Genomic DNA, 72,089 nt, shown 5'->3' with positions numbered 1-72,089 from the left:
CTGTTAAATTTGCATACGTCCATTCTGTTTTTGTATTCTCTGAAATTACTTCCTCAATTTGTTGGGTTGCTATTTCAAGCTGCTTTTCCGAGTAAAATATCCCACCTGGTTGTTCATCTTGCCTCCTACCTACTTTCATTTCCCTTCTAAAACTCACCTTAATACGTTTGTGATCACTACCTAGACTTCTGGAGCCATATTCATCTATGCTCATTACATTTAGCCTATCGTGCATCCTATGTGACATTAGTGCATAACCTATCGTCGACTGCAGGCTCCCTACCTCCCATGTTATGTGCCCTTCACACTTCTCAGTACTGTTGCATGCAACTAAGTCATGCATTTCACACATATCCAGCATCATGTTGCCTGTTGAGTCTGTGTACCCGTCCATGTCTTCTATGTGTGCGTTCATATCTCCTAGTATAATAATCTCGCACCCTTCTCCTAGCTCATTAATGTCACTTGATATGCATTCCAGCTTTTTTTTGTTTTCCTCTTTGGCATTTGCTCCTGTCCACAGGTATACAAAGCCAAGGAGTGTTTGCTCTCCTGCAACTTTCCCTTTTAGCCATAAATTCTCCTTGCATTCCTGTTTGACCCTTTGCCAGTTCATACTTTTATGGATGAATGCACCAATTCCACCCCCTTTTCTGCTGCCCTCTGTTCTATTGCAATATTCCCATGCATAGTCAGGATTACAGGGAGGTTGCTCCATGTCCCTAAGATGTGTCTCCACAAACCCGTATACCATCAGCTTTTCTTGCCTTAGTTGCTGGTCTATCTGCTCCCACTTCAGCCTATTCCTGCCACCTTGCATGTTAATGTACCCTATGTCAGAATGACCTTGCCCCTGGTGCTTACGTCTATTTCTTCTACCGATTCTACGTTTCTTGAATCTTGGAGCCTCTCTGGGTCCATCTTCGTCTACACTGGTCGTCTTAGGGCTCTGGGTCCCCCCAAAAAAGCCGTAGCTTGGCGCCCGATCCTACTACCTATGCTCCCGCCCGTGGCACCACTGTAGTGAATGCCATCCTGTGCAAAAGGGTGGGAGCCAAACTCGTACACTTCCTGGTTTACCTCCATTATGCCGTACCCAAGTGGTCTGCTCAGACCCCTAAGGACCCGGTTAGCCTCAAGCACCCTCCATTCCAACCCGCTAGCCTGGCCCCGGACATGTGGGATTGTGCATATAGTCACATGCACATTCGCAGAGGTTTCTCTGAGTTTACGCAACCCAACCTCTAACTGTCCGTTTAGGTTCTGGCTCCCTCCCTTCAGCACATCGTTGAGACCAGCATGGATAACGACCAGATGTTCATGCTCGAGGTTGTCCGATACCACCTTCTGAGCATTTGCCATTGCGTCAACCATGCACTTCCCTGACTGGGCCTCCACCTTCACCCGCCCGTCTGCCTTCACTGTTGTAAGGACGCCCTCCTTAACCCTAGCTACGTTGGAGTCCCCCACCACTAGGACCCTTCGCTCAACACGTTTGCCTCCCACCTGCGATTGTCGTCCTCCAGTTCGCGGTAGCTGGTTCTCCACCCGCCGTGCGCCACTGACACGTGACGATGTGCTCCCTGCCGTTCGTCCCTTCCCACCCGAAGCCTGCCGCACTACCTCGCTGTAGAGTTGTGGGACCGCCGTGTTGCCACCGGCTCTCGCCTGCTGTTCAACGGCCCCTAGGCGTCCCTCCCTGCTCTCATGGCATGCCTCTGCCTGAGTCTCCGCGCTGTCCCCGCCGCCCGCCTGAGCTGATCCGGGATTACGCGCCGCCTGTACCATTAGCGCCTCCACCCGCTCTTCCAGCACGGCCCGCTTTTCCCGTTCTTATTGTAGCTCGCCAGCTATTCGCGCTTTACCAGGACGGCCTCGGCCCCCTCCCTGTGAAGCAACTCGCCAATCCGAGTTTCGAGCTCAATTCGCCGCTCTCGCTCCACCTTCAGCTTCCCTTTGAGCTCTTCCGCACTGGCTGCCCATTCCCCTTCCATCCGCCGCACAGCTCCCTTAAATCCTTCACACGACCTGCACGCGAAGCTAGCCTCCTCAGCGTCGGCTAAACTGGCGAAGTGCGTCTCGTCCAAATAACACCAACGTTTGCACTCCTCGCACTGCACTCCCCTGTCCTTCCTAGCCTGCCGCGCCATTGTCCACCCGTCCACCTAACGAGAAAGCCCACCAAAATACCTGAACAAAGCCCCACGGTAAGCCGTACGGCAAACTCGCTATCCGGCTACCTCCGCTAGCTTCCCTAACGCGGTTTAAAACTGCCGCTTTACACTGCTTTCACCATGCAACACGTGCGCCACAACCCGCTTCCAAAAAAATTAAAAAATTTAACTATTCGCTACCTACTAACGTCCTACCAAACTAACCGACAAACTAAAAAAGCATGAAAAACAATATATATAGATAGCTCGGGTACCGTAATACTTCTATCAACCAAATAACAATAAACAGAAATTGAACTTATTCACTGCTCCTGCTGCGCTGAGCTCCACTCGGCCACGACCGTCCTGTTCGGCTTCACTTTTTGTGTTCTTCACTTCAAGTGAAGAACACAAAAACTCACTGCGCCGAACAGCACAACGCGACAAATGTCAACTTACGGCTCAGTGACAAATATATAAGCAATTTGAAAAGTATTTAAGGGAAAAAAGAACGTAATGAAGGCCTTCTTACCAAGCAGCAGCCAAGCAGACAGGCGTTCTGGCAGAAGAACAAAGCAAAGACCACGCAGACGTTATCGCACATCTTTTGTAGCGTCACCTTGCCTGATCACGCCATGGCCAATTTCTTGTAGCAATGCGTTATGCTTTCCGCTCACGGCCGGTTGATCCCGTTGATAACGTCTACGCCTACAGCCACATAGACAAGTAGACGTATAGTGCACTAGAAAAGTTACTACAGTAGATAACTAGTACGCGCGTTCCCTTGGAGACAGGGAGTGTTGTATTGCCCTCTAGTGGGCGGCATGAAGCTGCGTAGCTCGGCCGCTTTTAGGCTGGAGTGGCCACTCTTGTAATTCGTATGTTACTCTATCGTGGCGGTACTTTCCAGGTTCCGGTGATTTTAGTAGCAGCAATGGCGGCGCGGCATCTATCCTCGTCAATTTGAACTCTCAACAACTGCGCCAGGCAAGTCAACGCTTGTTGCAGTGATGTGTGGTGTCTGCCTGCACCTTTGCGTGTGTGCATTCGTCTCTTTGTGGCATCACACGGCAACTACGCAGAACGGTAAGTTTTAGCAAAGATGTTTTCCGTCTGTTGCCCATGACTAGATGAGCGCGTTTCGTAGCGCCAACCGTAATGTAGGCGACTCGGGCATAGTGCCGATTTGTCGTTTACATGCTTTGAAAACGCGCTCGGGTTCTCGATTATACTATATGGAATGTTTAACGGCAAGCGATCGCTAACGCTTGTTCATTTTACCGTCATAGTTGATGTCCGTAAAAAAGAAAATACACCATGTTTTACCTCGATACTGAGCAGCCACTAAGCGCAGATTAGGTATGTTAAGCCGCGTACTTTGGGTAGGTCTCGTTTCGTGGCGCTGGATCAGCGGCCATAAACGCTGCGCAGGCTATGTAGTGAAATTCTGGTGGCGCGATTTACTATAAAGCTCGAAATTGTGCTAGCGTTACGAAGTTTCTAAAAGAGATGTACAGTTGAATAAAGGCGAGGGTACTCGGATGAAAGGCCGTGTTTGCGGGGCATGCATCATCAGTGTGTGCTGCCGTTTTCGTGAGGCAAAAGTAGGAGTATTTATGGGGCTCCTGGCAATCAATCTAAACTTATGGAACCGCAAAAGCTTACAGAGTACGATACTCGCGATAAGCTCAGTCGCTCGCTGCTTCGCAACTTAACTGAAAGAAATAGAGAACAATAAATTAGTCGCTCGGGGAAGCATCCTCTACACGTTTCAAACTGTAGCCATTGGGTGCGATGATAGTTTGAAGATTTTTTTCGGGTCTCTTTTATGAACAGTGTACAGCTGGAGTTATTTTGCGGGCTATTTGAAAAGCGTAAAGCGCCTTTCTATGCTTCGGCGATATGCAGTTTGAATGCTTTTATTCACTGTTTATCAGCTGGTTCTATAGGCAGCTGCTGGCGCAGATTCGCATTTTGACAATAGCGCATGTTATGAAGTCCTTGTCGTGGGTAATAAGTGTTCTGTTTTTCATTACTGGTTACCTTAGGGCCGTCGTCTCCGACAGACTGTATACTACGTGCGCTGTAGAAAAAAAAGAGGAGGCCAGATTATCCGTTTTTGGCATTTTCTGAATGGATAGCCCACAGATAATCCAAAAATTTTGTGGACATCGAACTTGTTCTAACCTTATCAACACACCTAAGAGATCGTAACGTGTTTTAGCTGATACGTAACCTTATCACCACACCCCATTCATGTGCATTCTACTGAAAATGTGGCAAATAATGTATTCATCTCAGAGTATAAGAAAGTCATTGCAGACTGTTCTAAGAGGAAATAAATTACAATTCTTAACGTGATAGTTGAAAACTACAGTCACTATTCTGAGCATGTTCGTTCTGCACGGGCATGTTGCATTAACAGCCGCAAGATTTACACATAGGCCAGCCGGGCATCTTTGTTTCAGCAATTATTATAGAAATCATTTGGCATTCTCGCATTTGTTTCTTATTTTGATAAGTAGACTATGTGTCATATGAATCTGTCACGAAACGAAACGTACCGTTGCTGGTACCAGCGGCCATTACAGTTGTCTAACTGCTCATCATACTGTCACATGACGAAACATTAAAATGGTACTGATGGGTATTGGCATGTAGTCTTTAGTCAGAGGTAAACCAAATTATCGTAACCAGAGGCATAAGTGATGAGTTCAAATTACATACAAAGCTACTAATGAGACGTAAAAAGAATAGTCATTGAATAGTTTTGCCTCACATTGTTGCATCGGCTTTAGGAGTGTTCCTTTTTGTGTCCTTGTCTTCCATGCTGTGCTGGTGTTGCCATGAATTACGAACTTGCCCAAACCATTGTCAGCTTCATTAAACAAGTGATTCAATTCACTTCAATCTAATAGTGCATTTGAAATGACTGACGTGTTATTCGTTTAAATTAAAAATTATGGACTGGCAGTAACTTCGCAAGCAATAAACCACAATATCTTTTATTACACCTAAATTGTGGGTGTCATAGACTGCCAGGGAATTTTCATGAACACAGCCGGGGAAAGCTTGGAAAAAGAGCAGTAAATTGAAAATGTCAACATAGGTACACTGTCTTGTTATTTGCCATACAGGGTGTCCTGAGAATCGCGGTATTAAACATATTTTTAAAGCATTTCACCTCACAAAAAAACTGAGACAAATTGGTACCATTTCCTGACAAAAAAGAAAGTGACGCAAACTGACATGGCATTTCCCACTCTATTTTTGCGTTAAATAAACGCCCTGAACATCGAAACCTTAGAAACAAATTCTCATGTTTGAAAGCACCTTAAATAATTTACTGTGATAGCATTCATTCGAACTATAGTTTCAGTTTCGTTTTCCAGGAGGTGCATATGTGTCGTGGAATGACACAGAAAGTGCTCACGTGGTAATCCTGGTGCTCATATGTAATACCTAGCTTATTACCATGTCAGTATGCCCAGGAGATCTCATTATCTAAAAGAAACTTAGAAGCGACTATATCAGTACAATCAATCCATCTGCCTTCTATTGAAGTTATGCTCAATGATGTATTCATTTCAGAGTATGAGAAACACATTTATATGTGTATTAGGAAAAATAAATTACAATCTTTGGCATCATACTGCCAATACTCCAGTCACGCTTCTGAGCATACCATTCTGGACGGGCGTATTTGATTACCAGCCAAAAGATGTACAGGCAGTCCAACTGGGTAACCTTGTTTCAGCAAATAATGTCGTGATCATTTTGGATAAGTAAATTAATGTGTCATACATGATGCATTATATATGAAAACCTTTCATAAAATAGAACATATTGTTCCTGGCACCACCAGCAATTGTGACGTTAAATTGTTCATCATACCATAAAATGAAACATTGTGTAATGGCACTGATTTGTATTGACAAGCAACTATTAGTCATAGTTAAACCGCATTAAGTATTGACTTAAGTGGCTTGAGAAATATATTGAGTTCCCTAATGAACTTACACATAATAAATAATTTTTATTTTTGCCTCACATCTTTGCATTTACTTATTTTCAGCATACACCTGCAGGACATTTGGAACAAATGACACGAAGGTCAATGCGAGCCTGGCGACCATGCTTGCCAAGGGGAAGTAGTCTGTAAATATGTAAATAGTCTCTTTCGATCATGGCATAAGACAAGCATTTTAATAAATTAGTATATAATATCCTACAATAAAAACAGTTATTTAAATATCGGCGCACTTTCTTTTTCGCACTGCATGATTCAGCACTAGTAGAATTGCTTCATTTTTTTGTTTATGCAACATATGAGACTGTAGCTGGTTCAGGAGCATTATTAATCTATTAACATTAATGCATAGGTGCAAATGAGAAGCAACAGGTGCGCATGTATAATATACATCCACTTCTTTGCCGCCATGTGTAAACAAAAATTAAACTAACTCTTTATTTATTTATTTATTTATTTATTGAAAATACTTTCAGGGCCCGAAGGCACTACAGAAAGGAGTGGGGAGAAAATGACAAGACGTGCAACTAACAAAAATAATACAAGGCATTTTGTAAAGCGATCTTGAACTCGTGGTCATCAGTTATGCTTGCGATTGTGGAGGGAAGGTGGTTCCATGCGACGCTTGTCCTAGGAACAAAAGAGTCATTACACAATTTTGTGCGACAAGACGGTAGACCAACCTTGAAGCGATGATCGGTCCTTGAAGAAATATAATGAGGTGGATGAAACAGGATGCCCTTTAAATCGTTGTTATAATAATAGATTTTGTGAAAAAGATTAAGGCGAGATGACTTTCGACGCAACGAAAGGTCAGGCAAGTTTAGGGTTTTCCTCATAGACGTGACACTGGAATGACGTGAATAATTCGATAAGATGAAACGTGCTGCGCGATTCTGAATAGCTTCAAGACTTTGAATGAGGGTGGTCTAAGTAGGATCCCATATGGCGCATGCGTACTCTAACTTAGAACGTACCAGGGTTTTGTAAACTGTTAACTTCAGGGACGATGGGGCATCAAAAAAATTTCGACGCAGATAGCCAAGCATGCGATTCGCGTTGTTAGCTACATATTCGACATGCGTATTCCACGAAATGTTAGAAGAAATGTGAACACCAACGTATTTATACCTGTCAACAGATGGAAATGGAATATTATTGAGGGAGTAAGTAAGAGAATGAGTAGTAGCGTGGCGAGAAACTCGCATGCTTTTACATTTAGTTGGGTTAAGTGTCATGAGCCATTGATTGCACCATTCAAACACCCTATCTAGATCGTGTTGCAGATTGATATAATGAGCATGGTTAGTAATTTTCTGGTAAATTACACAGTCATCTGCAAACAGTCGGGCAGTTGAGAAAGAAGGGCAAGTAGGAAGATCATTAATATAAATCAAGAAAAGTAGAGGGCCCAAAACGGACCCTTGCGGAACACCGGATGTTACGGGGGAATTAGGAGAACAAAGTCATTAGCTGTCACATACTGGCTACGGTTAGAGAGAAAATCCTTAATCCATGCAAGTACACTGGGGTCTATGTTAAGTTGATTAAGCTTGAATATAAGTAGGTCGTGTGAGACGGAGTCAAATGCTTTGGCAAAATCTAAATATATGCAATCAGTATCAACGTCATGATCCGCGTTAATAAAGAAGTCGTTGGTAAAACATAGCAATTGCGTTTCGCACGAAACTGCTTTACAGAATTCATGCTGATAAATACTGAAGAAGGAATTGGACTCAAGGAATTCGATGAGGTGCGAGTATATTATATGCTCCAAGATTTTTACTGGGATGGATGTTAATGATATGGGACGGTAATTATTGGGGGAATGTACATCACCGGATTTATGCACAGGGACCACCTTCCCTATCTTCCAGTCAAAGGACAGTGTAGACACCTGTAATGCCTGTTCAAAAAGCATTGACAATATCAATGAAGAATAAACTTGTGTAGACTTCATCATTTTTGATGAGATGCAATCTGCGCCGGCCGATGAAGACACTTTTAAATTGACAATAAGCCATTTGACACCAACTGCATTAATAGCGATGGGATCCATTGGTAAAAAGTTGGTTTTTGGTATTTGTGGAAACACTGTGGGAATGCTCTTATTAAAATGAGTAACAAACACATTGTTCAGAACATTGCAGCACTCGCTTTGAACTACTGGAACATTAGATTTGAATAATTGAATGTGTGTCCCTTTAGAACCGTTAATAATGCTCCAAAATTTGCGGGGGTTAGAAAGCAGTAGCAAAGGAAGAGTTTTATGATAGAATTCCTTCTTTGCTTTTGAAAGCGCAGTACAGAATTCTCGGTTAAATTTTTGATAGTAAGACCAGTGGTCTGTTCTGGCTGTTAGCTTTGCCCGTCGAAATATCCGCTTCTTTTTGTTGCGCATGCGCTTTAAGGTGTTATGAAACCACGGAGAGCGAGGACTCGATGAAACTTTTCTTTTAGGTACAAAGCGATCAATTAGGGACAAGAGTTTGTTTTTACAAAGCAACCAATTGTCCTCAACCGACCGCTGCTCAAAACCAGCAAAAAAAAAAAACTATCAACAAAGGCCTGTAGTTCCCCATTCATTCCAGTAATATCTGCTTTGCTGTAGTCTTGGATGACCCTGGTTTTTTTCTTGTTGGAAACCCGTGCTCGTGGGGTGAATTGAATTATAGAGTGGTCGCTAATTCCCGGTGAATGAGTTAAGCAGGAAGCTAGATCTGGTGTAGTTGTAAGCACTAAGTCTAGAATGTTAGCGGCAGTGGGAGTTGTACGAGTGGGAAAGTGAACGAGCTGAGGTAAGTTGAAGTCGTGACAAAAAGTTCAAAATTCCTCGCTTTCAGCTGAGTTGTGTTTTAAGGAAACCGGGGCTCTTTCCCACCTAATGTCTGGAAAATTGAAGTCGCCAAGTATGAAGAGGGGCGATTTTGGGTATCTGACGAACAGCTGATTGACAGCATCGTGCAGGTCATTACAAAAGGACAGTGATGCAGTTGGTGGCCGATAGCAAACACAAAAAATTATTTCGCGAGAATCAATGAGCAGGCGTACACACACAAGCTCAAGTGAAGATACAATTGGAATAACATGAGAAGCAAGCGTGTCGGCAACCGCCAACAGAACACCACCACCAGACCGGTAATCACGATCACATCGGTAAATTTGTAGCACTTTTCACAGTCCAAAATTTCTTCATTTTTAACTTTTGCAGACAGCCAGGTCTCCGTCAGACCAATAATATCAGCAGAGCATGAATCAATAGCGGAAGACAATTCAACGCGCTTATTCAGGATACTCCGGACATTGGAAAGGAAAATAGAGGCGTTCCGTGCGCGGGATCTAAGCAGACATAGCTATGATGCACTAGAAATGCCGGCACGTGCAGGTACAGTGGCCGCGCTATCTTTCGTATCTGCCGAACGTGGAAAATCAGTTTCGCGTACGTTGTCAGTTATTGCGCAGTAAACGTACCTTTTTTTATTCATGATCAGTTAATTCATGCGAAGCGAGTACGGCTGCCCTGCTACCTTTGCAAATTCTGTTAGTTTCCTCCTTGAGGTTCGCGTAGCTCTGCAAAAATCTTCGCTAGCTGATACACCAGTACCTTAGAGCTTATGTTTCTGTGCCCAGACTGCATCCCTGACTTTAGACGACGAAAACTTGATGATAATTGGTCGAGTCTTTTTATCGGTGTAGGATCCTAACCTGTGCGCTCGAGAGACTTCCGAGTCAGGAATTTGTAGTTTAAGATGACGAGACAAAACATCTTGAACAAGGCCTTCTGAATGAACCCACGTTTCAGTCGGGCAGTCCGGTATTCCAAAGAACAATGGGTTATCTCGTCTGGATCTGTCTTCAAGATCGTCCAGTCGGGAACTGAGTGCCTGGCCTTCAATTCTGACAGCTTCAGTGATTAGACGTGGTGCATCACTGAGAACTGCAGAACTGTCGAATGATTCGACGAAAGATTCAACCGCGGATAATCTCACTTTTAAGTCAGCAACTGTTTGTACTAAGGCCTCCTGTTTTTTCTTTAGGTCGTCAAGAACTTCCATGACTTCAACGTGACGGTGGTCAACTTTTTCAGAAAGTTTAGTGATATCATCAAGTATTTCTTTGTTAGTAGGGCCAGGGTTTAGTTCAATGTCTCCGCAACGTAGTAAGAGCTTTGTAACAAATACGCATTCACACAAACACTCAAAAAGCACACTTCGGCACGGTAGGAGCAGCAGGCAGACGTTGCTAGTCCGCTTGCAGTAGAGAGAAGGAGGTTTACTAACCTGCACAAAAAGCAAGATCGGGTTTATGAGCGAATGCATGGCTGCCGCTCCAACGTGCCCACTGAAGGAGCATAGGAATTCCAAGGTCCTTATATCCTCCCGTGTCGCTGCAGTCGCCAACAGTGTTGTCGACCAGCTGAACGTGGAAGGGATGCCACCGTTAAAGCAGGGCTGATCACATGAGGACGCATTATTGAAGATCGGGGCCGTCAGCAACAGTGTCGATGAACAGCCGACAATCGCTGGATCCGTTGGTTGTTGCCACGTGCCGAATCGGGCGATAAACTGCACAAAAGCAAGATCGGGTTTATGAGCGACTGCATGGCTGCCGCTCCACCGTGCCCACTGAATGGGGCATAGGAATTCCAAGGTCCTTATATCCTCCCGTGTCGCTGCAGTCGCCAACAGTGTTGTCGACCAGCTGAACGTGGAAGGGATGCCACCGTTAAAGCAGGGCTGATCACACGAGGACGCATTATTGAAGATCGGGGCCGTCAGCAACAGTGTCGATGAACAGCCGACAATCGCTGGATCCGTTGGTTGTTGCCACGTGCCAAACCGGGCGATAAACTGCACAAAAAGCAAGATCGGGTTTATGAGCGACTGCATGGCTGCCGCTCCACCGTGCCCACTACCACCACTCTTAGCAGATTCCGTTCAAACGGATGCATTGCATGTGACTGTAATATTTCTTAAATGTGCATGTGCACAAATGCTACATAAAGATTCACGATTACATGCGTTTTGTATTTTTCGACTGCTTCCGTCCGCATCCATGCTTTTCTATGCACAGTTCCCTATGTGTGTTCACATATGCACAGTGGATGCAATAAATATTTATATACATTTCCAATAGACTGCTTATTAACAACCCCCCAAAAGCTAGTGTTTATATATAAGCAGAATAAAATTTTCTGGCGAAATATAGCTGGCAAAATGTGGCCTAGGGACAACCAGCGCTGAAACTGCGCGTGCCAGCAATAGCGCCGTAACACACAGCCTGCGAGCTGTGAAAACAGTTATCAGCAGGACATGCAGCGATTTCACGTCATCAATTTCACCGCTCATCTCAAGGTACATGTGTCTAGATTCTGGCCTGACTGGCGTGAGAACGTATGAGCGCATGTGCTTCTCCAGAGCGCATGCGTATGGCCTTATGGATATAGCTTGGCTATATGCATAGAGCTAAAACAATCTGATACAGGCGCGCGTCTGTTATCATCCAAAATGTCGTGCCATTTTCGTGGCCACCCTATCGAATGATGTCAGCATATTTCAGCTGCACACCTAAAGTGCCGTAGTGCCTCCAGGCCAGCGCTGGTTCTTCATATAACATGTATATAGAGTGCCCCAGCTATTTTAGCCAAGCTGGTCAATCAAAATAAAAGATGAAAATAAAACACGCTGCACGATATACTATCATAAAAAGACCTACAGATTGGACCTCTGAAGGCCGTATACCATAGGTCTTAAAATCGGATCTTATTCCACCATATTTTGTAATACTAGTTTTCGTTGAACAGCTTCGCTAAATTTAAGTTAGCTGGGACACCCTGTATCGACAATAGTGCACAAAAATGTAATGCTAAAATCTATAGATTAACTATAGATTGGTCTAAAGGAACTGTCCATAGGATTGTGTAGACCACAATCTACAAAAAGTGTAAGGCCATAAGACCATAGACATACTATAGACTGGTCTATGGGAACAGTCTATAGATAGTCCGTAGACCACAACCTAAAGAAAAGTGTAGGGCCATAAGTCCATAGACAGAACATAGACTAGTGTATACGAATGTTCTGTAGGTAGTATAGACATTTGTCTATAGACTTATCATAGACTTCAGTCTATAAAAGTAGAAGTATATAAGTCTGTATACATTCTGCAGACATTTGTCTGCAAAAGTGAATTTTCATTATTCTATAGACCGTCTATAGTCAGTCTATAGACTCAGACATTTTATAGACTAGTCTACGAAAAATGTAAGGACATAAGTCCTTAGACTGTCTATAGACTAGTCTAAAGAAATGTCTATAGGAAGTCTGTTAGCTTAATAGACACATGTCAATAGACTTTATAAAGACTTTCTACAAAAAAATGGTAAGGGTCGCCGACCTGGAGTGCTGTTCTGGAGATTACAAAACTCCGTCATTACCTTGAATTCTCTAACGGCGGTGTCGTGAGTTAATTAGCGAAGCCATACCAGTCCTCTGGGTCAATCAGAGCGGGCTATATCGCGAAAATCGCCGATATCCAGAATATTATGGCTGATCGGTCTTTGGCTTAGGTGGTGCTTTAACCAAACCAACCTTTCGCAGGTGATTTTTTCGCTTTATCTTTCAAGAATTTCGCAATTAAGAAAGATGCAATGGCTGCGATCTGGCAATCTTTAGAGTACCGAGGGTGCCGATCTGTGTATTTTGTGGCTGTGCGGGCCGCCAATACTATAGGCGATGTTGATAGGGGGCACGGATTTCTACTCGCAACCATGTGCTGCTGGTCATGATGGGGGTTTAACTTCTCAGGGCTTCAACAAGTTGGAAATAGACGCTAGACTTCGGGTTGCAAGTTCGTCACTTTGACGTGCTACTAATACACAGGAGAGATGAAGTTTCGCTCACTATATTGAAGTGTCGGTGTATTGAAATTCATGATACAGAAATATTAAAATTTCAAAATAGGAGGCTTTTGGTTGAGAATTTGTTAATTCCTCTTAGTCTGAAAAAATTCCATTTATTACAGCTTTGAAGAAGATTAGCTCTGATTTGCGTGGAATATAGTACAACTCACGGCTTATTCCGCTGAAAAAGTAATGGTTTATGAAGTAGTGCTGTACTCAGGTTCCACGTTAAGTATGACTCGTGTGCTGCCCACAGGAGAGAGATTCCTACTCCTTGTTTCTAGCGGCTCCTGAAAGCGTGTGGCTCAGCAGACATGAGCGTGAACGTCAGTGCCCTCAAGCGGCGAGCTTCGTAGGCCACACTGCGACTACCAAGCCCTGCTGGAGTCGGTCTAATGTCCGTGGCAGACGGCAACGTGCGACCGTGCTGCTCGCACTGTGCGAGGAACCTCAGGAGATCGTAGAGAACAGAGTCCCTGACGAGGACCACCTGCTTGGCGAGGTTCTCGAGTAGCGCCAGCAGGCAGCGCTTCGCGTAGAACCACGTGTCGGCGCCGAGCTTGCTTGCGTGCGGCTCGAAGCTCTTGATGACCCGCGATATGCCGAAGTCGTAGTTGCCCTTGGCGCAGTAGAGTGTGCCGATCACGAGGTTCACGATGCACAAGTGAAACATTTTCTGGCCCGGCTGGTCGTAGGCGAGCTGCTCTTCACGCTGCTCGACGCGCCGCATGAGTTGCTCCGCCTGCTCGTTCTGGCCGGTCATGATGTAAGCGACGCACAAGTTGGCCAGCAGGGCGGGGCTCAGCCGCAGGAGGTCGCGGTCCTGCTCGCGCTCGACCAAGGGCTCGTAGAACGCCACGGCCTCGTGAAACTTGCCTTCCTGGACGAAGAGGACGTGACCGACGTTCAGTCGCCAGCAGTCTTCCTCGCTGCAGAGTTCCACCGAGCGCCGGAAGAGACGCTCAACCAGAGGGTAGTCGCGGGCCTCCCACGGTATGCGCGCCTGCAGGAAAATGCGAGTGCTCTGTAAGTGCGATGGCTAAAGCTTGAATGCCGCTTTTATGGGACGGCCCCGGCAAGTTGCAGACTACTTCAGTTCTAGAACTTGCGGTGAGAGGATGACCATGAACTTTCAGTTATGTTGTTGTAACGTTCGCGCACACATTTTGGGTAACAGCATCGTTCTAGATATATGGAAACTGTTGTAGCCAATAACGAGCCACAATCTTGGTGACCTCACAGAGAGCCTGCCACGAGCACTCTGTATATATTGCCAAGCACGACGTTGGCTTATCGCATTAAACTGTGATTGTGGTCTACAGAAAGAGAAAACGCATTTAAAATAAAGCAAGAAACTAATGACACAGGACGTGCTACTAACTTTCTACGACCCGGAAAAAAAAGCGAGGTCTTGCTTGCGGGGCATCTCCGGGTGGAGGAGCTGTTTTATTTTGTGTTATTCACGGTGAAAAGAAACCCATAACGCAGGCATCACGCACCTTGAGCAGTAGCGAGAGCGGTTATGCGCACATCAAGAAGGAAGCATTGGCGCTTTCCTTCGGGGAAAACGCTTTCATAAATAAATTTATGGGCGTGAGTTCGCCATATATTGCGATCACCTTCCGCTAGTTGGTGTTTTTGACCGGACAAAACCGATTTCGCAGGTGTCAGCCGCGCGCTTGCGACGTTAGATGCTGTTGGTGGCTGCTTATATTGCTGCAAATGGATCTACAGAACAAGGGTGCAGGTTGCGAAGGCAGACACACTATCGAGATTACCGTTTCCAAACGAAGCAGACATGAGGGGCCCCGTACTGTTTTTTCCGCTGTAGAAGGAGCAGCACTTTCCACAGACAAGATTCATGCGGAAGCAGACAAAGGCCACATCATGTCGGAAGTTAAAAGTTTCATTTGGTATGGATGGCCTGAAAGGCTTACTGAGGATGACATGGCACTATATTGTGTTCGCAGAAACCAGCTGTCTGTAGATGCATGTAGTAATACGTGGGGCACCATAGTAATCCCACCTCGACACCACGCTCAGGGAAACAAAAAGACGTGAAGGTATTTTGGTTCAAGGGACAGTGTCCATGTACCAGGAATCCAATCCGGCGACCTACGCTGGCTAGAAGGAAGGAATGCTCGGCGAGTCAGCGCGGCAACGTACGTAGTCCTTGTGTTAGGAAAGTTATGGTTCATGTATGCAGACGACGTTGTTGCTAATAGATGTCTTCGTCCTCTAGCCTGGACCATACGCATGCCTCAAGTAACCACTGCTGAGACCTATCCAACCGCGCGCTAGGTGATGGAGGAAAGCCAGAGCGAGGTCCAGGAACTCACATCAGAAGATACGTCTACAGCTGACTCAACTACTGCTGACGACCATCTTGACCCACTGCTACCACGAAGGAAGAGGATACAACGTCCGCCAGAAAGATATGGCTATTAAACGAAATAAACCATGAAAGGAGTGTAATGGCCAATGAAGAGCAACAATCGTGGTGACGTCACACAGGATTCACCACAAGCACGCTCTATATGTTGCCAAGGAAGACGCTGGCTTGCTGCATTAAACCTTCTGCCGCGCGGAGCTTGCAGCAGCTGCCTTCTTGCCTGGTTACTACAGAAACGACTAAACAACTTGTTTATGGAATGAACTTTCAATATGTCCCCTGTGGAGGTAATGAATGAACTGCAGACATCATGTATAAGCAGAACAAGCGCTACCGTTTGTCCTGTAAAGGTTACAGTTATACAGTTGTTCCTCTGTAAATGTTGAAGTTATTATCACACAGTTTCAAAAGGGAAAGAGAAATTGAGTGCGCTTGCTAAGCTTCCTCGTCTGCTCAGTTTGTACCACCGGTCTTAAAAATCACTGGCGGTAGGTTCGATTCCCTCGATGAGGATGAACCGCGAAACTTTTCATAACACTTCGTCAGTCTTGAGGATTTCCGCGGAATTATTTGCTTCTTCTTAGCGGGTGCATATGCAGGTGATGTGTGTGCTGTAATTAGGCGCATTGAGAAGAGGATTTCCAATCTTTATGAAGAGAACTCATTTGTATTTAATGACGTAGACTCGAATGTACTATATATAATATATTCGACCTGGACGCCCGACAAGAGAGAAAGCAAATCTGTGCTGATTGACAGTAAATCACATGTCGAAAATTTTCGGCGAACAATTCTTTCTCGAAGTATTTATTCGCATCATTCATATCTGCTAACACATCTATAAGCACAACTTTGATGTATTAGGAACACGGATTGACACAGCGAAGATAATTGGATATTTGGCTGGTTCTGAGGAAGACTGGCAAGGAAGTTCTCCTTTAGAGCTGCTTCTGTAACATTTAGTTTGATGGCTAATTAAAAAAAAGAACTTTGGGCATTTGGCATATTTGTTAGTGCTGTGGCATAATTGCTAGCGTAGTGATATATCTTGCCACTTATATAGTCAAAAATAAAAAAAAGAAAAAAGGTTTGATGAAACCTTACGCTTATAGTTTAGCAAAAGACAGCCAACTCCCCCTTAAAAAACAGACACAAACATTGAGCTAACGGCGTGAATAAAGAAGATAGCAGATATAAATAACGCACTAACTTCAAAAAGAGAATAAAGACCAAAGCTAAATAAATTTTGTCTAGTTGGGCATTACACCAAATCTATATTAGTGATGCAGCGCACAATGCATTGAATTCTGGGGTCTCTGAAGAACCGAGCTTGTGTGGTCTACTTAGATTACATCCTGGTTGTTGGAACCACCGGAATGAACACCTTCGCAATTTAGATGAAGTGCTGTACAGACTTTATGAGGCGAGGTTTCACTTGAACCGCGAGAAGTGCCAGTTTGGTCGGTCTAAGATAGCGTACCTTGGACATAATATTTCTCCTGACGGCATTCAGCCGCTCCCGGAGCGCATAGCGGCGGTGTCGGAATATCGCACACCAACCTGCTTGAAACAGGTTCAGTCATTTATGGGTATGGCCTCGTACTTGCGGAGGTTTATTCCACACTTCGCTTCGATCGCAGCTCCCTTGAGTGATCTCCTTAAAAAGGACGCGCAGTTTGAGTGGGGCGCCGCGCAAGAAAACGCTTTCCTGACGATAAAGCAAAAGCTCACTGTCTGTCCAGTATTAAGCCACTTCAATGATGACTGGACCACTGAAGTGCACACCGATACTGGCCAAGTCGGTCTAGGGGCAGTGCTCGTGCAACGCAATCTTGATGGCGTCGAACACATCGTTGCTTATGCTTGCCGAAAACTCTCCGACACCGAGCGCCACTATCACTCCAAATGAGCTGGAATGTCTGGCAGTGGTGTGGAGCGTGGATGACAAATTCCGACACTATCTGTTCGGGTGCAGAATTACCGTGGTAACTGATAATTCTGCGTTAACGTGATTGTTTTCTAAGCAACAGCTAAAGCACAAATTCGCCCGGTTGATGATCAAGTTTCAAGAATATGATTTCGACGTGCGTCATCGTGCCGAGGTCTTGAATAACTTCGCCGATGCCTTATCACGCAACCCCCTCGAAAGCTTCGAACGAAACAGGCCGAATCACGTCTTCTTTGCTCAAGTAGACTTGCCCACAGCGCAGCAAGAGGACAAAGACTTCGCGACAATTATTGCCTCCATAACTGGCACAAAAACAAACTCGATGTTTGCAATACGCAATGGTCTATTGTATCGTCGTTGGTGGCAAAAGGACCGCTCAGAAGAACGTTACCTCCTGGCCCTTCCGAAATTTTTTCTCACAGAGATACTGCGAGCCATTCATGACACTCCCGAAGGAGGGCACATTGGTCAACGAGCCACGATCCGCAAGCTACAAGAACGCTTCTGGTGGCCGAAGATGCAAAGCAATGTGCGCTCCTACGTTGCTAGCTGTGAAGCGTGTCAACAGTTTACGCGACTGCTGGGGCGCCAGCCTGGACTGTTAACACCTGTGGAGATACCCGAAGAGATCTTTCATACGGTTGACATCGACTACATAGGGCCGCTACCCACCTTCACTGCTGTAAACTGCTACATCATTGTAGCTATGCACTATATGTCCAAATACGTGGAAGTGACTGCCGTACCATCCCTGCCATCGACTCATTTAGTCGATTTTCTGCAACACAGATTTGAATGGAGACATGGGTTGCCAAAGAAATTGATATCAGATCGTGCCACAACATTTCGCAGTCGGTAACTACGAAAGTACCTTTCCACGGCGGGAGCGCAGCATCATTATACATCCGCGTTTCATCCCCAGGCAAACGGCTTCACTGAACGAACAAACCAGAGCTTTCAGGCAAGGCTCGCTCCATATACAAAAGTAGGAGGGACATGAGAGGCCGATTGGGACGTCCACCTTCCGGCAGCTGTCTATGCGGCAAATACAGTGCTGCAGACATCTACTGGTGTGATGCCGTATGAAATCGTATATGGGAAGCTGCCCCAGCTGAAAGCGGTCCTCAGGCGAGATGCTCCCGTTAGCGTCACACGCCCTGACAGTCGCGCAGTCGCCTGCCAAAAGATCAGAGTTGCGGCGAAGGAAAAAGTCACACAAGTGGAAGAAAAACAGAAGCGCTATTATGACCGCCGCTGTCGACCTGCCCCTGCGCACAACATCGGAGACGGGGTGTGGGTGCAAAGAGGTGGCAACTGTCCAGGCAAGAAGCTACTCGCAAAGTTTGAGGGGCCCTTCACCATCACCGAGCGCGTAGGAGGTAATACATGGCGCGTTATCACCTCGGATCCAAGCTTTGGACTTGACCGGCGGAAAAGAAATAACTTCGCCGTGCACGTGTCGCGCCTCAAGAAAAGATTACGCCGATTGGACTGAACTGTCCTTTATTTTTTGTTTGCCAGATCCGCAGCATGGCCAAGTGTGATGTGGAAGTACGGCACTGTGTTTCGGCTGCTTAGGCGAAGAGCAAGGTAGAGGAAGAGGAGGTGGGCAAGTAATAGAACAGCTGGCCCAGGAACGGGTGCTGTCTCTGTGTCTCTCATTTCGTTACAATTATTTTTTTTCTTATTCCACCCGCCGGGCAGAAATGAAGACAAAATTTTCCTTGACAAATTTGGTGCACAAATTGTGGGCAGCCCAAACTTCGTTGCAAGGTTACAGATTTAAAACTGTTCTTTTTGTTGGAGCCGTGCAGGCGCAGAAAGACCCTCAAAACTTGTTGTGTGCTTGGCTAATTTAGGAAGCAATGCAATCGTCCTTTATAGAAAAACGTTCAGGAAGAGAGACTGACCAAATCTGTGAGGTCAGGCTATGGTGATGAACTAACGGCAAGGGGCATTGCCACCAGTCTATGGGTCATCGTGCAGCTTTAGACTCCGCTCATGGTAGTTCAACAAGCATGTCGGTAGATGAGACGCAACTGCACGAACGAAGTGTGCAGGCGCTCGCTCACCTGAGCCATGAGCGCTGGCAGGAACCTCTCCCGTAGCACGGCCTCGCACTGGGCCTGTGGTGCACTCTGCTGCCGCATCTGTCGCAGCCGGTCAGCCTGCCTGGCGGCCAGGGCCTCGAGCTTGGCATACGCTTCCTCGGGCGCCGTCTGCTGGGCGAGAAGGGCCTCCAAGAACTCGTACAGAAAAGGAGGCAGCAGTCTGCGAGACGAGAAGATGTGGCGCGCTCTGGCATAACAAGATTCCAGTCTTTCATATCCTATAGTAATGAAGATAACCTCGTAGGCTATAAAATGGCCTATAGGAACTACACATGCGCAGTGTGTATATGATTCAACCTCTAAAGAGGCTTGTAGAAAAATTTTTATCAGACATACGCCATTCACTTGAATGGTTTGTAACAAACAAAATCTGCATAAATGCGTCAAAAACAACTCTCGTGTGTTTCCGTAGCCGTCAAAAGACCATTAAGCCATCCCATTCACTTTACCTACATGTGAGTACTTGTCACAGCTGTCTATGTTCTCCGATCGCTCTCTCACAGATTGTTAAGTATTTAGGAATGTTTTTTGATGATATGCTGCTTGTAAAGCTCATTGAGAACACGTAGCAAATCGTTTAAAGTTGGTCAGTGTATTTTTGTAGTCGTTGCAATTGACTTCAAACTTGTTCGTACGTAAACTGGTGTGTAAAAGCTTAGATGAGTCAATTGTTAAATATGCCGTGTCTGTTTACGGTTTAGCATCTCCGTATGAACCCAAAACAATTGACTGCATCTTAAGAATCACCGCCGGTGATATCGCCTACGCAATGTTGCCAATTTAGCTATTTTGTAGCTACATGTTGCTACTTTTGAACTCAACTAGCTACCAAAAATTTAATTTAGCACGATCAGCTGTTCTAGCTCCTTCTTCAAAATCGAACTCATAATCCAGCTATTTTAGCTAAGGCTAGCTTTATTCTAGCGACATTTCGGAATCACTATTCTGATGTGCAAAAAAAAAAAAAAAACACGCGACACACATGCTACACATAATGGAACTGACGTTAGGCATGCAGTTCAATCTAGTAGCTTTCCAAGAAGATACAAACCAGACCAAGACACAGTCGAACCTGGATATATCGAATCCACGTATAACGAATTATAGGGTATAACGGTTCACAAACAGCAGTAAAAATCCCCTTGACAAATTTTGGTATAAATTATTTATTCTATAGAATACCAAATTGCCTATATATATATATATATATATATATATATATATATATATATATATATATGTGTGTGTGTGTGTGTGTGTGTGTGTGTGTGTGTGTGTGTGTGTGTGTGGGTGTCCCAGCAAAAAGTAGCCAATGTTAAAAAAACGACGGAGTGTGTTAGGAGGCTCAAACCAACTCAGTGGTGTTGAGTTTCGCGTGTCCTAGTCTGTGGTATTTTTTTTCGTTTTGCAAAGTCAATTAATTAGCATAGGCTAATTGCCTAACTTTTTAAATATTGGCTTCACCAAGAAAGTGCTAATACGAAAGTTGTAAATCGTATTTAAAAATGGTCGACTGCAGTGTTTGCAACTCAGTACCATTGATGGAGCTTCTTGTAATTGCCTTTAAAGAAAGCCCGTGAAATACAAAAACAACCACGTGATAGCGCCACTATTTCCGCACTGCCATACGATCGATCAATAAATGAAATTGGCGTATTTGTGCAGCGGTTCCGGGACGAGCTTGGGGTTTACGGTGACCGCAAGGTACGCGCCAGCCACTGTCGCTAGTAAGATATGATAGCGAACGAATAGAAGAACATGACAACAGCATTTTCCTTCCCGATTAAACAGTTTCGCAGTCAAAATCTACTCAAGCCCGAGCTTCATTTCTTTTTTTTTCTTCTTGCCTTGTGTTTTCAGACTCCATTCCACAAGTGGAGCGAATGACATGTTTATGTCACATCATGTCGAAGCGCGACGCACCTTTATCACCGCCGCTCGCTCTGTGCGTCCGATAGCGACAGGGCACGCGAGTGAGCCTCGAAAAAAGGCCTTTACTGATCGGTCGTTTGGGGGCGCTGACATAGTGGTGCTATCACGTCGTTGTTTTTGTATTTCGTGGGCTTTCTTTAAAGCCATTTACAAGACGCTCCATCAGCGGTGCTTAATTGCACACACTTCAGTCAGCCATTTTTAAATGTGATCAACTTTCGTATTCGCACTTTCTTGGTGAAGACAACATTTAAAAAGTTAGGAAATTAGTTTATGCTAACTAATTGAGTTTGAAAAACGAAAAAAATACCACAGACAAGGACACGCGATTCTTACCCCCACTCAGTTGGTTTGAGCCTCCTAGCGCACTCCGTCGTTTTTAAAACATTGGCTACTTTTAGCTAGGACACCCTGTATATCGAAATTTTAACAGCGAAGCTGTTTAAGCCAGCCGTAAAACGTGCGCGTTTCACGAAAAGCCATGGCAAGCCATGGTAGCCATGGCAACCAGCGACGCCGCAGCTACCTGCCACTGCGTTGCCTAAAGCAACCACCTCGCGGAGTTTCGCGCGCTATGCTCGGGAGAGAGAAAGAGAAAATGAGAGCGAGCCAGTGCGCTCGTCGCTTGCTATGCTCGGAAGAGAGAAAGATGAAATCGAGAGAGAGAGAGAGAGAAACAAATTGTAGCAGCACCAACGAGGCAACGCGCAGAGGTGCTGCCGACGCCAACCGCGCTTCTCCGTTTCGTCGTACTAGCGCCGAACGCTCGCGGTGTCCGTGACTGCAGCAGGCGTCTCTGCAGGCGGCTCGGCCGAGCTCCTACCAGCTGCGCGCTACTGCGCATGCGCCGTGACGTCATCCCGGCGTTTCGTCTGCTGCGCGCCGCCCGTACACTGTGCATAGCTTTCGCCCCACTTCCCCTGCGTGTTCTCGGACTGCAAGTGCTTCGCGAGGCGTTCCCCGATGCCACGAACAACGAGGAAATGCTTATACACTTCGTATAACTTAGCATCACTTGGCATTACTTCGTATAACTTAACATCATTTCGTATAGCCATGTCCAGCTAGGAACCAATCAGCTTCGCTGTGTCTTTAGCCTTGCGCCAGTAGTGCTAGCTACCCCGATTTTTTTGTGATCATCTTCAGATTCGATATATTTGGGTTAGACTGCATATCGCGTCTCGAGAGAAAGATGGAAGCCGATGAAACGAGAGAGGAAGATGATACACAAAAAAGACGGCGTTCATGGCTTTCACATTTCTGCATGTGTATGGTTTCATTGAAAGTTTTTGTTAATAAAATCAACATCCAAAAAGCTTTCAAGTGTTTTTGTGATAATTTTGTGTTCACCAGTCTGACGTTGACGTTAGTTTGCGAATGTCAGCATTATTGAACAAGGTGTTTTTTAGCAGTGTACTTTTTTGTATCTGATGCACCAACCAGACCACTCGCCATCCTCCATGCCACTGCATGATAATTAAATGCGGTTTGCGAACATGGTAACAAAATACATTATAGAAATGATTGGTGAAGGGCTACCGAATAGGCACAAAAAACCCTATATTTTGTTGAAGAAGTCCTTAGTGTCGGTGAGGCAATTCATTATTTCTTTGAATTTTTTTACAGTTGTACATTTTGCTAAGAATTTCAGTTTCGATTTCATAGGCGTTTGGGTATGCCCATAAAGTATATGTAGCTCATTTTTGACATGTTTACCGAGAAGCGATGCATTCCCAGCTCGTCTTTTGTGAGTCCGCGAGCCTTGACGCGTTGCGAAAACAACGCCTGCCCCAAATTACTGGAATAAAACCGGGAGCCCATTTATTATGTGTTCATACTTTGTTCTGCGTAGTTACATGACTTGAGGCCTGTGTTGATTCCTTGAAGATAATACAGCTGCAGTAAATGCGTTATATACTCTGAATATGTTAAAAAGCGCTTGAGAAAAAGTTTAGCTACTTTTAGCTCCTTGCAGGATTTTTTAGCTACTTCTACCTACTTTCACGTTGCCATCTAGCTACTTTTGCTCATCGACATTTGGCAACACTGTGCCTACGGAACCACTTATGTGGATTATGCGCTATTATGCATGATACATTAACAAATGCTTCCAGTAGCTAAGCACATCACATTAAATGTCTTACAGAAGCACTATATTTCCGGTGTGATTAAATTTACAAAGGTAAAACAACGAACGTGACGTCAAGTTGAATAATTTCCTATTTCCAGAATGTATGCTAATTACGGAAAGAGAACTCGTGCTTTTATGTACCCTTTAACTCTTATAGGTTAACTGTGCACTCATGCTGATAGTTGATACACGCAACTAAGGCGTACTTAAGGTCATGGGTCACAGAAAAAGAATTAATGCGACTCTGTCCCTTACGTTCAACACTATCGTGACATAAATTCAATTGTACTTATTTCTAGTTATAACTATGTTCCCGCCTTTTTATGTGGTTTATTGCCTCGATTTTTCTTCTTTTTTCGCTTATCCACACATCTTAGACGATTGTGACATTTTAAGGCTTTTGTAACACGCCTGTCGGACGCTTTGTGTGCCCAGCCGCGCACACAAGCACTTCTGCTTATGCGAGCTGATCAATACTTTGTATAAATGTTAGAGGAAACAATGAAGTTTATTTGACATTTGACACCAGGGAGCTTTATTTACGGGTTAAGTATGAACTTTGTCTTTTTAACTTTTCTGGCGCATCGTGTTCGGTGCGCAGCTTTCTATTATTATTATTATTATTATTATTATTATTATTATTATTCGCAAGTGAACAGCGTGAAAGGCAAATTTGGTGGTGATGCAGAACTATTAGTAAACTGACTATCGATATATAGTATCGATAGCTTTTTTGAAACTATCGATAGCATTGCTATATACGTAGTTCACAACCGTTCGTTCTTGACAGTATTATCGATAGCTTTCATATGCTGGCTAGTTATATTGGCCAAAATATGCGGTAGTTGACGATCACTAACATTCACTCCCTGCTTTTGACAACGGCTTTTTTTGGTGAATGAATTAATTTGTCTAGTCTCAGAGTCTCAAGTGTGGTTATGACTGTAGCCATGCTCAAAACTGATCAGTGCTATACAAAGCCAACAAAATTGGTACAAGTTTTATTTCGTATTTTCAAGTCTCAAAATACAGTAAAAACGTATGCACAGTTATACACAACTTTAAAGGCCTTCTTGTCAGATCTATTGGCTCTCTTACCACAGGGAACCTTTAGAAAAAAAAATGTTCCAAAAATCCTGCAACGCAATTCAACCTCTACTTGCCATTTATAAATAAAGACAGTCTTACTGAGCGACATAGTTGTAAGAATGGCGTTCGAGGCGCAAAACTTATTTTTAGGACCGCAGCGTCTCAAATTTCAGCGTCTGCGTATTCGACCAAAGGCGCAGCGTCTCAATGACCGCACCTTAAAACGCTAGCTGTCACGAGGGAACAATGCGAGAACACTCTCCTTACCCCCGTCACCAGCGGTACCGAACGGTTGTACTACCGGTAACACTGGTACCACACGGTAGTAGATCATGGTTGTACCACCCGTACCAATACCACAAGGAGAAACGGTACGAGTTCTATCATCGGGATCGGCGCAGATTTTTAGAATGCGCTATTTCCGGGATACGCCCACAAAAGCGGCTAGAAACATACCCGAAATGGGAAAATGCGGGTAACTCACCAAGCAAAGCATTGTGTTTAAAAACCAACTGCTCCCTGTAGTTAAGCTATAAGGTTGTTAACGAAACTTCGAGTCGGAGCGCCATGGTATACGTGCAACCAAGTACTAACCCTAACACAACAGAAGGAGCGAACGTATGCAGCAGTGGGTGCAGCGGCGAGGGTTCGCAGTACTCTAAATGTCACCGCCGTCACCGTAGGGTCTCACTCGGAACTTTGTAGGTAAAATGTCGCCAAGTTCTCCTTGCAGTGACTTCATGCGACACGTCGCGGGGTCTCATACTGTTACAGTACTAACGATAAGCCTTTTTCACTGGTGAAAATTAGAAAGTTACTCAACTGGGAAAAGTATCGTTAGTACTAGAGACCTCTTCCATGACGACAACAGCCCTGCGCGCACGCGAGGCAACATTCGATGATAATTAATCAGGTTTTGTGGCAGAATTAGGGCCAGGTATGGCCAACGAGTGCCAAGAAATGGTATGATGTAGTCGATGCAGGGGTCAATGTCAAATGGTATATGTGACACTGCTGTACAGTGGCCTAAAAATTTCGCTCTACAGCGCCTAAATTATATGTGTAATAAAAATATGACAGTGATACGTAGGGTGTACAATAATATGTTACACTAAAAAAACGTATGGTACGCAGGAGTGATATACTAAAATGTGTCACTGTCAGTAGCACTACTGCTTCATCAGGGCACTTATCAAGTAAGGGCGTGGAGGCGTGCGCTATAGAAAATCTACCACCGCAACAGCGGCTTCTCAACAGAGGCCGTGCTACGAATTCTTTGGGGTGATGTCATTTAGTAAGCGAATTTTCTTGAAGAAATCTAAAACTGATTTTGTGTTAAATAAAAGTTCCTTACCGAGAAACAGCTAGATGAAGACAGATATGGTGTCTGTAAGCTAGAAGAAAGAGAGAAACAACTTTTATTGAAAACGGCAAGTGTAAGAGGAGTTTATCTCCCCTCGCTTAGATGGCGGCCAGGAGCCCTTGGGTCCTAGCGGCATCTTCGGCTTGCCTGATGACTTTCAGTTGGTGATCGCTGTCTGAGCTGAGCAGCGCGGTCTCCCACTGCTCCGCCTTCGTATGTGTGTTGTTTGGCCCATCCACTATGTTGGGGCAAGCCCAGATTATGTGTCTGAGGTCCGCCCGCTGATTGCAGTCTTTGCATTTATCTGAGTAGAGCTCTGGATAAAAATGATTAAAAGCGATCGGGTTTGGGAAGGTGTCTGTTTGTAGTAGGCGCCATGCTGTCTCCTGCTGTTTATTTAACGAGGAGTGTGGTGGAGGGTAATGCTGCCTCCCTAATCTGTAGTGTTTGGTGAATTCATTGTAAGGGACCATGCGGTCTCTCTCCGCACTCAGGCCCCGCGTTGTTTCTGCTCCTGCTCGGCTCGCTAACTCTCGAGCTAGGATGTGTTCGGTTTTTTTGCCCGGGAGGGAGGAGTGGGCGGGCGTCCATATGACATGAACGTCACCCTCCCTGCGAAAGTTACTCATGATCCTTAGCGCCTCTTTTGAGACCCTTTCCTTAGCGAAGTTATGAAGCGCACTTTTTGAATCAGTGATTATGACGCTGGCCGTTGTGGAGGCGAGCGCCAGCGCTATGGCCGCTTCTTCTGCGATTTCCGATTTTCCTGTTTTAATGGTGGCGCTGGCAAGCGAGTGGCCCGCTAGAGGAAAGTGTTTTTTTTTCATGCTTCCCGGTACTCCAGTAAGACGTGGAGGACGGTCAACCTCTCACTACATTTACCACAGATCGGTGATTCATCAAGCGCCTACAAGTAGTGGTGTGTGCTGTACGTGTGTCCTTTTCTCAATCGACTTAAAAGGACATCGGCTTCCCATGATTTCGTTGTTGATGGCCAAATTGCAAACCGTCGTTTAATGAGGTGAAGCTCATTAGACGATTCAGCATCCCAAAGGTGTTGCCGACAGCTTCTTAGTTTTTTGCCGCAGGAAATGCTTCAAATCTGTAGTGGCGACAGCCATGGGAACGTTGCGAGCTTTCGCTGCTACGGACGTAGCGAGTTCATCGGCAAGCTTATTACACTCGATGCCTCTGTGTCCAGGCATCCAGCTTATTAGGATACGTTGTTCAGCTGCATAAATGGTGAACAAAACCGAATTTAATTGAATGATTACAGGATTTTTATGCTTTTGTAGCGGCATTAAAGCCCTAAATACGCCTAATGAGTCCGTAAATACAACTGCCTTTTCTAATTTCAATTGCGTAATATACTTCACAGGTGACAATAGTGCATAGACCTCAGCAGTGAAGACGCTTATTAGTGGGTGCTGAATGTAGAATTCTGAAAATGATGAACCGACGGGTGCGCAAGACACGCCAGCATGCGACTTTGATGCATCAGTGTAAAATTCTGGGCATGAGTATTCGGCTTGAAGATCAAGAAAGTGCATTCGATTGTGTGCCTATGGGGCATGCTTTGTGACATTGATAAATGGTGTCTCACATTCTACCAGCTGCCACTGCAACGGTGGTAGCAGTTTTGCTGGACGCAAAAGGGGGTGCTCTAGAAGTGGGACACCCATTTCTCCACTGAGCTTCCTCACACGCAGTGAGAGGGGCTCGCTCGCTGTGGGCCGATTATTAAAAGTATGGCACAGGACACATCGTTTACAGCTTTGTAGCAAGGATGTTGACGATTCGAATGTACTTTCAGATAGTGTGGTTAAGCTGGAATATGACCACTGTAGACGGAGTGACACTCATTTGATTCTACGTAGAGGCTTTCTACAGGACTTGTCCTGCAGGCACCGATCGCAATGCGGGTGCCTAAATGGTGAGCACGGTCTGAGAGTTTCAATGCATTTCGTGTTGCAGAATTATAGATTATAGCGCCGTAATCAAGGCGTGAGCGGAAAAGACTCTTGTACTAGTTCAAAAGGCACCTAAGATGACAACTCCATGTTGTGCGCGACCGAAGCTTTAAAAGGTTAATCATGTTCAGAGATTTTGCCTTCAGATATTTAAGATGGGGGATGAAGGTAAGCTTAGAGTTTAGAATTATTCCTAGCAATTTGTGTTCACTGCTCACAGATAGTTAATTTCGATTGATCGTAAGACTCGGCACTGGTGCCACGCCTCTTTTGTTTGCGAAGAGTATACCAGCCGTCGTAGATGCATTGCGTAATCAAGAAGTACAGGAGGCATACGTGAATATCTTGGCAAATATTTGCAAGGATTGCACAGCAACCTTGGTTTTCCACAAGACAAGCAGAAAGATACCCATCAAGAAATGGGTCAGGCAAGGAGACACAATCGCTCCTACGCTATTCACTGCATGCTTAGATGAAGTATTCAAGCTCTTAGACTGGGAAGGCTTAGGAGTGAGGATCAACGGCGAATATCTCAGCAACCTTCGGTTTGCAGATGACATTGTTCTTTTCAGCAACAATGGGGACGAATTACAGCAAATTATTGAGGACCTTAATCGAGAAAGTGTAAGAGTGGGGTTGAAGATTAATATGCAGTAGACAAGCATAATGTTCAAAAGCCTGGCAAGGGAACAAGAATTCAGGATCACCAGTCAGCCTCTAGAGTCTGTAAAGGAGTACGTTTATCGAGTTCAATTACTCACAGGGGACCCTGACCATGTGAAAGAAATTTACAGAAGAATAAAATTGGGTTGGAGTGCATATGGCAGGCATTGCCAAAGCCTGACAGGCAGCTTACCACTGTCGCTGAAAATAAAAGTCTACAATCATTGCATTCTACCGCTGCTAACATATGGGGCAGAGACTTGGAGGTTAAAAAGAAGCTCGAGAACAATTAAGGATCGCACAAAGCGATGGAACGAAAAATGTTAGGCCTAACGTTAAGAGACAGGAAGAGAGTGGTGTGGATCAGAGAACAAGCGGTGATAGCCAATGTTCTAGTTGACATTAAGCGGAATAAATGGACCTGGGCAGGCCATGTAATGCGTGGGATGGATAACCGGTGGACCATTAGAGTTACAGAATGGATACCAAGAGAAGGGAAGCGCCGTCGAGGACGGCAAGAAACCAAGTAGGGCGATGAAGTTTGGAAATTTGCTGGCGCAAGTTGGAATCAGCTAGCGCAAGACAGGGGTATTGGAGATCACAGGGAGAGGCCTTCGTCCTGCAGTGGACATAAATATAGGGTGCAGCTGCTGATGATGATGATGCACTTATTATTCTGTTTGGATATATTAGACCTATTTATATCCGACCATATAGAAAACTTATTTAATCCAAGCAGCACCTATCGTTCGCAGATAACAATGCTGCACAATTTGAAACCTACCTGCTCATCATCGAAATTTACAGAATAAGACCTAGAGCTTGGAGTGAGTGTAAGCAGGTAGCCCACTTTTACAACAAACTGCGAAACTAAGCACGCTGCCTTCAGGCACACTAGACAGCTGGGTGAATAATCTAGAGAAAGCATCGCCCACTCTTACGTGAAACGTGCGGTAAGACAAGTTGCTCTCCACTGCGTTCATCATATCACCACGGACACCCCCCTCGGAAAAATCTCGCAAAATCCCAAAGAGCCATGTCGTATCGTACACTTTCTTTAGATCTAGAAATACCAAGAGTAAAAACTGCTGATGTATAAATACATCTCTGGTGTTTGCCTCGATGCGGACATGGTGGTCTATTGTCGACCCACCTTCTAGGAAACCACATTGGAAGGGGTCTTTAATTTTGTTATTACGGTGAAAGCCATAGATGGCTCACGGGTAAAAAAATCCGGCGACCGTCCGGCGTTATGGCACCAAAATTCAAGTGACGTCTCAGGTGACGTCTGAGACACATTAACGAAACTGTTATCGTGAGTAGAAGCAAGCTCGAAATGACTTTGGAAGCTACGAACATAGCCACATTTGGTGACGCATGCGCCAGTAAGCCATCAATTTTTTTATCAATAAAAGAGCTCGATTACCTCTGTTTGCGTTGTACGGACACCCTTCTAAATTATCAGTGTGGCCACAAAAGTGTCTGCGTGTGGTTTTCCCGGTTTTGTTCATATTTGCCGAGCAATGTACACGTGTCTGATGACGTTTTGAAAAGTGCAAGTACGCCTGCAAGAACTGGAATTAAATCTGTTGTTGAAAGTTAGCGCTGTTTGTTTGTCTAATGTGCCTTTCCCTGTCTCTCTCACTCTGCCTGCCCTACAAGAAACTAGATGAACGAAAAAGAAAGAGAAAGCCGCAACCCTTCTAGCATGTCATTAACCACGGAAAACCAGTGGCGATGTCTTATCGACCTAAAAAGAAAACAAGAGAAGGTCTCAGATTGCAGAGTATCGTAAAAGGGTATCTGAGGCCGCGTACATAATTTGCGCGAGCCACTATATGGAAGAGTCGCCGCGTACCTGTAAGTGAGCGCCGCGTGCTCAGCCAGCAAATCGGCGGCGAGGGAATGTTGCTCCAGGCGGCAGCACAAGAGGAGCAGGTTGCCGAATGCTTCAGGCGGCTCCTGTCGAGCGCATAATGAAGAAGACGATAAGGCGCGCAGGAAAGCATCGCTCATTGGACAGGGTTGTCAAACAGTTCCGTTCAGCGACAGAGAGAAAGAAATGAGAGGAAAGAGGCAGGGAGGGCAGCTTGTGGCTCTCTACCCTACACTATCGAAAGGGTAAGGGGGAAAAGAAGGGCGAGACAGCGGAGTGGGGGCACGTTTTGGGAGACGGCACATACAGAGAAAATATTCCGACAACTATTGCAATAATTCTGGCAAATCCAACGAACATATCGCTATCTTCATTAACCGAAGTTTTCTTGAATAGTTTCAGTTAAATGGTATGCAAAGAGGTACATGAAGCGTGTAATTGTGCTTTATTTCCAACTTGTGTTCAGTATACACCGATTTCTTAAGTTTAGGTAGAAGTACACATGGCGTCATTGTATGGCACAGGGGCGCAGCGATTACTTTGCCGGGTAAGGCAATGTTTAGTGAGTGGTGGAGGAAGCATTGTGAGCAGAAGTGTAGGTACACAGAAGTATGAAACATAACGATCTTTGTTAACCTTTCAACACCCCTGACAAACCCGTAATCAAACAATCACCCCTACCAGGTGACCACGGTGACCAGCTGCCGACTCTATTGCACAAGAATTCCTTTATCCTTAGCAAATGCCCTTTCTCCTGCAAATGTTGTTCGTGCTTTCCTTGTCAGCGTGAGATATGTAAGAGAACCACCCACTATTAGAGCACTGCACGGGCCAATTTTTGCGGCCCGGGCCCGGCCCGGGCCCGTTTTTACATTGGGCGGCCCGCCCGAGCCCGATCAAGACATTTATGGCGAGACCCGGGCCCGGCCCGGGCCCGGGAAATAGTCTACGTTACCCGCCCGGCCCGGCCCGCCACCCCTTTACCTTAAGCCCGAGCCCGGCCCGAGCCCGGCTCGAAACCGGCCCGAACCCGGCCCGAGACCGAAAAATAGATGTTTTTCAGAGTTGAGAAGCCCGAGAATAACTCGCAGAAAGCCCGAGCCCGGCCCGGGCCCGCGTCAAAAAACCCGAGCCCGGCCCGGGCCCGGGTCAAAAAGCACACGCCGTGCCCGAGCCCGGCCCGAGCCCGTGAAAAAACTGCTCTACCCGGCCCGACCCGGCCCACGGGCCGGGCCGGGCCCGGGCTTTCGGGTAAGCCCGAGCCCGTGCAGTGCTCTACCCACTATGTCTACTCAGTCAGACACCGACGGAAGGATGAGACATTAAAGCTAGGTCCGCATCAGCCACCTTATCGACTGTGATGCGATAGCATTATCAGGAATGCAGTAAATGCAAGTTAGGCTCATGTTACAGATCACATTGAAGACCATTTCGAGAGTACATGTCGTGCATTCGTGCAAGAATCGACCCACCGGGTCACCACCTTTGATTCTAACACATTCCGGTATCGGCCCAATCTTGATTACAACACTTCCGGTATCAGCTTAGTTTACTGCTACACTGTCTCCGGGGTCAGCCCACATTACTCGCCAAGAAATCGACAGAGAGGAAATCAGGGCTGTCGATAGGCAAAGAAAGCTTCAGTTAAAAAAGAACTATTACTCCATTTCCCCTTTATATACAGTAATAGCATTTCCTCTTTATATACAGTAATAAAAATTTTCGAGATAAGCGGAGTTTCGTGATAGCCGAATTCACAAAAATATAAGCATAACCACCGTGTGAAGCCAACATGACGCCTTTCCAATATGGCGCCGGTAACCGCCGACTTCCTCACAAAAGCTCAATGTACCAGGAGCGGTACGTTTAGTAGATCATTTTTGCGATATTATGTGCGACCCAATTTGGCACAGGTGCCACGCGGTTTCAATAATTCAGGTCGATGCAGTTGATTCTCGAGCCATTTATTTTCCAAAAAGAAACTTGTAGTACTGGCTGCATTCGGTGCGAGAAAAGCGTTCTCAAGCTGCCCGGCACACCCGTTTGCCGTCATATGAACAATGGCCTCCAGATCTGTATCTCTCGAAAGCGCCATGCCGCGCGTTGCGAGCAAACGCCGCGGGAAAGCGCTCGCCGCCACCCTGCCTAGTACCGGGACCATCGCCAACGCAGCGGCGCACAACAGCTGCCTCCGAGCACCGAGCATCGAGGCGCTGCCGTGCGTGGCCACGGCAGCAAAAGGAAGTTGGTGTTGGCGTGGCAGGAGTGTTTACGAGTGGCGGCGCGCTCACCTCTGGCCGACTAAAGCCCCTTGATGTTAGAAAGTAGCGACACTCTCCCCCACGCGCGCGCTTTCCTCCTCAATTCTCCTCGGATTTCTCCCCCTCGGCGCTGAACCCTCCAGTGGCTCGCTGCAGCCGCATTAGAATCAATGCGCGCGCTTGTTTATTCGGCCCTTTGAAGCGTTGTATGGTAATTTATCCCTTGTGAAACTGTCATGACGAAAGTACGTTTCCGATAGAACGTCGTGCCATTTTTTTAGGACGCTTCGATAAATACAAGCGGAAGCGCTCCGAAAAAATGAGTACCAAGCAGTGGCTGAGTTGTTTACCTCTACGTCGCCACTTGGGTTGTTGTAACGCGGAGGTGTATTGGGTGCATACAATATAAGCAGCGTAGAGTATAAACGAGAATTTGGTTCACTATCTTCGCTCTTAAAAGGCTCAGAGAAAGTAACCAAGAAGAAATGTGATAGTTTACTTAAAGTGAATTCGCCAAAATAAGTGCGCCAAAAGCCTTTGTACCAATGCCACTGTGCGAAATACGTGCTGTGTTTGCGAAACAGCCAACATAGAACTTTACACACGCGCCTGTATTCCGTCACTATGAAACGACGAGAAATTACATTCCATCACCTCTGGGAGTAACCTAAGTCTCTCTCTCTCTCAAAAAAAAGGCTGATTGCTTACACGGAAACTGCTAAGACTGGCACTTGATAATTAACTTACGGACTTCAAGATGTCAAGTTTATCAGAATTGAGGGAGATTATCAGAAGCGCGTGGCTTGTACTTAATGAGCATGCGCGAATAATACATAATACCACTTATCTACCTATATATTGCGGTTCATGCCTTCGCAGCATAAAGTACATAAAGAAAAAAAATGCTCGCAGTATTGAAACTTTGCAAAGATACAATGAGCACGCAATAAGAGTAAAATAGTTCCTTGGCTTCACAAGTATCAGGCGCAAGGATCCCACGCACACACACACACGCGCACACACATACATGCACACACATACACGCACACAAGCACGCACATACACAAACACGCACACAACTACAAAATATGATTTACAGGCATTAACTCACAAATTACCATACATTTGAAAACTAACGCACGCGCGAAAACACAAAAAGCATTGTCACGGCTCGAAGAGTCAACGAAAATTTCAGCCGACTCACTTAAAAAAACACTATGTGCACAGTTATTGGTGCTCTGTATTAAACTGAACGAAGAGTCCGGCTATGCGAAGAGCATTAAAATCTCCATGCAACTTCATCCACAAATATGAGGAAAGCTGCAACATTCACCTCGCAAAGAACGGCGTGCTTAGAAGGGGCGAAATCCCTTCTCCCGATGTTGTGGAGCCACTGCTTCCGACGCACGACATTCCGTTCACCTCGGGGGATATAAAATAAGGCTTGCCTTTTCTCTGGCCTGCTGCTGCATTGAAACGCGCAGCAGCAAGGCATTTTCACAGAGAACGAATCTCATATTCCTACGAAAGGATGGAAAAACTTGGGAAACACACGTTCGGAGCGGCAGGGCGACCACCACTTGGACTGCTCATGGCGAGCGGGAGAAACGAAAGGCGCGCGAAAGCAAGTTTCTCGCCGTTTTCGTGACGTCAGGGTCACCTGACGGGGTAGGCTCGAGCGCCGCAGCCATTCAGCGTGGCGGATGCACTGCCTCCGCGAAAGAGGGGGAGAAAAAGAGGAGGTTGACCGCGCCGGCGAGGGTGTTGCGGCGTAGATCAAAGCGTGTCGCTACTTTCTAACATCAAGGGGTTTTATGGCCGACGCTACTCTTTCTCGCACTCTTTGCGCGCGTCAGCAGTCGTAGCGACGCTCCGCCCGCGTTATCAATGGGATCGAATGGCCGAGAAATGTAGATGAGGGTGAAATAGAATCAAGCAAAAGGCATTGGGCCAAAATTGCAGGCCTGGACCGATATTCTTTAGCGATGCGGTATGCTTTATTTTGTGATAGCCTTATCATTCACCGCTCGTAGCCGGCTGATCCCATTGATAGCGTGAGCGGACCGTCGCTCCGACGTCGCACCGACCAAGCACGAAAGCACGAAAAGGCATTAGCATCAGAAAAGGCATCGCTACAAAATACCGGCCCTGGTTTCACTTTTTGGAGACGCCACAGGTGCGCAAGGAAGTACTAAAAAACATTTCGGTACTGTCCTTTCTTCAGCATTTTCGCAGTGTAGGCTTCGAGATATCCGAAGTTCCGCGCAGTGGCGTTTAGAGATAAGGGGAGAAAAACCCATGGAGTTGACATCGTGACAGCGAAAAATTCCACTTATCCGATAATTCGAGATATCAGAGTTCGAGTTAACGAGGCTTTACTGTATATACATATCTGAATACACGAATATAAATTACTTAGAAGATAATAAAAATTGATTGTTTGATTTTCGAATTGGTAGTGCAATTTGTACTGATTATGCTGAAGGGCTATTCAGCTTGATTTTTGATTTGTTTCACAAACTATTCCAAAACCTTCGTTTCGACACCAATTCCCCAACGCGAGCTGGTTACTCTTAAGACTACGATAAGAGGGCTGAAATTGTGGAACATCGGTATCTAACATCTACGTAACTCGCCGTGGTTGCTCAGTGGCTATGGTGTTGGGCTGCTGAGCAGTAGGTCGCGGGATCGAATCCCGGCCGCGGCGGCCACTTAGATTTATGTGTGCACGTTAAAGAACCCCAGGTGATCCAAATTTCCGGAGTCCCCCACTACGGCGTGCCTCATAATCAGATCGTGGTTTTGGCACGTAAAACCCCGTAATTTAATTTTTAATATCTACGCATCTGAAGGACACACCAACGACACACACACACAGAGGCGCACTCAGGACATGCGCAAGAGTTTCGCGCAATGATAAATGCGGTTAATTCTGCGAATGTTTCTGCAAACCAATCGCTGTAGTTATATGGCGTTAGTACCTGCAACAAGAACTGCAGCTTGGCGAGTGCTGCAGCCGGCTGCTGGTCGGCCTCCAGGAGCGCCTGGTTGTGTAGCGTCACGGCGTCCAGTTCGTGCTCGGCGCGCGGAGGCATGTCCGTGAGGGCTTCGCGCGCCGCTGCCGGGTTTGCCAGCCGTAGCTCGATGGCTGCCTTCAGGTTAAATGCTTCCACCAGCGCGGACGCGTGCAGGGCGGCCGTGTTGCCCACGCTGCGGACCTGCACACATTCGTTTATCATCTTAGAGTGATTCGAGTATTGCTTACAGAGGCAAAGAATGCTTAATATGTGCATCCCCAAACGAAAGTCATGGAATGGTGCTTCTGCACGAGCACGCCGAATTGTATAGCAAACGTGTGTGTAGCGAAATTCAGCCACTAACGCGACATTTACCTAACACGTTGCAATGCGACACTCGTCCAAGGATATCGACGCCAACACAAACTTCAATAGGTATAGACGAAAGCAGCAGTTACATTATGGATATCGCGTTAAAGTTTCTAGCTGTGCAATGCTTGCAGTCACGAAGTTTCCTTTTTTTGCATTACCATTGATATGTTTCTACTTAATCTGGAAGCAAGCTTTGTCAAGAAACTTGTAGTGTTGCCAAATATTCCCGCCAGAGAAATCCATTAGGTAGCAGTGAAGATTTAGCTTCATCCTAAGTGCAATGAAAAAAAGAAAACAAAAAGAAACCGATAGATACTGCGGCACCTCGAGTCCTTCGGTGGCCATTCCGACGCTCAGTTCTGGCCGGTCCCGAATGCCCCTCTCGATGATGTGGGCCAGCTGCTGCAGAGCCGGCGCATAGTCCCGCCGGGCGTAATGGCACAGCGCCACAGCATACCACAGCTGAGGAGGTGCGTCCGCTTGCGACTGCGTGTACGCCGCGGGAGCATGGACTGAAGCTCCCTCGCCATTAAAACACGGAAATACAAAAATTCTCAATACAGCCGAACCAGGTTATATTGAAGTCGAGTCCGGCACGGAGATATCTGCGTTATATCGGATATACATTATATGCATAAGCTGACAACGGCGAAATAAAAAAAAATACGCGATGACGTCTATGCGAAAGAAACGTACTGCCTGTGCGCGAAGCCGGGATTACAATCACTTCACCGAAGGGACAAGAAAATTACTTATTATTTTTTGACCTCATTGCACAATATGTATAAACAGTTCCTATTCTCCAACTCTAACTTCTCTCCCTTTCCCCTGCCCCCTCAATTGCCGATCGGGTGTCAGCAGAAGTAGGTAGACAGGTACAGAGCGATCAACAGTAATTTCCTTACTTTTACCCCTCATTATAATTAAAATAAACTACCAATTACCAATACTACGTATGAAGTGCGATTGTGATGCCTCCTATGGCGCAGCAAAGGGTCTCCTGCGCATTTTCATGCCCCGTCGGTGAGTTGCCGTGTTGCTGCGTGACCCAAACACAACAATAAGTTACGTATATGCGCTCGGCACCTTCGTTGATACGCGCCCGTGCAGTCGGTGTGATCCCACGTCATAGGTAGTACGTTGGCCTCCATATTGCGCTAGAACCAAGCCGCTCGCCAAAAAGTCCCGCACGCGTGCAGAATGCGCTATTTTATATTGCTGTTGCTGAGTATAGTCCCAACCGAATGCGAACCCGAACTCTGCTGTTACAGTCGTTAGTAGCTCGTGCGTGTGATCTCACGTTGGATCGCCGATGACGTCTGGACTGGTATGAATGTATTGACGGAGAGCCTGAAGCGGCGGCTCTACCCGCCAGTCAACGGTAAATTTTACAGCACAGAGGTCCATTAATTTGAGTTCCAGAACAGCGGCGCCGTAGCCGGCATTGAATGTCTGCCGGAGAACAGCATGGCAGCGCAGTTTACGGCGAATCCCCGAAGCGGCATGCACGTATGACCACGGCGTCAGGGAGAACCGGCAGCCGAACGCGGACATCTGCAGAATTAACGCAGAATACAGGGAGATTTGCTGGCAGGAGACTGTAAAAGTACTAAGATCGACTATTGTGAAACGTTTGAAACGTTCAGGTACAGGACAGCATTTGCACCGCATTGCAGCGTTTGCTAGATCTTGAGTCTACAGATATCGGGCGGAGGCAGGCTTCCGATTGGCGTCACAACTCCCTTACACAGTTTTGCTATCTTTTTATGTTTGAGTTGCTCGGATGCACACATCCGTGATGTTTAGCCACAGCCGTATATCTAGGCCTCAAGGCCTAACCCCCGCCGCTTCGTCTGAATTCGGCAGTCAAAGTTAGTGGTTTGATGCCACGTCAACGTCCCGGCAGCATTGTTCACGCGCGCCATGTGTGCAGCATCATGTGCACAGGTCATGTATAAACATCGTTAAGCCAGGTATAAATTATAAGCCGACAAGTTCAAGGGTTTTGCGAGCCTAACAGCTCACTCTTCCTCAGTCTCCGACGCTAGCTTCGCGCGCTTGGCATTCCGGAGCCTCTCCAGTGAAAAAGCTCGCCGGGCGATATCCGCGGGGTAGTCGGACGCCGCTTGCTGACGATGGCTCAAAGCCTCCCGCTCCCGCGCAACGCTCGGAGAAGACGGCCCGGCCTTGCTCTCATTCGTGGCGAGCGCGGCGTTCCTTTTATCCAGGCACGCGGTGAGTCACGTGGTCAGGCGGCGACCCGTCTGCGGAGAGCGCATGTGCCAAGCCTGCGGTGGCGGCTGAGCTCAGCACAGCGAGTCACGTGATGCGTTGCCAAAGCTACGGCGCAGCTGCGGTGAAATGAAGGTGAAATTGCTGATGACGGCGAAACTGGGCATGACTAGGTTAGTAAAGATTTCGCTTTAAAATCAAGTGGGAAACCGTGGAGTGTCAGATATTTATGTTGCCGCTGTACTTTTGTTGCACGGGCATACGTGGTGGTGTCGCGGGAAAGGCCGAGCAATGGAGCAGCTTAGAAAAATCAGGCATCTAATAAATCTCGCAGGAGAATCTCTAAGGTGTCAATATTATCACGAACAGAGTTTTAGTAATCTAGAAATTGAGGTAAATGCAGGGCACTCCCCCGGGACATTCAAGTACTTGCCTGATGACGCAGGTATACTCCCCTTTTAAATTCTATCACTGTACTACTCAACTTTGCACTTGTTATAAAAATGTCATTGTATTGAATTATCAGACAAAAGAAAATGCTACTTCTCCAATTCTATTTATATTTGACAAAATAACTCATTGACAACGACGCGGGCGGTCGAAATGTTTCCTTTTCGCAAACTCTGCTCCGCCCGAGCTTTCGCGTTTCAATTGTTTCGTTATCGCGTAGTGCTGAGCTGGTTTTGCTGGCTCTCGAAACTCGCACAAACTGCAAGTAGCAGAGCATTCCACTTCCATGTGATGTCTTGGCATGCCCGAACGGTCCACGCCACTTGGCCAGAAGCTGTTGCAGCGGCGTATCTACCGCTCGGTCCTGGCTCGGTTTCTTCATGGCCGCGCGTTGGTGTCTTGGGTAAAAAACCATACCGCCGTCTGTCGGGAGCCGTTTTACTCACCGATGGCACCAAAGGGCGGTGAAGGCGGATGCCATCACCACCCAAAGTGCCTCGAGTGGCCAGTCATGCGGTAATTATGCGTGTGTTCGCGGGTTTCTTTTACATTCAGAAAAACACTTTTATGTAGCACGTATTGAGCAACAGAAAGCTGTATCGGGAGTCTCTCACGTTGCTCTACAATTTTCTCATTGAGACTTTTCATCTAATCATAATAATTGATTAGTTGAATAAATAAGAAAGACTAATTATCTAATTAGGCGGTATGCAAAAAGTAATCTGAATATCTCCAAGCAACGGTAAACAATATTACCTTGGTTCTGTCCAGCTACGCAGCATTTGTGTGTTTTTGAAGTTTGACCCAAGGTACCTGAAACACCCTGTATACCCTATACATGTATAAGTACGTGGGTTTCGCTGCGGTCAAAGCGTTCCATTATCAGCTTCCATAAAGATAAATGTACTCGAGTGATCATCTTGCAAAAATTGTAATCAGTGAACGCCGTAATTGCGCTAATATATCGTCTTTTTTGTTCGCCGGATAGAAAAAAAAACGTGTTTCCGGAAGTAAGCTGCAAGGTACACACTGGGCATCCTCTCGCTTTGCTATAATGTACTTACATGAACACTGGAAATGAAATTAACTTCAGCAGTCAAGTGCACTTTCGTGTGTGTGTGTGTACGAGTGTCTCACTCGCAAACCTTGTCGTCTAGTGAGTTACCGCGCAGTATGAATTACCGACACACCCAGGAAACCGTCAACTGTAAGCACTTTAATAGGTCATGACCTGTATAACTGGATATGCGTGAAATACGGCCGTTCAACACAGTTCCAACGTCGCAACTGTGACAAGGGTAGTGTTGTTTATGTCGAAGATTTCCGTCCTTATTTTTTTGCGTGACAATTTCCGAAGAGGAATTAACCACCTCTGTTTATAGACCAAGGCTAGCTGGGGCCCCCAACAGTCTGCACACGCCTCTCAATTTGGCGTCTGGTAAACGACATTTTATTTTGTAACGGTCGCTCTCACATTACACAGTTGACATTCTGCTACCACTTGCTGCAGAACAGCTGCTAAACAGTATACTCTGGTCTGCCTTGCTACAGAACTCGTTTTCAAAACACTGAAACGTTCTGCACAGAACTTGTGTTTCAGCTAAGTTAAAAAGTGGTAAGTTCTAGCGTGTTCCCAGTTTTTGGGTGAATCTATATAATGCTAAATTGCTCCTCCGTAACTCTCACCTGGAGCGCCTTGTTGAACAGCGTCAAGGCCTCATCGGGTCTTCCTTCCTTGTAGGCGAGGCAGCCGAGATTGACTTGCGTATCTGCACTGTCATCTTCAGACGGACCGCCTTGCAAGAGAAGCGCGCGGGCGCCTGCGAGGTCATCCTGCGTTGTTGTTCAGAATATTAAATAAGTTTCCACGGCATCCCTTTGCAGAACACAGTGCTCATGTAATGGAGCGTAATTCAATTTCATTGCTCAGCCACATCCGAACCGTCTTGACACTTTCATACCAGAGACGTTCTGAGAGTAAGCTTCGTCATTTATTTTCACACAGAAACTTTATTGCCAGAAAAATTACGCCCGGGCATCATGAACTATACACCTTGCACTATTTTCCCACATAGTCGCCACCAACACTGAGACATATCTCGGATCGTACAAACAGTTTGAAGAAACCACTCTGGTAAAACTTGGGGCCCTGCGATGCAAAAAATTATCGCACAGCCTGCTCCACCTCAGCATTTGACAAGATATGACTTATTCACCCTACACGATCTATAGGCGTTAATGGATGACGGACACACTAGTCCCACGTGCCCATTCATGCCGCATAACAGCACGCACTTCCTTTGGCGACCAAGTTGCCAGCACATGTCTGTCTTCCATCGTAATTTGTACGATGGAACGAACCTACTAAGTGGTTCGTTTGAGAAAGGAAAGGTTGGCGCTATCTTCTGCAGCCGTTGAGGGAGCACAGCTAGGCGCCACAAATAACCTCGGGCACGCCCGTCTGCTGCTACTCTCTCTTCTTCAGCGCTCTGCGCATGCGTCATTCCTCCTCCGCTGACGCTCCTTCCGTCGTTTAACCAGAAACTGGCATGGATTCTTATGGCGATTGTTTGTTTCACCTAGCGCACCATGTTCCCTTAAAAAATGACGAAACTTATTTTTGGAACGTCCCTCGTATGTCAAATCCTCCAGCACAGTACGCAGCGACTTCATATGTTTTCATATCCGTAGAAGTGGTGCCTCTGGAAGATTGAATGGTAAGTGCCTTACTGAAGCGTGTAGAAAACATTGACTGTGTAGCCTTGTGGAGTGCCTCACTTCTGTCACACCGTATACTTTATACGGACATCCCTCTCAAACTTTGTTTCTTAGGTGTTCTTCGCAGATTTGGGCTCTACGAGGCTATTAATGTGTCCTCATTTTGTGGTATTTAGCTGAATTTTCGCCCTTCCATGTATTAGCTATACGATAGTGCTCCACGAAATTGTTATCGCGGACTCATTAGCGCGCCACATCTGCTAGTCAAATTTAAACCTTTTTGCTTTCTGAATACTTACAAAATCTGCGAGTAATGATGGGATTCCCCGATAGATCATCTTACCTTCCACGAGTTCCCAGAGCACCGGAGCACCTATTGCACCAAAGTACACCTTTGCGATACAAGCAGCTGCTTTCGAGTCCCGTCAGTAGTAAAACAATCACGGTGAAAGGGAAAAATTAATGCTCTTTCGAACCAAATTTGGCCTAAGCACTTCTGTGCAATTACACCACAGCAGGCTCGCACAGCTCTATTCTATTTGATCATATGCACATCTTCGATATACAGATATACGCATATTCGTTGCTCTTTTCCTCAAACCACACTTTTATTGCAAGTCGTGAAACTTGTGAATTGAATGCGCTGGTAATTTTCCTCAATGACCTTCAAATCAATCTAGCGCTTGGGTACAACACTCCGGTTTCTACTACCGCCTGCATTTGCAAGACTGCAACGCTAACCAACATTGCTTGGGCGCGTTATTGACTTGAAGGTGTGTTCTTTGTACACCAGGAGCTCGCGTTCGTTGCTTGCAATCTTCCATCATCATGCACTGCACAATCCCGCACGACTTCAGCCATCAACTACGTATTGTTCAGGTAGGAGTAGCTTTTCTTTTCTTATCCTTTTAGTCAGTGTTCGCCAAAAGTTGGCTCATAACGATTCGTCTAGCGAGCGCATTTTTTTGCAAGATGGCCTACGCTCTCTCGCAGTTCACAACGGCGGCCGCTCGATTATACCGACGGCCACTACACAGTCACCTGGAAGCGCTTGTTCTTGGCCTAATTTGCGTTTACCAAAACCGGCATTTACAGCTAGAGAGACGAACACAAGAGCAAGAAACATGAATGGCAGCATAGCTCGCAAATGTCAATTAGTTACTAGTTTACACACAACACAAGATTATAGTATAAGCTTTTTGAGCGTAATATAATTCGAAACGCCGCCTTCAGAAGATAACACCATTCTACTCATTTTGATGAATTATTTGAAGAGAAGGATACAACTTGCATGACAAATGCAGATGAAAAAAACATGAAGATGAAAGAAGACTAGACGTGAGCTCCTAAATTACCTGCTTTTTCGTCTTAATATGTGAATTTCTTCGTTTGATCTCAGCACTCAGCTGTCAAAATTCCGTCGACGGCTTTCTGTTTCCCGAGGCGGCAGGACTCTTTGGCCTCCAAGCTGCACCAACTGCTCGCATGGCAACTGAAGGAGTTGGCAAAGGAGGGATCCCGATTCTCCCAGCGCTAGCCTGATGAAGGTGAAGAGATGAATGCTTTCGGGGAACAACAGACGCCCGCTGTGCAGCCGGTTGGCAGTGAACACTTCAACCCGTGTGCGACAACGATGCCGATCACATCTGACAAACTCCCCAATGAGGGCACGTAGTGACGATCATGAGCTGTAGAGCGATGCCACAATAGTTGAAGCCACCGAAATGGGCGACAGATCGTTTACCACGGTGACATACAAGAAAGCAGGCCAACCGGGAATACCAATGATTTTCCAGCTATTTGACTCGGAAGCGTGTTTCTGGAAGGTGAACCCAAGCAAGGTGGCCAACGGGATTGTTACCACGGCAAGAGAGAAAGTACAGTTATTTCGTGTAATGAGGAACGGTAATCTTTCGGTGAATGTGTCATCCCTCGCTGCCTCTACGAGATTGCTTGAGTTGACTCGTGTTGCAGACTTGCAATGGGGTCGTACGTACCACCGTCGTACGTGAAAAATCTCGCAAAAATAACACATGTTCCAGTTCAATACACTGAAGACCAACTACTTCACTACTTACAAGACTGCGGTGTCATTTGCCCCAAGAGGCGAACCAGATGGCTTCGGCGAGAAGATGAAGCAGTGGAACCATATGAACTTGTAAGCGTCATCCGACGGTTCTTGCCCGATAAAGCATTGCCAAAACGCGTTTTGCTTGGATTTACGAGTCACGCAGTAGAATAATATTTAGAGTCTGAAACTCGCTCGTACAATTGTCAGCGATTCGACCACGTTGCTACATCCTGCCATGGGCAACTGTGACGTAAAATCTGCGCCGAAGCGCACGATTACGAAGCCTTCACCTCTAGAAATCAGCTCAAGTGCACCACCTGCAATGGAGGCCATACAAATTCATACGCTGAATGTGCGAAGCACCAATTGGCTTCATTACTCAGGCGAAAAGAAATATTACATGAGCGTATCTCAAAGCAAGGCTCGCCTTCTCCGAACTTAGATGCGGTCAACCTAGTGAAAGCAGCTACTTCGTTACAATCAGAAGAGCGCAAGACAACGCATCTGATGTTGCTAATGATCTACAGGGACTGAAAGGTGAACCAAGCCGAAGGACAGCCGAAGAAAGACGTCGCCATGTTTTGCTAACCACCAAGAAGAGTCCCAGCAGGCATTCATCCTTTCAAGAACATATGCACCTGCTCATGTCTCATGTGAACCGGAATCATTTCAACAGCATATAGTGATGTCTAAGCTTGTTGCATTTAAAGCACTTTTGTGGTCTTTTTCTTTGGCGATCAACCTTCCAGAAGTGAGCTCTGTCCTTTCGTTAGAACCGCTGCTACTTCAACCATAGCTTACAACATAGCATAATGGCTCCTCAGATGGATGACTGTTTTCGAAACAAAACCATATTTTAGTGGGTTGCAAATGGCACGTGATCTAAGAGTGCAGACTTCAGGAAGCTTGTTTCGCAGTAAAGATTGCCCGTTGTGTGCCTTAGCGAAGCCAGAGTAGGCCGTGACTTTCGGCTCTCGAACTATGTCATGTACACATCTTCACGAACTCCGAGCCCTAGCATAACAATGTTATGCGTCAGACGCGATCTACCTTCCAGTTTTGTCTTCTCCTCGGATTCTGGTATGCCTGAATACATGGCCTGGAATGTTCAGTTCAAAAAGCCTCAAGTGATCATTGTTTACATTTATATGCAACCAGCATCGCGAATTATTGAGTCAACTTTCGTGCATCTCTTTCAAAGAATCCAAGGACCAGTCCTATTCTGCGGTGACTTCAATTCTCATAACGTTACTTGGGGAACTATAGCCACACTGATTCTAGAGGCATATCTTTACCAAAGGCTATAGACGCATGCAGTCTTGTTGTACCTAATGAATGTTCGATAATTAAGAGGCTACTATAACGCTATTTGACTTGACCTGACTATAGTGTCCACTGACCCTACGCGCGGTATTAGATGGTGCACAGATTGTGAGACACGGGGTAATGTCCACTACCCAATTCTCATAGCGCATCCGCGTATGTACTCGGCAACTACTCCTAGGGTCACCAAACTTACTAATTTGCAACTATTTGGAGAATATAATTCTGCGGAACTTAACCAAGCAGACAACTTGGACACGTTTGTGTCATCGGTACTTAGCAATTAATGCAGGGTTACGCGATACACAGCTGTTCCGGAAAGCCATTAAATTGTCTACGCTGACGATATGAACGTCTCCGAGCAGTTAGACGGAGAGCAGAGCGTCAGTTTCGCCATTCCGGATGGCTTGAAGATTATCAAGTGAGTCAAGCTGAACACTGAAAATCTGAAGTGGAGGATAAAATCCAGCAGTTTTCGATCAGATAAAATGGCTGGTTAAAAAAACGTTCGTGTACACTAGACTGCATCTTTCACTTGGTAACGGTTGTTGACCACAAGATCAGCGGTGGGAAAATTGTGTCGCTGTGGTTATTGATGTTAAGAAGGCCTTTCACTCGGAAGGTCACCTTCATGTTCTGCATGGACTCTCAACGGTCGAAGTGCATGGCCAGGTTCTCAAATGGATCGCTAACATTTTGAAACACAAAAAGATATATACGAATACAAATGACCGGCAAAGAGGTGCACACATCATAAACATAGGAGTTCGGCAATGAAGTGTATGAAATTCACGCCTCTTCCATGGAGCAATAGCAGGCTTACTAGCAGTACTTCCGGCAACATAAACATATCTATTTATGCTGATGACATTTGCATATGGACGTTGCACAAATCTAGAGGCTGTCAAGCATTGGCTGCAGGAAGCTTCAAATCCAATAGGCGATTATTGAAGAGAACAAGGCCTGCAGATATGCGAAATCGGCTGTTTTGCCTTTCACGAGAGAAAAAGTTAGAAATTTCGGTCTGTCACAGAAGGTCATCAGATCGAGCTAGTTCGAAACAAAACATTTCCTAGGCGCGATTTTAGGCCACCAGATTCGATGGACTCATCATTTGACCACAATGGAGGCCCAAATCAGTTGTGTCATAAATGTTCTCCGCAGAATCGCATGTACGAAGTGGGGCGAAACATCTTCATCCCTGCTGCACGTTCACTGAGCACTTGTCCGCCACAGAATTACTTCGCACCTGTATTGCAGAAGTTATCTGCGACGTCCCTTCACCAACTACCGCTGTTACAGGCTCGGAGTTTACAAGTGTTTCTAGGAGTCCCGCAAGCTACATCCAGTCACCTCATTATTGTAGAAGGGCGGGAACCACATTTCACCATAATTCGCAGCCTGAAAACATGCCGGCATTTCCTCAGAATTTCTGCTTAGCATTCCACGCACCTACTTCTTTCAATGATAGAGAACCGTACAAGTGCACAGATGCATGCCATGCTTCAAGAGCATAAATCAATACTTCCACGATCGGTTTGTTGGCACTCAGACTTCTGCTACCAACCATGGCTTCTACAGGCACCCAAACTACAAACATCAATCCAAGGTCTTAAAAAAGAAAATCAATGTTTCCACATTGCCTGTGAAACAATAAGCGTTACATAAGATATTTGACAAGTACGAGGACTCTATTCACGTCTACGCGGATGGTTCTGTAATCAAAGATTGTGCGACTGCAGCTTATGTTATAACATGAGAGAAGTACGCTTGCCGGCTTGGACACACGTGACCAACAATAGCGGAATTAGTGGCAGTTATCCAAGCCACATATTTTACCAAAATATATCAGGCACCAAAAAAGTGGGTAATTTGTACGGACTCCTTATCGACTTTACCATGTCTTGAAGCTATTGATAACAACTTAGCACAAGCACGAATAACGTACGCAGTACTAAACCGATTAACTCAGGCTACTGAAAGAAAATATCAGGTGATATTACTGTGGGTCCAGGGACATGCTGGTATAGTTGAAAACGAATTAGCGGAATTGTTCGCAGTTTCGACCCATAAAGATGCAGAAATTCAACTCATCCTTTTATCACCAGTGGACACAGAAAGCAAATTAAAGGTACTAAAGAAGTAATTGTGTATGTCAACCTGGTTTAATGAACATGCGGAGCAATCTATTCTTTACGAAATGCACCGCCAACTCAAATACCAGCTGGATGTAGAACTTTCGAAAAGGGACGATACACTAATTCATCGGCTGCACCATGGGACAGCACACAAAACAGTTTCTACATCGCATAAAACGGGCTTCATATCCGGCTTGCTCCTGTGGTAATGACGATGAGGATATTCGCCGTCTACTCCTCGAATGCCCCTAAAACGTGACGCAAAGACGGCAGAGCAAAAGCTACACTCCATTGATTCTCACCGACCTTTCTTACTGGCAATATTGCTGATTCCGTGGCCATCTAAAATAATACAGCGAAAAGAATTAAACGCGCTCTAATATGTTTTTCGGAGACACCGACATCTTTAACGAGTACTAGATGCTGCACTGAATAGTAACACAATGTAACTACAGCTTGGTTCCATTATTTGTAATTATTAGTGCTTGTATATTACGCGTTATGCTCTTTTCTTGCTGAAGCTCAATTTTGACTGTCATATCTGAGTGGTAACGTTATTTTATGAGTGTGTATTCTTCATCCGCTTACCTGCTCATCGCAGACTGCATCATGGCCGCTTGTGTGTGTGACTGTTTACGAGCTCGGTGTGGTGCAACTTGCCTTCGCCTTTTATATCTATGTTCTTGTGGGTGCTATGTTCGTGAGTGTAGAAGTCTGTGATTTAGATTTTGGCCCTAGGACGTTGTTTCTTTTCCTTCTCTTACTACAAATATATATTTTGATACCATTGTTTCTGCTATGCGAAAAGGAGTAGCCGTCACCATTATAGGGTGACTACATCTCCTTCTTTTATTTTGATTTCAAGAATAAAAAAAGAAATGACTCATAACCTAGTCTCGCGCACTCATTCGTTTTTGAACTAATTCCTTTAGGACATCTACTAAATTTCTTAATGGGAGCCTGAGGGTTCGCTAAGCATAGGCAAGTAGGAGAGGTACTGAAGCTTCCACCAGTTTCGAGGTGTCCGTTCTCTAACGTGCGACGAAATGCTTTTTTTTGTTGTTCCTGTTAAAACAGAAATAAAGAAAAAAAAAGAACTAGGTGGAACAGTGCGTGACGCTGCAAGTGTGAGGCCGCTGATCTGTAAATTGGCTCTAGATTCAAAATTTATTTCTAGTGGACTTGTCTTATGAACTGTCCGGTTCAGATTATTCAATTTCATGATTTGACCTAAACTGATGAGCTAAAGGATAGTGATTAAGACTTTTAGTGCATAATTTCCGCTTCGAAGAGTAGACCATCTCATACAGTATAAATAATTGTTACATTTGCCACAGGCGAATTTTGATAATCCCAAAAAGATTTAAGCAAACAGCTGCTTTACAGAAAGAATGGGCATGTGCAGACGGAAACAAGGAATTTATATGCGCAGGTACAGCCAATGCCAATCTGAGCAACTAGTTGTCAGAGAAGCTAATTTACCAATCATTGCGCTCTCGCTGTTATTCATATTTCTTATTTCTCCAGTCAAGCGGCATGTCACCGATAGTCACTACAATTACAGTCACACAAGGTACACGGGTTTCACGTCAAGCGTTCACGAGCAATGAGGACGATGCTGTAGTTTTATAGAGTGACACAACCAAGTACGTTGTTCCTCTCGTACGCTTCAGCGTGTGCCTCGTAATGATGTAAGACGGCCAGCGTTATACACATGCTCGACATAGCCGTGTAGTTGTTCTCTTTAGTGGCAACTCACCTGCTAGCTTGCAAAGCTTTGACACACCGGCACAGAATGTGGAGGGACCTGCCATTATAGCATGTGTCACTGTTATGACACCTCCGGAGAAGAAACTGCCTACCTGCGCGTAGCGGATGGCCGCTTGCAGCTGTCTTGCAGCTGGCGCCATCTCGGGTTTGTCTTCGGCCAAAGCAGCGGCGACCTGGAGGGCCTCGTCGTAGGCGCTGCCGCTCTGGTAAAGCGCTTGGGCGCGGCTCAACGCGTAACGAGGTTCATCTGGACAGATAGTGCACAGTTGCTCGTAGCAGGACGCAGCCTGCTCGAACTCCTGCGATATAACAAAAAATCATATAGCGCGGAACCGGCGTTACCGTAAATCTCGTGATGAACACGTGGTTTGACACTGTGTTTAGGTACAACCTGAATGTCCTAAGGTTACCTCTGCCTGTGATCTTGTACCTATTCCTTCCCAACGTTTCCCCGCCAAGATCACAATCGTCTCTTGTAAATTTCCGCCGCCGACCAGTTAAGAGAAAGCTTTACGTTGGGGCTAACTCTGATCACCCTAGTGAAATCAATGTAAATTCCCAAAATGTTTTCATTTGACAACCGCTAGACTGATTGGAAATACATTTCTTGCATTTCAAGGAAAACGGAAGATTCTAGCAACTCTATGCCGCAAAATTTTTCTATGAAAGCTTGAACTATTTTATATTGAATTGCTGAAAATTGCAAGGTTAAAAAATATAACCACGAAGTTTACAAACCCATAGCTCTGCCCTAAATGCAGATGTCGAATTCTTTCAACTGTATCTGTCAGAACATCTCTATAGTGGATAGATGTTATATATCTATAGACAATTTACATGAAATTGTTACAAAGTTTACGAGGTTGTTGCAAATCCTACTGACAAATAAGTGGCATTACATTTCAGAGGGATGTATAAAAAATCAATTTCCTCGGCTTGAGATGTAGTATTAGCTGCATTTTACGGCATTGTTATATCGTTGTTAATTGCTGATTTATAGTGTTGTAGATTTGATACATGAATTTTCTAATATTTTGAAAAAGTTCCTTAAGATATGCTTGAGAAATTGAAATTCAACTCCCTGGAGTTAACAGATTTTAACTTTTCCGATTAAATGCAGCAATTCTCACCGAAATCAGTTCTGGGGTTGCCAAGAAAAACGATTTCTCCGTTCCCTTTCATTAAGGTAAGAGCTGGCCAGCTGAAGCTTCCTCTTTTTGCTCTCATCAGCCAATCATCTCTCTTCAACCAAAGCACACATAGAAGCCGGCTGTTCCTTCTGCTTCTAATTAGCTGGATATATTTCGCCTTACATTATAACATGCTAAGTCGCTTCTCAATTTTACAGCAGACACGTGTCGCCCCTGTTGTTATTCTTTGCTCTTCTGTGGGTCTGTTCCCGGTCATCAAGCGCGGGCTTTAAAAAGCTATGCACTAACCCCCTCCCCCCTTTCTGATGTCGTAGAAATTATCTCTGTTGATTTTACCTTTGTCGTCCTTTTAAAGCTCTATAGGCTTTTTTTGTTTCCTTCTTTTGTATCGACTTTTGTATCCAATTTATCACACTTGTCCGCTTGTACTTTCAACAATCCTGCACCTGGTGGTGAGCTTTTCTGACCTCTTCCTTCATACTTTGTTCGCGATCTTGAGGTACAAATATTTGCGCACGTTACTTGCCCATTTCTTATCATCCATGTTCCCGAGTCATTCCTAAAAAACTTATTCTGATCCATGTATTTTTTGACTAAAAAGAGGCCGAACCTATGTCGTTTTGCTCTCTCTCATTTATGGTTTTACCTTTGGCAAGCAAAGCCAATGACCCACCACCTTTCGGTGAACTTAGAACCCTGATAAGATCTATTAGGCAGAGTGTGGCGTGTGCAAACGTTAACGCTGGGGCCATTTCGCCTTTCCAAATGTTTCTACTACCCCATAATAATGAAGCCAAAACGTACTCTATGTTTATTATTGCGGCGGTCCAGCTGAATGTTAAGAGTGCAAAGTAAATCAAAGCTTAATGTACTGTTGCTTTCTGTTCGCCTTATTATAGAGGAGCCACAGTACAGACTCCCGTAAAGACAAACCGGCTATAACCAAATGTTTGGATATGAGGAACACTGTGTGAACATTTGGTTGGTTTTCCATTCACCCAATGGAATATCAATCCTCTTATCATGAACAGGTAATTAGTCTAAGCAGAACTTCGGCAGCCGCCATTCACACGTACTACCCTGCTCAGCGAAAGGCGCAGATACGAACACTCGAAGAAGGCGGTGTTGCTATAGGTGCACGAATTCTGTGGCCCTAAACAGCTATACCGGCGTCTACGATGGCGTGGATACCTGCAGGGCTCTCATAATCGAAACATTAGTTTAGGCGGTCCTCGAGACGGCTCTTAATTATGTTGACTGCAAGATAGAGCAGCTAGAGAAACCAGCGGTATTCACACACGCCGATGTTGCCTTGAATTTTTTGGTCCGTCTTTTTTTATAACATGAGGGCACTAAATAATTTTTCATCAAGCTAGGTGGAATGGCAACTTTTGCGTCAGCACACATGTATACACAGCGCGTGCAAGCAAAAATTACTTGATAGTCTAAACAAGAGTGCATAATTAGTAATACATTGTTTATTGAAAATGCAATGAACGTCTTCTAGCATCCACGTTTTGGTTTTATATAATGCCGATTTATCTATGATTTCAAGTTGTAAATACTTGGCTGCAACAGTCGCTACTATTTTGTAATTTTACAGAATTGCGAATCACTTCCTATAGACGAACAAATTTTCACGCTCCTTCGAGTTCACCCCAACAGAAGTATGGGGCACCTTATTTGTAGAGTCCTTCATTTTCGGGTAAAACTCGATAATTCCCACTTTTCGCACCCCGAGCGAAATTTATCAATATCGGGTGAAGCACAATTTCTCCTCGAAGTTTGTCCTTTCGTAAAGGATAACAATAAATGCAGGTGTTACGAAACGAATGAATGCTGCCCACCTTTTGTGATCCAGTGGCCAAGATATATCAATATTATTATTAATACTAAATGAATTAAGTAAATTACTTATTTTCATTTAAACTTCTAGCGAAAACCGGCACATATAACGATATATTGTATCCAATATCTGCTGCCGTTCAGTCAACGAGTATTTGTTTTTTTTTTAGCAGCCGCGTTTACATGAACCTTTACCAAACTACGCTACGTTCAAGTAAGAGTGGCTGATTCGTCTTGTTGGTACTTCATTAGTTTTGTTACAAGAGCGTATATCGGGAACCAGTAAAACAGGACTACAGCAGACAAGGACAAAAGGCCCCACAGGTCTAGGATGGACACAGAAATGCTCAAAATACATCTTATATAATGCGTGTCAAGAAGTACTTGTAAGATAAGGAAAAACATCATACCTCCTGCTGAGCGTGTCGTCGTGAGCTACTTTTCTTGTACTTTATTCCTTTGCTAAAAATGCAGGAAGCCAATTACAGAAGGTATCGCCGCGCCCTTCTATAATGGCGTTTTTGTTAACGAGGTTTGTCTTAAATGTGTGAAGAATGCCTGATAACAAGGATCTGTAGAGACGAGTTCACCACATGATTTGCGAGCAGGTCTCTTTCAATTACATGCTGTATGTGTGATTTAGCTCGTTCAAATGCAACGCTTGTGTCTAAACAGAGACCACTACATGTGTTCCTAGTTTGTAAAAGTTACCCGAAAAATCCCAAGCTTTGGTGTGCCAGAGAAAAAAAATCTCAGATTACTCTACGGTTTTCTGGCCAGATAAAAATATCCCCTATTTCTCCCCGGTCATTCTTTTTAAATATAAAACCAAACTTTTACCCCCCCCCCCCCCCCAGCATTAAAAAAATCTGAAACTCGAAAACCAAGGACCATACTTGAATAGTGGGAGCCTGGCGTCTCTGCGTGCAGCAGATGGCTCCCAATTCCTTAAGTGTTGCATAGGAACGTTGGCAGAACTCGCAGAGAGTATATGCACTTTCGTGAAATTACCCAAACGCAACCTTCCAGAAAAACAATTATGGAGATTCATACGGACATCTTCCAATCTATGTGAAGCAATTTCATGAAGCTGTAATCAAATGTTATTATTTTGTTCATTTCGTTGCTACAGCTTTGGCGTAAAGGAAACTAGCACGCGCGCATGCGTTCTCGCTCACCTGTGACGCACATGGTGATCATCTCGAAGAGCTGGTTGGTCTTGGCACGATTAAAGAATAAGTGAGCGCACAATCGCGATTGTGGCCTAATGCGAAAAAAAAAACGATTTTAGACTAGCGGTTACAGCAGAAGGCTGCTGGGCGGGCCGACCGATGTTCGATCCCACTATCACGCTACTAATTCTTTATTTACCTTTTCTTATGTGTGAACTATTCGGTGAGACAACAGCCGCACCCAGTAGCCCCCAGCAGACACGGTGAGAAAGTCCGGAAGCTTCAGTTTAAAAACTAGTGCATGCAAATTTCTAAAACCGACTTCTTTGTGCAGCGATTACTCTCATGGTAGGTTACCGTGGCTTTCATTATATCTTAACCGCTTTTAGTATGCGACGCTTGAGAGACTTCGTAACTCGAATAAAATTCGTTCTCAAATAGAGAATTTCACAGTTCACACCGAGCAAGTTTTTTATTTCCTCCGCTGTGAGAAATCGGTATTCGACAGGTATATCCGGAGCAGGTCCACTTTGTTCCACGGGTTGTTTCGGAGCAGAGATCCAGCCGGAATTTCAGGGGCGTGTCGCCAGTCACCTCCTTTCAAATAGAGGATCAACGGGAGGAGCTGTGGGAGGGGAGGGGAGAGAGAGGGGATGGGCTGCAGGAGTAATTTGGATTTCGCGCAGTCGTGGCTGTGTGCGGAAGTTCCAATTATCACCATGACGAACATTGGCCGTCACGTCCGTGGCAGCGTTCGTGCTGATTCTTGAGAATTGGACACCATGCAAAGTATAGCGCAAGCGTACCAAAACTCACAAAGCCATAACACACGCTCTAGGACAGCGACTTCGCTAACCAACAGCCCACTGAGCGAAAGTGAGGCCCCATTTCCGAAACCAGCTGTGCACGGCGGCTTCCGCTTTGATCCTGGGCGTACCAGGTTGCTTCTCACTCACAGATTGGGATCTGCGAAATCCGAACGCTTGCTCGGGGAGAGGATTCGCTTGGGGGGTTCGCCGTGGGTTCATTTGCTATTGCTCGGCAGTTGGCTTCGCATCCATGGCCGTGCCGCCCGGGAGACGTGCGAGAGGCGCGCACGTATTTACTATCTTGGAGGTCGTGACTTGATTAAAACATGGCGAAGCACCTCCTTGTCTGCTTCTGTCGCTCTCCCGGTGTCGACGGCTGCTGGACGTGCGAGGGTGGTTCGAAGAGATATGGCGCAAAATGAATTGTGCTTTCACTATCGTCTTTCCAAGCTGGACTTCAGTTGGATGCGTGATGAACCCGAGGACACTCTGGTGCCAGCGGCCATTCCACGGACAGGAAGGCCCATTATGTGTTGTGCTTCTTCGCGACCGGTAGCTTCCAGATGTCAGTTGGTAGAGAAGCATAAGTCGAAACAGTCCAATCCTCAGTCCACGACACTATTCGCGAAGTTGCTCGCGCAGTCGCTGCTGGTGGCCACCAAAAGCGCTTCGCTAATAAAGTTTCCTGTGACACAGGCCGGCCAATATTTGCTAGGCGTAGTCAAATTTCCGGTTCTCTCGCCTTCCTGGATAACCCGCCGATAACCATTCTGAACTGCTGCCCTTCCTTTGTTTGCCTCAGGAGAATGCAGCGCCATGGCGGTAAGAATATAGAGAACTCTTTGATTTGGCTGCACTATACGCTCCAGTTCGCGAATGCCAAAAACATTTGTTCTCGAGTTGACAACACTGCGCGTACCGCCTGCTCCGCACCCTTCGAATTACAGATCTGGTAATGTTCGATGTCATTTCATAAATTCTCATTTTCACGTGGAGCGCCGAGGGTCAGATTCTAGGCAATAGCAGCGGCACGGCGGCGTGCTAGTCTTGTACGAGCCAACGACGAAGCGCAGAAAGAGTGGAAAATCACATGACACGTTTTGAAAGCACGATCCCAGGAGCCAGCTCAGCATGAGTTCGTGGTTATGTTGCACTGGCTACTTAGGGAGTGTAAATAGTGCATGGGCGTCGTGCAAGCACTTGGCAGCAGACAACGTGACGCTGAGCGTAAAATTTCCCATATCCGGGAATTTTTTTACGGTTCCGACATACTCTGTCAGCTAAATTTGAAAAAAGAATGCCATCTATCAATTGCTTCAACCTTTGCCTAAACACCCATCACCCCGCTTTTGTACGTTAAAACTTACACAATATTATTTAACACATACGTTATATCTATTGAGCTAGCAGAAACCTTCTGTAGTTCCCTGACTAGAACGCAGTATGTAAACGCGAACTGCAGTGGTGGCACCTCCCTCTAGTCTGTTGGCTGCGTCCTCTCCTTCATTACCTCTGGCTTGGGAGCCGCCCACTCAGTGATGTAAGCAGCGACGCCAACGGTTCGCTTTCAGAACCGTTACAAGATTAGGCCCCTAGTTGCGTTCTGTAAGCTTGTTAGCTAGCGTTTCTTGTCGTTTCTTGCGTTTTTCAAGTGAGGAGAAGGTAAATACTTGGGCAAGCAAGTGGAGCAATAGGCAAACATTATAGACAAACTGCAAAGATCATTCACCATTTGCGCCCATGGAACGCGAGCCAGGCTACCAACAATGGTGCGCCATTATGAGCTACTGAGGCAGACTGGCACCTTTACACAAAAAAATGCAAAGAGCAAATTGTAATCAGCTAGCGCAAGACAGGGGTAATTGGAGATCGCCTTCGTCCTGCAGTGAACATAAATATAGGCTGATGATGATGATGATGATGATGCTTCAGCCTATGCTGAAGACTGGTAGACTCTATCCCTACCACGTGCAGCTGCATCAGAACATGGAGGCAAGGGTTGTCGAAAATCAACTCTGACATTTCAAACTGTGGCTTGACAAACTCCGAACAGGATTCAGACTTCCTTGAACGATATAATTTGGATGGAATTGTTCCATACCAAGGAACAATTTGCCTAAATCTCTTACTGATTGTGATTCTGAGGGCATGCTAGGTGCTTTTATTTCCCAGTGTCATTTAGCTCCCCTAATTTTTTGTGATTTGCGTTGCTGATTTTTTGTTTGCTTGTTACTGTTGTTTTGTAGCCGAATGTAATATGCACCATGTTCCCCCCTTGCAATAATACCTTTATGACGCTGCAGGAATCATGAATAAACTCTGAATAAATAAACGAACGAACAGTAACTGGGATATTCCGAAAAAAAGAAAAAGGAAAATCCAAACTTAAAAAAATGCTGGGCATTCCAGGTGAAGTGAGCTTCCTGGGCACCGTGCATCACCCCCAGAGACGCTTACCAAGGAAAACATGCAGATGGAGCTCCACTAGCAAGAAACTCGCACCAACTATGAGTGCATAGTCAAGTGCCACTTTGTGTGGCGTGCTTTGCACCATCTCACAAAGAATAGCAAGGAATAGAGCGTATTTATTGCCATGTGCTCAACAGGAACCAAAGTTGTACTTTCGTTGAATAAACATTTTTTCAGGTGGCTCTGAAAAAGGTATTGGCACATTTTTATAACAATTTTACAAAGCGGCCATGATGTCAATAGAACACATTTGGCCCACTTTTTTCGCGGTCCCTGATATCAGTATGAAAACCATTATTGCACAGGACGTATTTTAACGCTCTCTTTAGTGTATATCTGTATAATTTATACTGAAATATTGACGCAAAGTAACTTGGTCTCAAAAAGGGCTAAACAGGATTTAATAGATGTGACTATGCGTTCTTCGCCATTAATCCTTTCAGAAGAGGGGGACACTAAATGGCCGAGTAGCTATCGCAGCTCGTTTACTAATTAAGAAAGGATAATGAATGAACCTTTTACTTACTGGTTCGAACGCTGCCATTGCAATAGCATTATTAGAAAAGAACGCGGCAGGGGGCAAAACAATTTAAACGATTCTAAGAACTCAATTCGTTGTTGAGATAATCCTCAGCATTCGCCCTTTTCTCACTCCGATACCAAAACAAGGAGCGCGAACAGCGTAGGTTGCATTACGCTCGTAGCGGTGACTTGCGTCCACGCTGTAGTAGCACGTTCCTACTGTGAGTTTGGGTAGGTTACCGAGAAAGTATATTCGCGAGGTAAAATGATACAAAAGGTGCGCCCAGGGGGACAACTCGCTGACATAAAAAAATGAGGCGGGAAGCATCACGGGGGTCCTTCTTCCGGCGCTTTTGGTACGCCCTGTTACGGAATTACAGGGGTAAAAATAAAAGTTTTGTAGACGAACATCTTAAGAGCGGATGGTGTTTTTAAATTCGCTCACGATGCTTTTGCTTTCTGCGGTGTCCACCTTTAATACTACAATTGCAACGTTGCTGTTAAATACGATAATTTAAAAGGTAATTAACAAATCTTCCTTAATTCGCCAAAAGCCTCCGATGGCTGCTCGCCCCCATAATGTTCGCCGCCCACAACGAAAGCATAGTGAATAAACCATATTCACATCAGATAATTGGTCTAGAGTCCTTCGCTTTTAGGTAAAATCCAATAAATCCCAATTTTCGCACACCGAACAAAATGCATCAAAATGGGGTTAAAGCCGGTTTGTCCACTAAATTTGGCATTTTGTAAAGAATAGTAATAAATACCCCTGTTATAAAACTAATGAACACTGTCCCCCTTTTGTGAGCAAGTGGTGGGCATATAATATTGTTAGTATATGAATATGGAATATGCCTCATTATTGCTTAGCACGCAAGTTAAAATTGTCATATATAAAAATATATTATTGAGTGCCTGCCAGCGTTGAGTGAACGAAAGCTTGTTGCGTATTTATTAGCCGCGTTTATAGGTGAAAGTGGGAATGACGCACTGCATAGCATTTCCTGCACGAAACATACGTTGAAACATTTGTTCTTTTGTTACGTTTGTCTGGTTATGTTGTTTGTATCGTGAATTGAGACACTTTAGGTGTTCTGCCATAAGAACGGAAGGGCGCTTCCCTCAGGCGATGGCTTTCTCCTACCCCGAGACTTCTCAAATTGACGACGTTTCGTTGGGCTTGATTGGTGGGACGTAAAGGGGGGGGGGGGGGGAAGCTGGGAGAGCGGACGGAGGCAGAACGACTTGGAGGAGCTGGTGCGCAATCATCTGATAACGGCTGCTCTGACGAGATCTTCACATGTGAAAGGAAGTGCTCTTGCTTTTATAACTGGAACTTGAAGAATACATGGCAGTATGTACATAAAAGGGCAGTGCCTTTCTGAACCAGGATCGATTACAACAACGACTAAGTATTACAACATAAATGTAAACACAGATAATGTGCTAGGTTGCGAATTAACGCAGTGTTGACATTGCGTTGCATTGCTGACGGTAGCCGTGACGTTGAGATGATGTTTACCTAACTACGTTACGTTCAAAGAATAGCGGCCGATTTGTGTAGTTATTCCATTCATTTTAGTTGCAAGACGTATATTAGAAGCCAGTAAAACGGGAATGCAAGAAACAAGGACAGAATGCCCGGGAGGTCTAGGATGGACCCCGAAATGCTCCCAACGCATATCTTAATGTACGCTAACAAGGACTTGTAAGAAAAAGAAAAGCACCACACCTGCTGTGAAGCATGGCCGCGTGCACTGCTTTAAAGGAAAATGGCTATAGAAAAATATGGAGTGGGGCTAGATTGAAACATTATTCTTTTGTAATAATCAATTCCTCATTTGCAGCGAGAAAATGACGAAGATTAAAAATTAGAGTGGCGCCACCTGCCAAGAAGTATGCTACCTCTTTCGTGTGACGCGTCGCGTGACGTCAGGGCACCTGGCGGCTCGCGCCACCCGCTAGCCGGGAGACAGGGAAGCGGGAAACGGGTGGTTCAAAGAACGCCCCCTATGCGAGTTGAGATAGGATCGGCTGATTCGCAGATAGTGGCAGAGGTGGTGACGTGGAGATTACGTCGTGGCCTCAGTTTTGGCGCGAGTGATTAAAATCCAGTAACGGCAGCAGGAGGTTCGGTGGTAGTTTTCTACCCAACAAAGTCGTACATTGGCGCCCAGAAAACAATGATAGACTTCTAGAGAGATAGGTATCGAAAACATTCAACCTAATATTTGCCTTTATTGTCCATTGGAAATTTATCTTTTTTCTCTGTTTAAAAAAGTGAGAGGAACAAAGTAAAAAAAAAGCAGCACTAAATGAGTCTCTATCTGTTGATTTTGTTAGTGTGGTCTCTTTATTATATATAATGACAATGCCTGACAACGAGAATTTGTAAAGATCAGTTTGCCACATTTTATGAGAGCAGCTCTCTTTGCCATTACATGATTGCATAAGTGATTTCGCTTGTTTAAATGCAACTTTTGGGTTCAGAAGGAGACCATTGCTTGTGTAAATCGTTCATGAAAGTTTGAAAAGAATCCCTAACATTGGGGTGCCAGATAACAAAGTACGGAATTTCTCCTCGGCTTTCATCTTTAAAAATAGAACCCGATTTTATTCCACGAATTCCAACAAATATAAAATCCGAAAACGAAGTAACCTTATACCCAATTTAAAACAAACCTCTTCCCAATAAGGTGGATCACTCGGCATAAATAATATATATATATATATATATATATATATATATAAAGTCGAACTGGGATATATCGAACCCACATATAACGAATTGTTATGTACATCGAACAGCTGCAAAATCCCCTTGAAAATCCCATGCAAATGTATAGGGCTGGTGCCGTTCACCAGCACATTCGCTGTATCGAATGCGGCGCCACGCCGAAGACCTCAAAGTGCACTTCTTTGTGCACTTTGAGGTCTTGTGGCACCAAGAAGAGAATGTGCAATTGGTTGAGCCGTGTGGGTCATGTGTGCAGTCAGTTGAACCCCGTCGAGCTGGTTGACCAGCCCGCATGCTACCTCGAACGTCAACATTCCTTCTTTCTGATTTTCGTGGCGTCGTCGGGGAGGAGAGTGCCTATTCGTGAGTTCTTTTTCCGCAAGCGATGGCCACTGCAAGTGTAAAGCAAAGAGCCAGCTTGGACTTTGCAATGAAGTTGAAAGTGGTCCAGCAATTGTTCGCAGGTAAATAAAGTGTGCTTGCTTTTTTTGTTTTTTTGCGAGTTGCGTAGAGGAACTTAGTGGCCCTCGGATGCAGCAATCGGTAAGCCGCCGTTTGCCCCAGGGCCTCTTATTTTATATATCGAATCACCTATATATCAAACTTTTTGTGATCCCCTTCAGATTCCATATATCTGGTGTGACTTTACGCAGATCATTGTTTGCATACCGCCTAATTACATAACTAGTATTAATTATTTAATCAACTTCTGAAATATTATAATTATATGAAAAATGTCAATGTAAAAATTGTAGAGTAACACGAAAACTCCCGATACAGCTTTCTGTTGCTCAATACGTGCTACATAAAAGTGTTTCTTCCGAGCGTGAAAGAAGTCCGCGAATACACGCGAAGTGCCTCGAGCGGCCAGTCGCGCGGCAATTCTGCGTGTATTGGCGGGCTTGTTCACGCTCGGAAACGCACTTTTATCTAGCACGTATTGAGCAACAGAAAGCTGTATGGGGAGTTTTTCATCTTGCTCTACAATTTTCTCATTGAGAGTTTTCATCTACTTATAATATTTTAGAAGTTCATTAATTAATTAGGACTAATTATGCAATTAGGCGGAGTGCAAAAATTATCTCAGTATCGCCAAGCAATGGCAAACAACATTACCTTGGTTCTGTCAAGCTACGTGGCATTTGCATATTTTTAAATCTTGGTGTATGATAGTTGGCGCATGACGCCCTGTGTAAACACATATACACAATGCACAGAGAGGGAACAAGGCCGGTAGCAGGGTGGCAGTTGCAACCGAGAAGGGCACAATGCCTTCGTGCTCTTTAAGAATGAGGGGATAGAACAGTATGTTGAAGATAGGAGGAACGGAAGTAAAGAGGATAGAAACAAACAAGACGACAGGCTCCAAAGACTAAAGCAAGCAACGACAAAGAATGGAGTACGCCGGTAGGAACAGAACCAACATGGTGAAACCGAAAGAAAAAGCAACACACGGACGTCGCACTAATTAGAAAGAGTCTAGAAAAGTTGAAAAACAAAAGTTGCGAAAAGGCTTTCTTCTTTGCAGTGTTCCTCGCAAACGGGAGCGCAAGCAAATTTCTTGTAGGACTGTGAGAATGGCGCGGTGAGGCTGATCGCGTCGAGAAGCACGACTGGGACACATGTCATAAAAGGCGGATTAAAACAACCTTTACCACTTTCTCTTGTGAAAGCTAGCGCTTTGAGACGCTTGGCACGTTAGCCGCGTCAAATAGGAACAATTCAATAATAAAAAGTGAGCGCGCGCATCTTCCAGCTATGGGACGCGTTCGACCGCGAAACTCGCTGGGCGACGCGGGCGTCGTATACAGCGGTGCTGGGGCGAGTTTCTACAAGGTAGAGCACGTTGTATCTTGTGATTCAACAGCGTTTCAATGCAGAATAAAACTTCTGCTTGTTCCGAAAGCTCCAGCCATGGTTGCTGAAGACACGTTCGTCACTAAAATCTGCAGCACGCCTCTAGTCGTAATGCGGAACTTTACCTTGATGGCCCATGAAAGCTTAGCGTACACCGATTCCAATAGTGCGTCGGATCTGCGTAATTATTTGCCTACTTCCCCGCATGTAGACTGGCGCCGTCGCTATCTGTCTCGACGAGTAAAAGGTGTAGCTCAATTAGGAAAAATAGCTTTTCCGTTTATTGGTTTCGCTCCACGGTTTACGAGCATATACAGGGTGATCATTTTTAAGGTTTCCAAAATTTTTAAAAATAGCGTGTTGCCGATAGCAAAATTCTAGTCCTTGAGCTGGATTATTCAGAGAGGCGGACAGTACATGCACGAGAAATCGAAACACTATAACAAAAATCAACTGATTATTTTTAAAATTAGTTACTTTACGGCACATTTGCAATTAACGAATTCTAGCCACTGAGTTCGCAAGGCGTGTCCACTTGGAATGAAATTCAGGAATGACGCCAGTTTGGAGATAATTTCCATTAAACTTGTCGTAAAAATGCATTCTTGTTCCACTTAATTTTTACAAAACGCTCTTTTGTGCATTGAAGCACAAAAGTAACTGGGGCGCCCATGTATTTCGTTCCACACTTTGTGAAATACGTCGAAACTGGTGTCACCATGGATATTCATTTCAAGTGGATACGCTTTGCACGCTCATAGACTACAATTCATAAATTGCAATATGTGCCGCTAGGTATATAATTCAAAAAATAATTAGTGGATTTTTGTTAATTAGCAGAATAAGTATTTCGATTTCTCGTGCAACTAATGTCCACTTCTATGAATGATCTAGCTCAAGGACTACAATTTTGTTATTCGCAATAGGCAATTTTTAAAAATTCCGTACAACATAAAAATGATCACTCAGTATATTTATACACACATAGCAGCCCAACGCTATACCTATTAGGCCACGCACGTCTTTATTTCTTAACTGGCATTTATTGCGAATAGGGCCAATCTCAGAAATAGTGCAGCCTAAATATGTGAGATGATCCGGAAGGTAGCGCATTCTAAACAAACCACATGGTACAATATTGCGCCCAAGACATTCTTCGATATCAGCCGCACTTGTCTCGCCCTTTTGTCCACGACCTACTGAACTCCAGACCTGCACAGATCTCCCTGCTCCAGCACGCCTGGTCTAGTTCACCCCTTTTGCCGCTTGGGATAGAACGTACGAGCAGAGTGGCGCTAGTTATAACCTGTTCACTGTCGTCTCCTTCTGCGATCTGTTCCAGCGCTCGTGCCGCTATTTCGGCAGCCACAGATCGTTTACATTCTTTGTAAATGCATAAATTCACGAAAATAAAAAAGAAAACAAAATTTGCAATTGATTGCTTCTCATTTCAATCGCGAGATACAGTAGAAAGAGCGGTGCAAGAAAGGAAAACAACGAGTACAGCCGGCAGACGATAACATTTCCTCCCGTTGCCTTCGCAGTAGGGGGAAAAATCTGATTACCAGCAGATTCAAAGGATAAAATATAGTACAATGGAGTAATAATGAAATACAATAATAAAGAACTTGATATATTGATATGAACAAGGAAATTTAAAAGAATCACGCAGGTGATATGTATACGCAGACCACACACAAACTGCGTGAATCTGCAGACACTGCAGAAGGCATGTAACTTCAGCCTTGGCTACAAGCAGCTTGCTTGAGTTAATTACAGATGGGATATCGTAAACAATCACATTATGGTGTACTGCTGTGTACCATCATGCAAATCAGATCAAAGTAAGGACTCTATATCTGTAGCATCAGTTTTCACAGTTTCATAAAAGCTTTGTGATGCATATTTGACGGGCCGAACAAACACGTAAACAATCACTCGAAATTTCCGCATAATGGCAAACCTAGAAAGAATTCGTGTACTATTTTACGCGTTATTACATACCACTACAATCAGTACACTTAAACAATTTGGCATAATAGCTGTTGTCTTCGCAAGAAATTGTCATATATGCTAGCAGCCAGCTACAGAAGAGCAGGCGCAGACATTCGAACGCCGCCCAGCCGCCCGACGAGTAGCAGACGAACAGGTTATAAAAGCGCCACCTATGGCCACCGGTTGAACGAAAGTGGGCGCAAGGGGCTCCCATAGAAGCCGGATATCTGTGCAGGGGTGCTATGCAGGATACGCCGAGTTTGGCGAAACTCGGGATCTTCACGAGCTCTGGCGACGCCCCAAGATGAAAGAACTAATGGTAACGAGACAAAGTTCGTCCGTCGGCACGCCTCCAGTGTCATTGGTTTATCTAGATTCACTCTGGCTGGCTATCAACCCTTGGGCGTTGCCATATGGGCGGTCGACAAACTGGGGCTCACGTGATCATACGGTCGGTGCATGGTTGTGCCTTTTTTCACTTGTTTGTCGTTCCACCGAGGGCATTACAGGCACAAGCAAGTTATAAAATAAATGCATTTAGTACAATAATATGTCACTTTAACATGGCTTATAAGCATTTTAAAGTTTACAAGATGTACACTGAATGTGTATTAGACTAATTTGTAGGATAATACGTTTCGCGTTATACCACGATGGGACGCTCATCCTCCTCTTTTTTTTCTTTGGATTGGATTGGCGCGGCTCGCTAAGTACTTGCGCTTGCATTTCCGAGCACAGATTGGTGTGCGCTTGGTTTTCTCACTGGGTTTACAACAGATTGCTCGCTGCTCTTCTCTTTCCTCTGGATTGGATTGGTGCGGCTCGCTACGTGCTTGCGCTCCCGTTTCCGAGCACAAATTGGTGTGCGCCTGGTTTTCACACTGGGCTTTTAACAGATCGCTCGTTGCTCGCGCTGAAATAAGGCTGCGAGACGAAGTGAGCGTCGGCAAGCGCCGAAGTGGTTTGCCACGCGCTTACCGTGTAAGCACTCAGGTACGCCGGAAAGCACTCATACAAGGGTCAGAAAAATACGCTTTATTTTCTGTTACTTTGCGATGCACCTTGATACAGGAAAGCGTCGAGCGATGGCTTCTAAAAACAGCAGGAAAGAGTCTTTATACTGGGTAGCCCAAGCGCTCCGTGGTTTCTAACAAACGCAAGAGAGGGTCTTTGCAACGCACGTGGCCGTAGAGTGCCACCACATCCATCCCAGGTGGGACTCCAGCATCGGCGCAGTTACCCTGTACCCATCGCTGACGAGGTGGCGCTTCACTTTTTGACATCATCTTTCTATTTTTTTTGCGTGTGAACAGCCGTGATGGGGTCCGCAAAGTTTACGCTGTGGTTGACTATTCCTCAATGCAGACTGAGGCAAAGCCCCGTTAGCATCCACTAAATTTGTGATATATTTGTATGCGGCCAATTCGTCACTATGAATAATGCTCCCCGGTTGAACATTGGCTGCAATAATGGCGCCTAGAATCGCCGCCTTCCGTCGGTAGACCTTGAAAGTCGCAGCACCCCTCTGGTTGGCAGAACATGCCGAAGACCAATGAGCCACCATCTTTAACACCGCCGTAAATTTGGCGGCTCAGCGGAAAGTTGTCGCCCGACATTAGGCGGCCTCGATTGTGCTTTTGCTCACCGAGAAGAAGGCACTCCTCAATTTGCGCTATCTCCCCGGGGACACCGAGTGGAGGTTGCGCCAGCAGCTCGTCCCTCGCGAACTTACGGGGGTAGTTCCTCTAGTCGGCGATGGCGTGCTCCGATAGAGGAAACAAGTCACCGGTCATCTCCTTCAACAGCCATATGTCTACGCTTTGGCTCAGGGAGTACGTGAGCCAAATAATTTGCTGCCTCGAGAGGTGGTCGTTCGGGCGGCCGAGGTCCGTGTTGGCGAAGTAACTTCCTTCGCCTCTCTGCCCGTGCAGTGCAGCGGTACCGTGTAACTGCAAAAACTGATTTCGGCAGCGGTGGCACCGGAAGGCAGCCCGGAGTCCATTCTGAGCCTACAAATATAATGTGACCGCTTCGCCTGCGCAGGTTGGTTGGTCCGGGTTGAATCCCAGGTGCTCGCAGGTGCCCCAGTACTCCGATGACGGCGCCTGGAGCGGGCACCCGGTGGACGAGCAGTGCTTGAAACAGGAGAGAGCTGAAGCGATCGGACGAACGTTTCCTCCGCAGCCTAGTCATACCACTCTGAGCTGGGAAAGCACAATTTGCCCCCCACGCTGTCTCCGCAGACGACGGCCTTCGCCTAACACGTCACACAGCCAGCGCACTGACGTTTTGGAAAGGGAAAAATGGCGCGAAACTCTACGTCGGTGATGTATGTGAACGGGTCTAGACGATCATATTGACGCTTACTACCGCTGGATGCGATGACACAGGCTGCTGCTGCCGTCGCCATGTTTACGAGTTCAACTCGAGGGGGGTTTCTCGATGTACGAGTTTGGCACGAGTTCGTCTGTCAATCAAAACCATAGGTCACGCCCCGCGCGAGGCATGTAACTCTTGTGCGCGCCCACCACGGTTGGGCCACGCCCAACTTATTTTTCGGCAACAGCGACGTCGTGTGGAACTGAGAGGCGTTAACAATCTTGACCGGCGAAATAAAACACGCACAACGCACTGTCGTCGGTGATGTACCGCTATCAAAAAAAAAAGCGTCGAATTTCGCGGGCTTATGCATATATCTTCTTGGGCTGTGATGGCCCCACAACACGGTTCATTGCCTGCATTCTGGCGATGTAGCGCTCAGCAAATAATTATCGGCAGGTCACTGTAGCTGCTTGCAAGGCGTCGATGCGGCTGAGCAGTGCGTAGTGTTCTCCAACGACAACGTATCGCAGCTGTCATTTGAGATGGCTGCTCTGTCATCAGTGACATATCGGGCCCGCAGTGTCACAAACATGGTCAGCGGTCAACGCAAACGCACCCAGTGCGATGGCATTTCTTCATCACAAGCACGACACACTAAACAATGCAACACCTTCCTGCGTTCGAAGTCTAATTTTCTAACTGCACACAAGAGCCCTCAACCGCCAAAATGCGATAACTGCGTTGTCGTTGCGATATTCATCTGCGATCGTTATTAGCTCAGCAGCAGAAGCAATCGGCAAGCACATTGAAGTTAACAACACACTAGAATTCTACGTACATGCGCACGGAGGCACGTTCACTGGGCAAGCGGTGGCAAGCGATGCATCACTTCGCAATGCATCGCGGAGACTTCGCGCACGCAGATAAACTGGCGCATTTTCACTGTGCTGCGTCACTACGGACCCTACAATACAGCACAGCAATTTTGCAGCGTCAGCCGTTGCCGCCGTCTCTATGGCTGGAGTGTCGTTTCAGTTGGTAAAGCGGTGGCCTTAATAACCACCTCAGTGAAAGCACCTGCGGTGAACAGCCATGCCGCAGCGCTGCGTTGCCATTCCCCTAATAGAGAGGGAATGGACAGATCATAGTCATGAATGACTTTGTGCGTCATTATCGCATCGATTTTATCAAGAATAGCACTGCAGCGCCCCTGGCGACTGCTCCTCGTATCAACTCCCTCGTGCGTGCGACCCTCTAGAATGTATCCGCTTGTAAGCTTTCGCCTCACTGTCGCCACTCGCGGCAAAAAATTTAATAATTCACTCGATGTCCGTTTGTCATCACAAATTTATAGCATTCAAAGCGAAAAACCGATACTTTAAGAAATAAAACGTTCGTTATTGTATTTGTTGTATTGTAAAGTATTCGATTGAGGGAAAGTGTAGGTACAAGAATGCACCGCATGTACCCTGTTCGCATTCGACGGAGGATAGAAAGATAATGCCCGAAAGAGGAGGCACGCCCTTGACGCGCCCGGGAAAGGCGTGGCAAGCGGCTCACGGAAAGTGTGCAGATAGACAGCGGGACAGTGTTGCTAAATTGCGATAATACGTTGATAACAATACGCGGCGCTGGCGCGTTTTGTTGCGCAGTCTTCTGTGCTTGAAGCGCGGAAGCACTGTACAGCGCAGGGTGCCCTCACGTTGTCATACGCGGCTTTATCTCGACATTTCTTTTTGCCTGCTGTTATTGCACGTTCCTTGCTATCTCCGTTCACCGACTGCCATCGAGAAAACTCGGGTAAAACTCAGGCGAAAGAGAAACTCGGCGCATCCTGCATAGCACCCCAGGTCTGGAGTTCCAGTAGGTCGTGCTTTTGTCAAATCAGGTTCCGCGGCACAGTGCAACCTCTGCTCACTTTTTCCCGGTCACTGAATGTGAAGTGGTTCAGATAGATATGCAATTTACGCTGATTATTTTCCATGCTCTGCCACCTTCCCGTAAGAACCTGACCGCTACATACTTATTAGGAAAATCAGAAAGAACAAGCTTTTTTTTGTTTCTTTTTGCGTCCCCGAAAAGTGCGCCTTTCTTATAAAGACCTAATCACTGACTGCGCTACGAATCGTAGGTTAATATTCCGCAAAAAAGAATTCCATACTTGCGCTTGGTAGTGACAAAATGCGAGCAGCGAGATCGCTGCGCGGCTGCCCAGAGCCCCCTGTCGGCGACTGCAGTCTGCCAGCGCCGAGGCAGCTTCGGTAAATCGACCTTCGCGGATTAGGCCGTAGATGACGCTGGTGTACTCGCCGTCACGAATGGGACGCATCCACGATGCCATTTCTGAAGTGCACCTGCAGGCGGGGAGAAATCTGGTGAGGAAAACAGAGCTCAATACTTCCAATGATAGGATCACTGGCCGCTTTACATTGAAGCGCTGACCTTAACACCCCACTAAGTGTGAAGTTAGTACCCTTAATTTTTATCAGACGGAAGAAAAAAATTAGCATAACCGCCTTCGCAGGTGCGTCTAGAGTCTCTGTATTTCGAGTGTGAGTGCACAGCAATTTTATTCGCGGTCGCTGCAACGGCATTCCAATGCGGGTTGTCCAAACACAGTTGTGTACTGAGACATCTAGGAATCAAAGATATATAGATGTAGAAATTTGAGGAGTAGACCAATATCCATAAAATGTTCATGAATCAAAGTCATTATGGCTAAAGCAGGTTGATAAATTACGAGAAAAGTGTAGACTATTGAGACTACTTCATTAGGTCGTGAACGCCACCTTATGTGGCCAGTGAGCCCCTGAGTTATCTTCACAGACATAGGGCAGTGCTCCTTAAAGTCACAACGCGCCAATGACAGACTAATCAACGAAATCAACTCTTTGCACAGCGATTACCCGCAGTGGTTGCTTAGTGGCTATGGTGTTGGGCTGCTGAGCACGAGGTCGCGGGATCGAATCCCGGCCACGGTGGCCGCATTTCGATGGGGGCGAAATGCGACAACAACCGTGTACTTAGATTTAGAGGCACGTTATAGAACCCCAGGTGGTCCAAATTTCCGGAGTCCCCCACTACGGCTTGCCTCATAATGAGATTGTGGTTTTGGCACGTAAAACCCCATAATTGTTTTTTTTTTGGTGCGGCGTAACAGAGTATGGGTCTCTTCGATTTTTCCTTTCTGGCTGGCCGCGGGCTGCCAGAGCCAGCCAGAGTGCGTTCGTTTTTTTCGGACTGGACGGTTCTGGCAACCCGCGGGCTGGCAGAGCCAGCCAGAGTGCGTTCGTTTTTCTCCGGCTGGACGGTTCTGGCAACCCGCGGGCTGCCAGAGCCAGCCAGAGTGCGTTCGTTTTTCTCGGGCTGGACGGTTCTGGCAACCCGCGGGCTGCCAGAGCCAGCCAGAGTGCGTTCGTTTTTTTTCGGACTGGACGGTTCTGGCAAGCCGCGGGCTGCCAGAACCAGCCAGGACGATTTTGGACTGGCGGAGTCTGGCTGTTCTCTGGCTAGCAGTCGACAAAATAGAGTCGATGAGCACTCGCCGTCATCTTTGTAGGGACTTGATTGATGTGGGGGCTTGATGACTTTTACCTCGCTCAGCCAACTGGCGCCGGTCAACTTCGGTGTTCATTATTCTAGCGTTATAGGCTTACATTCTACAACCTCGTGAAGTAGTGCAATACGAGAAGTGGCAGCGGCAAACATTTGAAGTGCGTGCGTGCGTGTGTCGTTAAGCTTCTTTCCGTGAACGGCGCGCCGCGCTCTCATGCGTGCATGCTGTGTCGTGTTCCGCACCGTTTGTATGACGCTGATTTCCACAGGTTGCGGTGCCTTTCAGATTCATTTTTTCTCTGGTGGTATACGCTTTCACCTCTCTCGCATATACGCGATGATATATGCCTTTTCTGCGGTTAGCGAAGGCGGTCGCAGCTAGCCATGCGTTCACTCCGTCTCTCCGTCAATGTTTGGGTGGATTCGAAACCGATGTAGCCGATCTGTTCTAACTAAGCTGTTGATGTTAATTGAATACATTAGTTGAATAACGACTAGACAGTCTATATAACCGCACTTATGTGCATTCGCTTAGTGCTCTCATGGTCGACCAATGCTGTTTTCGTATGAAGCTTTTCGCTGGTCACAGGCGGTGTGCGTTTTCATGAGCGAGCTGCAACCCCACCTCCTACAGCACAGGGGCAGAAGAGCAGCACCATCAGCCGAAATTACTTTCTGAAATCGAAGCCCAAGCAGGTTGGCATTAAAGTTTTTCTGTATAAGACGTATCCGATAATCCTTAGCTGCTTTTCCTTGTCTTGTCGAATATGAAGTCTGAAGACCAACTCAACAGCACCGTTGCGCAACGTGATCGCTGCGATCAGGTATTCTCGATAGAACGCCTTTCGAGGAAACGATCCCTTACACGTGATTTGGCGCCTTGGCATCGGACGCATCGGATGTTGTTTGCTGTGTGTTTGCAGGGTGTTTGCTGAGGTTGTTGACTCCTTCACGCTTACTCTCTAATGTGCGTTTAACATGTCGTGTGGTCTTGACAGGCTTTGAGAGACTATTGGGCATGTCTCACTGCATTTGGCATCGCCAATGCAAAATACATTCTATTTAGGATTATGCCGGTAAGATTACCACTGTGTCCTGCGTGCAAGGTAAGGGAACATCTAGTATCCTTAATGTGGTCTTGCAGCCGATTAACATTGGGAAGAGCAGCCCTAAGGTCCGTACTGAATATACACCAAAGACCGTCATGCCTGGAGCGACTACGCTTGCTTGTCCCATACACTAGCCCCTCTCCTGCGTACCGCGCAATGAGCGCACCTTCAAACATTCCCTAGAGACACTGGTCTCTTAATAGGGTACTCCAAGTAATTTTGTATATTGTGTTATCCACCCTACGGTTTGCATGGCCTGCCCATCCTCAGTTCTTTTGCCTCCCAAAGGAATCGAGAACTGATTTTCGAGCATTCCCCTTTTCTTGGTGTGATGGAAAGCCTACTATCGGAAGTATCTACACCAGCAACAGTTCACCCTGGAAATGTCTGAAAACATTTAAAACGTAATTGCTTGATCTGTGAAATCTCGTCTACTTACTGCGTACGGACGCCGGCAAAAGTGAAACTGATATCGATCGCGACATAAACTCAGCAAATCGAAACACGCGCAGATTAAACGGAACAATAGCTATTGTATCAAACTCTGAGATTTCGGTCTATAAGAAACCGCAACAACTTTTTATTACACTGAAATGTCGCCGACACTTTTATATTTAGCTACATTTCCAGCCTGTGACAGAATAAAACATGGTAGCCTTGATGTCTCTCCGGGTCCACAATCACTTCCGATGCATGCAAACAGCAAAGGCACAACCTTCGATATTTTTTTCGGTAACTCAGAGGCAACTGTCGTTACCTATGTGTACGACCAGTGGACGGCCGAGAAACTGTGTAATGCGAGCGCAGAGTCGCGGCCAGCCCCTCGTAGTTTGGGGCAGCCGGTGCACATCGGCGCCTGCGACGACACAAGCATCGGAGACGGCGGCGCTCCTTCAATTAATGGTTCCGCTTCCTTTAGCGCAGGCAGCGCCACTTTTAGAAATATTTCTAGATTATAAATGCACTGATAAATAGACATCATTTGCAATATTAGCTTTGTGACTTTACAGATAACAGCATTTCAAACCAACCGATGACTGCACATTTATTAAAAAATGGACACAGTTTTCGAAGGCTTAATGACACATTTCGCTGCAATGTGTCACCACACGTCATTTTTGCACGCGATAGAGTAGACTAGGTGATTATATGTTGCAGCCCCGTTTCAAAGGGCATGCCAATAAACATCATCACCATCAGCTGCGTGTCTTTCAGTGCCGATTTAAGAAGATGATTCTTTATTTAAGGGATAAATGTATGCTTGTTCCTAGCAATGTGAGTCACGATCTTTCCATCGGTTCAACAATCTCAGGACATATTTCGGATGGTTGCCGGTCCCCTAATGTAAACTGGAATATCGGCTGCCCCCGTTGGCTATAACCCACACCGATGTTTTCCTGTCACTCTATTAGAAGTACTCAATGGCGCTTTATTGAGTTACAGAATGGGTACAAAGAGAGGGTAGCGTAGCCGAGGACAGACAGTTACGCGGTGGGATGGAATTACGAAATTGGCAGGCAAAACATGAGGTTACCTGGCACAAGATGGCGGTAAGTGGAGATCGCCTTTGTCCCACAGCGGTCATAAATGGCATGATGATGATGATGTATTTGGCGTGTTGTGTGTTTTGTG

General features: G+C 45.7%; 1 protein-coding gene across 1 annotated transcript; it reads right to left on the bottom strand.

Annotated features, from left to right (window-relative positions):
* Positions 1-13,240: 13,240 nt before the first annotated feature.
* On the bottom strand, positions 13,241-68,128 carry LOC119437512 (tetratricopeptide repeat protein 30B). The gene is made up of 8 exons (XM_049661036.1): positions 67,955-68,128; positions 49,004-49,210; positions 40,572-40,724; positions 36,534-36,695; positions 35,802-36,038; positions 30,542-30,645; positions 19,497-19,695; positions 13,241-14,087 (listed from the first exon to the last, which is right to left on the bottom strand). The coding sequence occupies exons 1-8, from the start codon at positions 68,120-68,122 to the stop codon at positions 13,365-13,367; spliced, it is 1,953 nt and encodes a 650-aa protein (XP_049516993.1). The 5' UTR covers positions 68,123-68,128; the 3' UTR covers positions 13,241-13,364.
* Between the last annotated feature and the right edge of the window lie 3,961 nt (positions 68,129-72,089).

This window comes from Dermacentor silvarum, chromosome 1 (assembly GCF_013339745.2).
Source record: "Dermacentor silvarum isolate Dsil-2018 chromosome 1, BIME_Dsil_1.4, whole genome shotgun sequence".
Lineage (NCBI taxonomy): Eukaryota > Metazoa > Arthropoda > Arachnida > Ixodida > Ixodidae > Dermacentor > Dermacentor silvarum.
The sequence above is the reverse complement of the archived record's forward strand: the minus strand, read 5'-3'. Positions and strand labels throughout refer to the sequence as shown.

What these genes read in the sequence shown, in the direction of transcription:
- LOC119437512 (XM_049661036.1), bottom strand. Translation starts at nt 68,122, where the DNA reads ATGCGTCCCATTCGTGACGGCGAGTACACCAGCGTCATCTACGGCCTA. An exon ending in TTTGTCACTACCAAGCGCAA is followed by an intron (nt 49,211 to 67,954) that starts GTATGGAATTCT and finishes GTTATATCGCAG; the next exon opens with GAGTTCGAGCAGGCTGCGTC. An exon ending in AGCTGCAGTTCTTGTTGCAG is followed by an intron (nt 30,646 to 35,801) that starts GTACTAACGCCA and finishes TGCGCTCGACAG; the next exon opens with GAGCCGCCTGAAGCATTCGG.